Source organism: Lithobates pipiens, unplaced genomic scaffold (genome assembly GCF_037356315.1).
Source record: "Lithobates pipiens isolate NorthernLeopardFrog02 unplaced genomic scaffold, aLitPip1_a1.2 Scaffold_3, whole genome shotgun sequence".
In the NCBI taxonomy this organism is placed as follows: domain Eukaryota; kingdom Metazoa; phylum Chordata; class Amphibia; order Anura; family Ranidae; genus Lithobates; species Lithobates pipiens.
Genome location: NW_027507790.1, coordinates 273,252,926 through 273,325,014, shown reverse-complemented (window position 1 = coordinate 273,325,014; position 72,089 = coordinate 273,252,926). Strand labels below are relative to the sequence as shown.

The 72,089-nt window shown below is 44.5% G+C and overlaps 2 protein-coding genes across 2 annotated transcripts; one reads left to right on the top strand and one right to left on the bottom strand.

The window, feature by feature from the left end:
* Positions 1-14,242: 14,242 nt before the first annotated feature.
* LOC143941270 (vomeronasal type-2 receptor 26-like) lies at positions 14,243-27,750 on the top strand. The gene is made up of 4 exons (XM_077463306.1): positions 14,243-14,932; positions 16,822-17,052; positions 25,628-25,751; positions 25,860-27,750. The coding sequence occupies exons 1-4, from the start codon at positions 14,243-14,245 to the stop codon at positions 26,765-26,767; spliced, it is 1,953 nt and encodes a 650-aa protein (XP_077319432.1). The 3' UTR covers positions 26,768-27,750.
* Positions 27,751-48,368: 20,618 nt separating this feature from the next.
* On the bottom strand, positions 48,369-68,517 carry LOC143940043 (vomeronasal type-2 receptor 116-like). The gene is made up of 4 exons (XM_077461091.1): positions 67,740-68,517; positions 65,786-66,004; positions 61,243-61,366; positions 48,369-49,283 (listed from the first exon to the last, which is right to left on the bottom strand). Exons 1-4 carry the CDS (start codon positions 68,481-68,483, stop codon positions 48,379-48,381), a joined length of 1,992 nt encoding a protein of 663 aa, XP_077317217.1. The 5' UTR covers positions 68,484-68,517; the 3' UTR covers positions 48,369-48,378.
* Between the last annotated feature and the right edge of the window lie 3,572 nt (positions 68,518-72,089).

Here is a 72,089-nt window from a genome sequence, read left to right as displayed (position 1 = left end):
AGGGGTCTTCTTCCGTCTTTGGAGGTCTTCTCGCCGGACTCTTCCGCTATCTTCTGCTCGCTCTTTTACTAGCAGAGGAGCCCGGCTTTCTTCTTCGCCGCTGCCACCCTCTTCTTCCGACTTCAGGGGTTTTGTCCCACTCTTCGGTTCTTCTTGCTGGGCCACCGTGCCTTCTTCTAGCTCTTTTACAAGCAGTGGCCCGGTCTTCTGTCGCCACATTTTCGCCGCCTTCTGTTCTTCTGTTCTTCTCTTCTTGAGCTGTTGCCTCGTCACTGTCTCTGGTCACAATGACAGGCACGCGGCATGCAGCGACTTATATACTTTTTCAGCATAGGGATTCCCTTTTAAGTCCATACCAGGTGACGGAGCCAGCGATGCTTCATTCGCTGGTCCCGGCTACCTGGAGTCTTGCTCAAAATGAGTGGACTTTTCTCCGGGCGGAAAAGGCCTTTCATTTCAAAAGCACGGTGGACTAGCACACACACGGCCGTATTGTCCGCCGAAATGCGAGTCCGGCAGACAGATTGATGTGCAAAACTACTTTCTTAGTCCGCCGGACTTTTGGGTAAAAAAAAGTCCACCGGAGCCCACACACGGACGGATTGTCCGACGGACTCAACTTTTCCACTGGATTGTTTGATCGTGTGTATTTGGCTTTAGTTGTCTAGATCTTTCAATTGTTCAAGTGTTCTACAACAAGTCTGTGGCAGAAACTTTATTCAAGCGTCCTATAACAAGTCCGTGGCAGAGACTTTGCTTTGTTTGAGCACTCTCTCGGCTGCTAGGCCTTGTGAGAGAATGAGTATCCGGTAAGGGTGAGGATCCAGTTGTGAATGGCTATTCTCTGGATTTTCCTAATGTGAGAGACTCTTTTCTACTTCACTTAGTTCCAAGAGTACCTGAACTTTCCTACCTAAATCCTCTAACCATACTTTCAGAGACGGTGTTCGTTTATTCTTCTTTGCAAATAATAATCCCTTAAGTGGATCTGGTGTCAGTCTCTGCCATTCTTGGGCCATCTACCTTGGGAAACCCTTAGATATACACAAGATCAAGAAGGTAACGGTAAGTCCAATGAAATCAGCCGCTCCTTCAGGAGTCAGTGCTACACCTGCACCCATGGGTTCCCCTATACACACAGACAGTGCTAACAGAGGAATCCCTCCTGGCGAGCAATTATCTGCTCCCTGAGGAGGGGCGGGGGAAGCCTTCCCTTCCGAGAGAAGACAGTTATTATTGCTAGTGGCTAGTGATGGACGAACTTCCGACGGGACGTTTCGCGAACGCGGACGGCGAACGCGGCCGATAGTTCGCGAACCGGAACGTTCGCGGCGGGCCCCATTGACTTCAATGGGAGGCGAACTTTGCAAACCTATAGGTCAAATTTGCAGCCACAAAATAATTAATAGCTGTGCAAACATAGTCCCACCACATGGCCAATGACATAACACATGTATGAGGTGAATCTGGGATCGACAACTACAAGCATTCTTTTTTTATATGGGAAATTTTTGTGACAATTCAGGACTGTGGAGCACATGAAGGCAATGGAGGAGACAAAAGGTCAGGGACCAGGGTAGGCAAAGAAGAGGGTGCAGGAGATGATCACCAGCAGCGTGACATACAGCAATGACACATGCACCGTGATAGAGTCATCCGACAGCAGCACCTTGATACAGAGCACTGACATCAGCAGCGTGACATACAGCAATGACACCTGCACCGTGATAGAGTCATCTGACAACAGCACCGTGATAGAGAGCACTGACATCAGCAGCGTGACATACAGCAATGACACCAGCACCGTGATATACAGCACTGACAGCAGCACCGTGATAGAGAGCACTGACAGCAGCGTGACATAAAGCAATGACACCAGCACCGTGATATACAGCACTGACAGCAGCACCGTGATAGAGAGCACTGACATCAGCAGCGTGACATACAGCACTCACATCAGCACCATCATATACAGCACTGACAGCAGCACCGTGACAGAGAGCACTGACATCAGCACCGTGATATACAGCACTGACACCTGCACCGTAAGCAGCCCCAGGAGGAAGTCAGGATAGCACAGGGATGGTGTGAGCCCCTCATAATAAGCAGCCCCAGGAGTAAGTCAGCACAGCACAGGGATGGTGTGAGCCCCTCATAATAAGCAGCCCCAGGAGGATGTCAGCACAGCACAGGGATGGTGTAAGCCCCTCATAATAAGCAGCCCCAGGAGTAAGTCAGCACAGCACAGGGATGGTGTGAGCCCCTCATAATAAGCTCCATCATATACAGCACTGACAGCAGCACCGTGACAGAGAGCACTGACATCAGCACCGTGATATACAGCACTGACACCTGCACCGTAAGCAGCCCCAGGAGGAAGGGATGGTGTGAGCCCCTCATAATAAGCAGCCCCAGGAGTAAGTCAGCACAGCACAGGGATGGTGTGAGCCCCTCATAATAAGCAGCTCCAGGAGGATGTCAACATAGCACAGGGATGGTGTGAGCCCCTCATAATAAGCAGCCCCAGGAGGATGTCAGCATAGCACAGGGATGGTGTGGCAAAACAGAGGCTACTGGGACAATAACTGGTTACTGGGATAGCACTTTTGTGGACCTGATAGTAACAGCTAATGAATGATGATGACTAATCTGGCTGTCCCTACAGCAGCACACAGCGCCCTGTCCCTTCCTCTAAACTGACAAAAGACACTCAGGCTGCTGCAACAATCAGTAGCACAGCAAACCTATATGCACCTAACACCTATACCAGTCCTGAAAAGAACTTTTGTGTACCAAATAGCTAGCGTTTTATCTCTCCCTGCTCCACACAGCAACCTTTCCCTATCATGACAGAAGAAAGAATGTAAAATGGCCGCCGGATCGGGTGTATTTATAAGTTAGGGTGAATGTCCAAGTGTCCATGTGCTGTAATGTCTCAATTGGCTGTCCTGTACCCCATGATGGATGTGTCATCAGGTCAAAGTTCCTTTACACAGTAAAAACACGGAAGTCCGCTGGGCAAACGGCCCTAATAGTCTGCCGAACTGGCGGACCGCGAACAGCCGAAATTCGCCACGAAACGACCGCCGGGCGAACTGTTCGGCCATCACTACTAGTGGCTATAGCAGCAGTTAGCGATCAGAAATTCCAGCATTCTGGTTATACCTATTTGATCACCACAAAGGAAGAGTGAAAGGTTTGAAAAAAACACAATATCCTTTACTTTTTGCTATAATAAATATCCCATTTAAAAAAAAAATGTGTATATATATATATATATATATATATATATATATATATATATATATATATATATATATATATATATATATATATATATATATATATATTTTTTTTTTTTTTTCTCAGTTTAGGCCAATATACATTCTTCTACATATTTTTGGTAAAAGATTGCAATAAGCGCATATTGATTGGTTTCAAAAGTTATAGCACCTACAAAATAGGGGATAGATTTATGACTTGTTTTATTTTTTACTAGTAATGGCGGTGATCTGTGATTTTTATCATGACTTTGACATTGCGGCGGACATATCGGACACTTTTGACACTATTTTGGAATCAGTCACATTTACACAGCTATCAGTGCTATACAAATGCACTGATTTACTGTATATATGTCACTGGCAGGGAAGGAGTTAACTCTAGGGGCGATCAAGGGGTTACATGTGTTACCTAGTGTGTGTTCTAACTGTGGGGGGAGGGGAATGACTTGGGGAGGAGACCAATCGGTGTCCCTATATACAATGAACACACGATCAGTTTCCTCTCCCCTGACAGGACTTGGATCTGTGTGTTTACACACACAGATTCACAGTCCTGCTCTGTAACTAGCAATCGCGAGTGCTCAGCGGTCATCGCGCGCCCCCCCGATACCGAAGATGTCATACGGGAGATCCCATCTGTGGACGTCATATGTCTATGGGAGGGTAGAGAAGTGGTTAAAAGACAGTGTAAAAATAAAAAAAAAACAAAAAGTAAAATAAATAAGAAAAAAATAAAAATAATTTAAAGCGCCCCATCCCATCGAGTTTGTGTGCAGAAGCGAATGCATATGTAAGACGCGCCTGCATGCAAACGGTGTTGAAACCACACATGTGAGGTGTCGCCACGATCATTAGAGTGAGAGCAATAATTCTACTCTAGCAAAAGATCCCATCTGTAACTTAAAACTGGTAACCTGTAGAAATTTTTAAACGTCGCCTATGGAGATTTTTAGGGGCAAAGCTTGTCGCCATTTCACGAGCGGGCGCAAATTTTGAAGCGTGATATGTTGGGTATCAATTTACTCGGCGTAACATCATCTTTCACAGTATAGAAGAAAAATTGAGCTAGCTTTACTGTTGTCTTATTTTTTTAATTCAAAAAAAGTCCGTTTTTTCCCCAAAAATTGGGCTTGCAAGTCCGCTGCGCAAATACGATGTGACATAAAGTATTTCCATGACCGCCATTTTATTCTTTAGGGTGTCTGAAAAAATAAATAAATATATATATATATATATATATATATATATATATATATCAGTATATAGACTCCTCATCCGAAGCTGAGCCATCCCTTGGTTCTGGTGTACACAAAAGCTTGTCTTAAAAACATTTTTTTATGTTAGTGCTAATAAAAAATGTTCAGTACTCAATTTTTTTGTGATTAATCATTACATCTTGGAACCAGGTCCTCATTTGAGTAAAGTTACAACTTTGCAAAAAAATAAAGTTGAATTTTGTATACAGTCCATCATATGTAAGATATAATGTCCTGCTTTTTCAATCTTTCACAGTTTGGATATAGCAGAATATCAGTTCCTGATGGCATTTTTCTTTGCAATTGATGAAATCAACAAGGATCCTCATCTGCTTCCTAACATTACTCTGGGCTATCACGTATTTAACACATGTGGGTATAATATGAAGGCAATAGATTCCATTATGAAGATACTCACTGGTTATAAGGGGAGAGCTCCAAACTACTCTTGTATGGAAATCCGTAAAGTCATTGGTTTTGTAGGCGACACCACTTTCCCTTCAACCCTTGCCATGGCGGAACTCTTGAACATTTACCAATACCCACAGGTAGATTGTCTTTTCTAAAAAATGTCATGAGCATCATTTAACTAGAACAATATGGACATGTAGGATGTATCCAAGCAGGAGAGGACTTGGACATTTTGATGGTTGAATTAGGTTTTCCTGTTTTCAAACACAATTCACTCTTTTCCCGCGTTCACACGATCGGACTATCCAATTCGACCGTGAGCGGGCTCCAGAGGACTTTTTCTTCCCAAAGGTACTCGGCTTGTGGACAATTCCCTCTTCTGTGTGCTAGTCGGACTTTCCAAATGAACTGACTAGCCCACACACGGACTAAAGTCTGTTCATTTTGAACGTGACTTCAGGTATGATGGGACTAGAGAAGGAAGTCAATCTCGCCCCCTCCATTCGCAAAATTGACACCTTGCCATCCCTGCCACCTGGTATGGGTTTTAAGTGTAACCCCTATGCCGAAAAATAATGTGGGGGTCCCCCCAAAGTCCATACCAGACCCTCATCCGAGCACACAGCCTGGCCGGTCAGGAAAGGGTGTGGGGATGAGCGAGCACCCCCCTTCCTGAACTGTACCACACCGCGTGCCCTCAACATGGGGGTCGGTGCTTTGGGGAAGGGGGACCCTGCACCCCCCCACCCCAAAGCACCTTGTCCCCATGTTGATGAGGACAAGGGCTTCTGCCCAACAACCCTGGCTGTTGGTTGTTGGGGTCTGCGGGCGGGGGGCTTATCGGAATCCAGGACTTCTCCACACTTTACGACCTCTTCTCCCGCTCTCTGGTTCTTCTGCCGGGCTCCTCCGTTATCTTCTTCCAGCTCTTTTACTAGCGTTGGCCCGGTATTCTCATTCATTGTCGCCGTCTTCTTCTTCTTCTCTTCTTCCGATGTTGACACGACGCTATCTCCCCCTGTAATGCCGGGGACACATTGCACGATGACTTATATAAAAACGTATATAGGCATAAGGGGCGGGGTCCCAGGGTCCCAGCATCCCTCGGGACTGTGACATCATAAGGGGGTCAACATGTGACATCACCGGTGACCCCACCCCTTATGCCTATATAAGTCGCCGCGCAACGTGTCCACGGCATTACAGCGGGAGAGAGCATGTTAAAAGAAGAAGAAGAAGGAAGAAGAAGGAGGAAGAAGAAGGAAGAAGGGCAAAAGGAAGGAAGAAAGAAGGAATAAGGAAGGAGGAAGAAGGAAGAAGGAAGAAGGAAGGAAGAAGGAAGAAGGGCAGAAGGAAGAAGAAGGAAGAAGGAAGGAAGAAGCAGGAAGGAAGAAAGGAAGAAGGAAGGAAGAAGAAGGGCAGAAGGAAGGAAGAAGGGCAGAAGGAAGAAGAAGGAAGAAGGAAGAAGGAAGGAAGAAAGAAGAAGAAGAAGACTGGGCCAACGCTAGTAAAAGAGCTAGAAGAAGATAGCGGAGGAGCCTGGCAGAAGAGGCCAGAAAGCACGGAAAAGTCAGAAGAAGACCCCTGGACGACAAAGGAGAACGCCGGGCTCCTCCGCGAGCAGAAGATAGCAGAGGAGCCTGGCGAGAAGGCCCCCAAAGTCGGAAGAAGACCCCTGGAGCTGCCTAATAAACTACTTTAAAAACCTGTGTTGTGTGTTTTTTTTATTGACACTTTTCCCCCCAGGTGAATAGGTAGGGGTACAATGTACCCCATACTCATTCACATAGGGTGGGGGGCCGGGATCTGGGGGCCCCCTTATTAAAGGGGGCTCCCGGATTCCGATAAGTTCCCCCGCAGACCCCGACAACCCTGGATGTGAGGGCATGTGACCTGTTACGGTTCAGGCGTGGGGGTGACGCTTGCTCGTCCCCACGCCCTTTTATGGCCGGCCGGGTTTGCATGCTCAGATAAGAGTCTGGTATGGACTTTGGGGGGACACCCACGCCATTTTACGGCGTAGGGGTTTCCCTTAAAACCCATACCAGGCTCACAAGGTGTCAATCTCGCCGACGGAGGTGGCGAGATTGACTTCCTTCTCTAGTCCCGTCGTACCTGAAGTCACGTTCAAAATTAACAGACTTTAGTCCATGTGTGGGCAAGTCCATTCATTTGGAAAGTCTGGCGGACCTCCGCTGCAAAGTCCGGCGGATTGTCCGCCGGACTAAGTCCGCAGGATAGTCCGATTGTGTGTACGGGGCATTTGAAAATTGCATCAAAAAAGATTTTGCTAATGTGAACATTTCACCAAACAAGATTCATCTGTTCTTAAATAGGAACGTCCTGTGCTAAACACTTCATCTTTTTTTGTTAGTGAATTTAGATTTGTTCAGATATATGCCAAACATTTGTCCATCTTTCACCTTACACAAAACTAAAGTATTCCCTGGTTTTGAGTGTGTAAATGCGTACTTTTTTAAGTGATTTTTGTTTTGGAGTTGTAAATTGTTTCATTTGCTAAAAAATGCTGAACCTATGTTTTTAATACAGGCTCAGCAGTTCCATGTTTTTTGTTTTGTTTGTTTTTTACTCTAAAAAAATAAAATTAACCTCTTCAGCCCCGTAAATGGTTTACCCCCTCCATGACCAGGCCATTTTTTGTGCGATGCAGCACTGTGTTAATTTAAATGACAATTATGCGGTGATGCAACGCTGTGCCCAAATAAAATTGATGTCCTTTTTTCCCCATAAATAAAGCTTTCTTTTGGTGGTATTTGATCACCTCTGCGGTATTTATTTTTTGCGCTATAAACAAAAAAGTGTGACAATTTTGAAAAAAAAAAACTATATTTTTTACTTTCTGCTATAAAATATATTCAAATATATCCAATAATTTTTTTTAAAAAAATCGAATTTCTTCATCAATTTAAGCCAATATGTATTCTGCTACATATTTTTGGTTAAAAATCCCATTAAGTGTACAGCGTCTTGCAAAAGTATTCACCCCCTTGTCATTTTTCATGTTTTGTTGCCTCAAGAACTGGAATTAACATGGATTGTTTGAGGATTTGCATCATTTAATTTACAGAACATGCCCACAACTTTTTTTTTTATTGTGAAGCAAACAACAAATAGGACAAATTAACAGAAAACGTCAATGTGCATAACTATTCACCCCCCTACAATACTTTGTAGAGCACCTTTTGCAGCTACCACAGCTCCAAGTCCCTTTGGATAAGTCTCTGAGTCTTGCCATATCTTACCACTGGTATTTTTGCCCATTCCTCCTTGCAAAATTGCTCCAGCTCCTTCAAGTTGGATGGTTTGTGCTTGTGAACAGCAATCTTTAAGTCTGACCACAGATTTTTTATTGGTTTGAGGTCTGGGCTTTGACTAGGCCATTCCAACACATTTACATGGTTCCCCTTAAACCACTCAAGTGTTGCTTTAGCAGTGTGTTTGGGGTCATTGTCCTGCTGGAAGGGGAACCTCCATCCTAGCCTCAAATCACATACAGAGTGGTACAGGTTTTACTCAAGACTATCCCTGTATTTAGCACCATCCATCTTTCCCTTAACTCTTTCCATTCCTGACTGCTGAAAAACATCCCCACAGCATGATGCTGCCACCACCATGTTTCACTGTTGGGGTGGTGTTCTTTGGGTGATGGGTTTGTTGGGTTTGTGACAGACATAGCGTTTTCTTTGATGGGCAAAAAGTTAAATTTTAGTCTCATCAGACCAGAGCACCTTCCTCCATACATTTTTTGAGTCTCCCACATGCCTTTTCACAAGCTCAAAACGTGCCATTTTGTTTTTTGCTGAAAGTAATGTCTTTCTTCTGGCCACTCTGCCATAAAGCCCAACTCTATGGAGCGTATGTCTTATTTTGTAGACGCTATAAATTTTGCGCAAACCAATCAATAAACGCTTATTGTGATATTTATTTATTTTTTTTACCAAAAATATGTAGAAGAATATGTATCGGCCTAAACTGAGGGGAGAAAACATTTATATATTTTTGGGGTATATTTATTATAGCAAAAAGTAAAAAATATTGATTTTTTTCCAAAATTTACGCTCTTTCTTTGTTTATTGCGCAAAAAAAAAAAATGCAGAGGTAATCAAATACCACCAAAAGAAAGCTCTTTTTGTGGGGGAAAAAGGACGACAATTTTGTTTGGGAGCCACGTCGCACGACCGCGCAATTGTCAGTTAAATCGAAGGAGTGCTGAATTGCAAAAAGTGCTCTGGTCAGGAAGGAGGTAAATCTTTCCGGGGCTGAAGTGGTTAAAAACGGAGGTCTGTCAGCATGGACATCCTGGGTCCTGGATAGATGACTGGTTAAAGGGGCGAGTTCAAATGGTGCTGATAGATAGCAAGCGCTCAGAATGGGCCGGTGTGGTAAGTGGAGTCCTCGGAGGATCCGTCCTGGGACCAGTTCTGTTTAATTTATTTATAAATGATATAGAGGATGGGATTAGTAGCCTAATCTCAATGTTTGCTGATGATACAAAGCTAGGCAGGGCAATAACTTCACAGCAGGATGTGGAAACCTTACAGATGAACCTCAATAAAATAATGGGTTGGGCAACTACATGGCAGATGAGGTTTAATGTTGAAAAAGTAATGCATGTGGGTGCTAGAAATACAAATAAAAGTTACTTGCTAGAGGGAGAACCTCTGGGGAACCCAGGATGGATCTGGAGCAGGGGTGGACTGACAACTCATGGGGCCCTTGGGCAATAGGAGATTATGGAGCCCCCAGGCAATCCGAGATTATGGGGCCACACAGTATACACACACACACACACACACACACACATGCACACACACAGTATACAATCACACAGTATACACATACATGTACACACAGTATACACAGACATGTTTCTATTGGCTGAGAAGGTACTGGAGAGGTGGGGCAGCTATAATCTTGTGAATTTCCGACCAAAAGTATGTCGGCATGGGACATTTCAGAGACAGATGTAAAAAAATTTTTTTACATACTGTCCCTGGGTTTACTGAGGCTGGCAACCCTGATAGGGCCCCCTAGTGGCTCGAGGCCCTCGGGCAGTGCCCGAGTGGCCCAATGGTCAGTCCGCCCCTTCTGGAGGCCCTATTAGATGATAGGCTCAGCAATGGCATGCAATGCAAAGCTGCTGCAAGCAAAGCCAACAGAATATTAGCATTAAAAAGAAGATTTACTCCAGAGATGAAATGATAATTCTCCAGAGATGAAACGATAATTCTCCCACTCTTCAAGACTCTGGTCCGGTCGCATCTTGAGTATGCTGTCCAGTTCTGGGCACCAGTCCTCAGGAAGGATGTAACTGAATCTAGAGAAAGTCCAGAGAAGGGCAAAAAAAGCTAATAAAGGTACTGGAAGATCTCAGTTATAGGGAAACACTACAAGCATTAAACATATTCTCTCTGGAGAAGAGACGCTTGAGAGGAGATATGACAGCATTGTACAAATACGTTGCTGGTGACCCTAGCATAGGGAAAACATTTTTAAGTGGGAGGGAGTTTAAAAAGACACGCGGCCATTCGTTGAAACTAGAGGAGAAGCGGTTTAACCTTAAACTGATTGGAGGGTTCTTTACTGTCAGAGCAGTGAGAATTTGGAACTCCCTTTCACAAGCAGTGGTATCAGCAGGTAGTGCTGTTAGTTTCAAAAAACATTTAGATGGGCATCTTAATGATCGCAACATACAGGGATATGGGATTTAATATTAACATAAACGTATACACACACACCATAGGCTGAACTGGATGGATGGACTGGTGTCTTCATTCAGCCTTAACAACTATGTAACTACAGTAGGCGACCGCGATATTGTGTCAATCTCACCGCTTCTAGCAGTGAGATTGACACCCTACGAGCTCCATCGCGGGAGCCAGCGCCGAGCTGGCGCGCATCGGGGAAAGGAAAAATGTTTATTTTCCTTTCCCGATAATCGACAAGCATCGCTGGCCAGGTTGACACTGGTGCGGGGATCCGAATTGGATTCCCGCCAATACCAGGCACTGTTTGGTATGAATCCTAAGGGAGAACTCCACGCCAAATACAAAAAAAAAACGGCATGGGTTCCCCCTTGGGAGGCATACCAGGCCCTTAGGTCCGGTAGGGATTTTAAGGGGAATCCCCTTCGCCGAAAAAAACAGCGTGGGGTCCCCCCCAAAATCCATACCAGACCCCTATCCGAGCACGCAGCCCGGCCGGTCAGGAAAGGGGGTGGGGACGAGGGAGCGCCCCCTCCCCCTCCCCCTCCTGAGCCGTACCAGGCCGCATGCCCTCAACATGGGGGGTGCCTTGGGGAATGGGTAGGGGTACATTGTACCCCATACTCATTCACATAGGGTGGGGGGCCGGGATATTAAAGGGGGCTCCCGGATTCCGATAAGCCCCCCGCCCGCAGACCCCGACAACCAACGGCCAGGGTTGTCAGGACGAGGCCCTTGTCCTCATCAACATGGGGACAAGGCACCCCCCGATGTTGAGGGCACGCGGCCTGGTACGGCTCAGGAGGGGGGGGGCGCTCACTCGTCCCCACCCCCTTTCCTGACCGGCCGGGCTGCGTGCTCAGATAGGGGTCTGGTATGGATTTTGGGGGGGCCCCACACCGTTTTTTTGGCAGAAGGGGATTCCCCTTAAAATCTCTACCGGACCTAAGGGCCTGGTATGCCCCAAGAAGGCATGCAGGCTTCATGAGTGAGGCGACATTATCGCCTCGCTTTGGCTGCTATAGGAAAATAACATTTTCCTATTGCAGCCAGCGCAACGGTATCACGCTGGTTAGAGAAGCCTGTCGTCGGGAACCAGCGCGATACTGTCCCGCTTGAAACACAATATCGGCGGCACCTACTGTATATTGGGTTTGCGTGCACTGAAATAAATTTTCTCCTAAACGTTGTAATTAACCACTTGCCTACTGCTCACAGTACTATTTTTTTGTGTATACAATTTATTAAGGGTGTTGTACCGGATACCGTATGTTCAAGCATTAGAAGGTCTCCCATTACGATTCCTTCCTGTACATCAGGGGTCTCCAAACTTTCTAAATAAAGGGCCTGTTTGCTGTCCTTCAGACTTTAGAAGGACCGCAGTGTGGCCAGCGGGACAAGAACAGGTCAGAGCGTTGGTGGGAAAAAAATAATGCCCCATTGTTTCTTTCAGTGAGAGTAATTGAGCCCCATTATGGATGTGAGAGGATTTATGCCCCATCATTGATGTCATTGGGCCCCATAGTTTGTATCATTGAGAGTAATTGTGCCCCATTTTTGATGTCATTGGACCCTATTGTTGGTGCCAGTGAGAGCAATTGAACCCCATCGTTGGTGTCTTTGGGAGGAAATGTAACCCCTTCATTAGTGTCAGTAGGGGCAATTATGCCCCATTGTTGGTATCAGTGGATGAAATGGTGCCCCAAGGGCCGGATAAAAGGAAGCAAAGGGCTGCATCTGGCCCCTGGGCCGCAGTTTGGAGACTCCTACTGTACATCATGTAGCCCGTTACGGGTTAGGAGAATGCGGTGTGCCGCTTCTGTAACTGCTGTGCCCACCACTCAGTATACCCACAGCCTGGAAATCATAACCATATCTGGACAGATATATGGGAAGCTACTAAATCGGCCTCTCAAAACATTGGAGACGAACTATAAAGTCCTCATGCGCTGGTACCTTGTTACGGCCTTACTCAACAAAAAACCTTCGAAACTGACTCGCCTAAAATTTTAACTCCTCCTGGATGCCTATTTAAGTTCAGATTTTAGAATTTGCAGGTTTTCGGATTTCTGAATTTTTACGAGATTACTAATTTTTAGAATTTTTAAATTTATTAATTTTCAAATTCACAAATGTCCGAATTTTTGAGAATTCAAATTTACGAATATTCAGAAAAAAAAAATTGTTAAGCGGGTTTTTATTCATTTGGATATTTCTGAATTAACAAATTTGTCTGAATTAATTAAACAAATTTGGAACAAAACAAACTGCACATGTCTTTTTTTTTTAAAACACATTTTATTGAAAAGAAGAGCATACACAGAAAGTTCGAACATTTCGTACAGAAATAACATTTTGTTTAGAGACATCATATCACTCTTACGACTACCGAAACTTGCATATATAACACAACATTCGTAACAAAACAAAAATTCCATTATAATCTCTCGGAGGGTATCCAATCTTTGTCTTGGGACCCAGTAGGGATGAGTCTACTAGCTTAACACTGTTTTGTCTCATTACCGGGAGTTGAATTTTTTGGTTCCTAGGTTCATTACCCTTTCCGACCCTTATTGGGGAACTGTAGTTAATGTGTGAGGGTAGATCGGCATCTGGTGGGCAGAAGAAGTGGGAATGAGGACTTTCTGTCTCCAGATTGAAGTATGGTGTATCCCACTGTCGAAGCCAGAAGGATCTGTTTATCGGTTACTATAGGCTTTAGTCAGTGGGAAACGGGCCAGGGCAACCCCGGTTTCTGTACCTAATGCGGTCTGTATTGGGTTTTTGAAGGCAGGAGTATGGGGGCTTATGGGGGCTTAGGGGAGGGAAGAGGTGGGGGGTGGAGGGGACATGGAGCAAAGTGGACAACTGGAAGGGGAAAGAGGAGAAGGGAGGAAAGAGAAGAAGAAAAAAAAGGGGGGGGGTTGCACATGGCTTAGCCCTTGTACACACGGTCGGAGATTCCAACAGAATGTGTCCTATTGGACAGGTTTGTCGGATAATCCGAGTGTGTGGTATGCATCAGACTGTTTCCATCGGAATATCCGACGGACCCAATTTTCCAACTTGTTGGAAATATTTTCTGACAAACTGGTCCGATAGGACATACTCCGATCATGTGTAGAGAATTTTGATCGGACCAAGTGCCACGCATGCTCAGATCAAATTCCTATACCAAAGCTATTGGCTACTAGCCTGAACGTAGTCCCGTCGTAACGAAATAACGTCATCACATTCTGAATGATTGGATTTTTCGACAACTTTGTCCAACCCTGTGTATGCAACAGTTTCGGACAAGATCCAATGGACAAGATCCGACGGACAAAATCCGACGGATTTGGTTGTCGAAATCTCCGACCGTGTGTACAGGGGCTAAGATAAGGTTATGGACAGGAGTTGAGCTAAAAAAAAAAACAGTGCTGCAAGGCAGCAGTGCTAACCACTGAACCATGTGTTTATCGTGTTTCCTCAGATCAATCATAGAGTTACTGATCCTCTCCTGAGTGACAGAGAAAAATTCCCAAACTTTTACCGCACTGTTCAGAATAGCTTGGTTTGGTATGAGATGGTTGTAAAGATCTTGAATATTATGGGATGGAATTGGGTTGGAATCATCACATCAAGTGACGGCACTGGAGAAACAGAACTGCGGGAGCTGAGAAAGGAGACGATAAGACACGGGATCTGTATAGAATTTGTCATATACCTGACCGTCAATGTGAACATTAACAGAGAGAGAATGATGGCCATCAAGAAGTCAACTACTGATGTCATTGTAGTATGTGGCCACTTTATTTTCACATATATCAGATTTTTTGAGGAATTGAATGCTCTCAGACAAAATATCACATTCATCCTCAATGAGTCATGGAACGTCCTTTCATATCCAGAGTTCAGCCTGAGGAAAACCTTTAATGGCAGTATAATACCTCTCCATCTTCTTCGCTACATTCCTGGATTAGATGTCTATTTGCAAAGTGTACATCCATCCAAACGTCCAGCTGATCCATTGTTGGAAGATATTTGGCTCAGGAGGTTTCATTGTCTTTCTTCTAACCCAGTCAAAAATAAGATCTTCCAGTTATTAGGCTTTGTCCCCAACATCACCTGCACTGGGGCAGAAGTGATGGATATCTACTATAATAACAAGCATAACCCAAAATATTATTTCATCTACACGGCAGTATATGTGTTGGCTCATGCTTTAAACGATATGAAACTAAGTGGAAATACAAAGTATGGATTAGGACAAAAAGTAAGACAATTTCCTCATATTATTATAGAGAATATATATAAATATAAATATATATATATATATATATATATATAAGTATTTACCCCCCTTCCTGATCAGAGCGCTATTTGCGATTCGGCACTGTGTCGCTTCAACTGACAATTGCACGGTCGTGCAACGTGGCTCCCAAACAAAATTGACATCCTTTTTTTCCCCACAAATAGAGCTTTCTTTTGGTGGTATTTGATCAGCGGTTTTTATTTTTTTGTGCTATAAACAAAAGCATAGCGACAATTTTGAAAAAAAAACACATTATTTTTAACATTTTGCTATAATAAATATACCCCAAAAATATATAAAAAAGCATTTTTTCCCTCAGTTTAGGCCGATATGTTTTATTCTACATTTTTTTGGTAAAAAAAAAAATCACAATAAGCGTTTATTGATTGGTTTGCGCAAAAGTTATAGCGTTTACAAAATAGGGGATAGTTTCATGGCATTTTTATTAATATTTTTTTTTTACTAGTAATGGCGGCGATCAGCGATTTTTATTGTGACTGTGACATTATGGTGGACACATCGGACATTTTTGACACATTTTTGGGACTTTGGCATTAATACAGTGATCAATTCCATAAAATTGCGTTGATTAATGTAAAAATTTCACTGGCTGGAAAGGGGTTAACCACTAGGGGGCGGGGAGGGGTTAAGTGTGTCCTAGGGGAGTGTTTCTAACTGTCTGGGGGATGGGCTGTGTGTGACATGACACTGATCGCTGCTCCCGATGACAGAGAGCAGACGATCGGTGTCCTGTCATTAGGCAGAACGGGGAGATGCTGTGTTTACATCGGCATCTCCCCGTTCTTGAGCTCCGTGACACGATTGCGGTTATCCCCGCGGCGATCGAGTCCGAGCTCCGGCAGGGGCATGCCGTCAGCGGCGTGTGCGCACAGCGGGAGATTCAAAGTAACATACGGGTACATTACTTTGCCCAGCTGTGCCATTCTGCTGACGTATATATGCCCACAGCGGTCGGCAAGTGGTCAACAACCAGCTGTTCGCTGGTTGTTAAGGAAGACGAAGGCCACCGCTTAAAAAATAAATAAATAAAAACAAATGATTCTTATAAGAGTTTAGTAGAGTATAGGAGCTGTCATGCCGGAGATACACACGGTCGGACTTTCCGACAGCAAATGTGCGATCGGAGCTTGTTGTCGGAAATTCCAACCGTGTGTAGGCTCCATTGGACAGTTACCATCGGAATTTCCGTTGCACAAAATTTGAGATCCGGTTCTCAAATTTTCCGACAACAAAATCCATTCCAATCGTGTGCAGACAATTCAGACACACAAAGTGCCACGCATGCTCGGAATCAAGCAGAAGAGCCGCACTGGCTATTGAACTTAATTAAGCTTGGCTCGTCGTACGTATCGTACGTCACCGCGTTCTCGATGTTCTGAATTTCCAACCAACTTTATGTGACAGTGTATATGCAAGACAAGTTTGAGCCAACATTCATCTGAAAAAATACCATGGATTTTGTTGTCGGAATGTGCAATCGTGTGTATGTGGCATTAGCGTTTTTTTTTTTGCCAAAATGCTGCTGCTCCAGAACGTGACGGCAGGGTTTTTTTTTTCAACGAAACTTTCCTGCCAAAAAAACACTAATAAAAGCCTTTGTGTGCATGAACACAGGATAATATGCAGTTTAGAGGCAGTTAAAAAATAAAAATAAATGTCCGATGCCCAAAACAGCAGCTGCAAAAATGCCCAGTGTGCCCGAGGCCTGAATTATAAGTACAGCAAATGTTGATGAGACCTGAAAACCTAAGAATGGGAAGCTTTAACTGCAAACTGGTGAATTCAGATGAATTATTTTAAAACATTTTTTTTTTTTACCTTTTTGAAAGCTAAACAGATACATCCGGGCAATTCTCTACACCAGCCCCAGTGGTGAGGAGATCTTCCTTAATGACAGAGGAGAATTACCCTCCAATATGCTGTTAACAAACATTATCTATGACGATCCTACTCCCGGGCAGTTTTTTTTCAAGACATACACTTTTGCAACCAGTAAAACTCTAGAAAAAATGAGCAAACCAGAAGATTTTAATGGAGCGTTCCACTGGAGACATGGCAAAGTAAGACTTTTTTTTAAATTATTTCTTTTAGATGCAACTCAGATTGAGTAAGTAACTAACCATAGTAAAAAATATTTAGGGAGTGAAAAAATTTGGCTTAAGGTTTTTTTTGCCTTTTTAGGTTTGTGCTAAAGGGTTAATTATGTAAACATTGATAAAAATTGATAACTAAAATATGGCAAATAACTAAGAGAATAATGGGGTATAAGGGAGTTACTGAATTCTCACCTATCTGGAATAACAGAAATCTGCAAGAACTCTTCAATATAGTGTAGCGGCAGCTCCTGAAGAGCACACGCTATGCATTTTTTCCAAAGTTAAAGTTATGGCTAAACTGCAGTTTGGTTTGGGTACAATTGTCTAAATTAGACTTCAGCATCAGTCTGACTGGACCGTGAGATGTTCAGCCTGACCACAGGGGGCACTGTCTCTTCTGGCAGGCATGGAACTATGGTCTGGTTAGGTGCTTAAGTTACTCTCTCTCCGAGCCAGGTCAGTGGGAGTGGCCTTCTTGCAATGCTTTCTGGGAGGGGGTACTTAAGATGCGGACGTCATGTGGTTCAGGGTTCTGGTCCAGAATGATGTACTGACTTCATGGTCCTGGTCCTCCTGACCAGCCACCAGGAAGGCTATGGCCTAGGGTGCGGATTCACCTGGCTTTGATGTCTCTGGGCTGCCTAGCCTGAGGCAAGGAAACTAAAACAAGGATTCTGAGGTGGTTGGGTGCCATCTCTGGTTCAGGAGAGACCCAGTGACTTCAAGCATTCCAGGGAAGGAATCTTCAGAAGAACACCACGTGCAGTTGGTTTCTTAGCAAGATCCTGGAAGGGCTGAAGTAACTGAGAGAATCCGATCTTGTGGATATTGCCAAGCTGGCTGAAAGATCCAGGTATCCTACAAGTGTTTTCAAGCTTAGTTTTCCTACGTGTTCTACAACAACGTCTGGGGCAGAGACATTATCTTGTATGTTCTACAACAACGTCTGTGGCAGAGACTTGTTCCTGAGTAAGCACCTTGTTGGCTGCTAGACCTTGTGAGAGAAGGACTGTCCAACCTGAGCGATGATCTAGTTGTGAATGGCTATTCTCTGGATGCAGTCTAAGTAAGCAAGTTCTTCAGAAAATCTCACTTTGACACTAATGCCACGTACACATGATCAGACTATCCGGCGGACTTTTTCTTTCCAAAAGTCCGGCGGACTTAGAAAGAAGTTTTGACTCAAAATTGTCCGCTGGACTCGACAGTTCGGCGGACAATCCGTCCGTCTGTCTAATCTGTCCAATGGAGGCAGTGACATTGACCTAATTCGCTAGTCCCGTTCTACCTGGAGCCGCGTTCAAAATGAACGGACCTTTCTGAGTGTGTGGGCAAGTCTGTTCATTTCAAAAGTCCGGCGGACTCCAGCCATAGTCTGGCGGTTTTTCCGCCGGACCTAGTCCGCCAGAAAAGTCTGGTCGTGTGTGGGCAGGTCCGCTCGTTCGGAAAGTCCGGCGGACCTCCGCTGCAAAGTCCAGTGGTTTGTCCGCCGGACTAAGTCCTGCCGGATAGTCCGATCGTGTGTACGCGGTATAAGAGTACCTGAACTTCCCTTTCCAACCATCTGATCCCAATTCAAGAGACTGTTTCATTGTCTACGTTTTTGCAAATAAAATCCATTCAAGTAGATCTGTTGTCAGTCTCTAAGTTACTGGGCCATCTACCACGGGAACCCCTAGACATACAACGAGGAGAACGGGAGGTAACAGTAAGCCCAAATCTAACCAGCAGCTCCTTCTGGGGTTAGTGCTACAATAGAAAAGAATAAGGAATGGGAAAATGAGATACCAAATAAGGTGTTTTATAGTTATTTACAGATAAGACACGCTTTGGGCAAACAGTTCAATAATGGCATCCTCCTTCTTCAAAGAATAATTAAAGCTGAATCTAACAAAGGCTTGATATCAATAGTGTATTCGCAAATAATGGGAAAAAAGAATAAAGCTGCGTACACACGATCAGACTATCCGGCGGACTTAGTCTGGCGGACAAACCGCCGGACTGTCCGCCGGACTGTCCGAATGAGCGGACCAGCCCACACCGCCAGACTATCCGCCATACTTTTGAAATGAACGGACTTGCCCACACACGGAGGAAAGTCGGTTCATTTTGACCGTGGCTCCAGGTAGCTGAGACTAGCAAAGGAAGTCAATGTCGCCGCCTTCGGCGACAAGATTGACACGTCGCTGGCCCCGTCACCTGGTATGGAGTTAAAGGGGAAGCCCTATGCTGAAAAAACAGCGTGGAGGTCCCACCCAGGTCCATGCCAGACCCTTATCCGAGCCCGCTACCCGGCCAGTCAAGAAAGGGGGTGGGGACGAGCAAATGCCCCCCCTCCTGAGCCGTACCAGGCTGCGTGCCCTCAACATGGGGGGGCTTTGAGGAAGGGGGGGCGTGGCCCCCCACCCCAAAGCACCTTGTCCCCATGTTGATGAGGACAAGGGCCTCTTCCCGGCAACCCTGGCAGTTGGTTGTCAGGGTCTGTGGGCAGGGGGCTTATCGGAATCCGGGAGCCCCCTTTAATAAGGGGGCCCCGGATCCCGGCCCCCCACCCTATGTGAATGAGTATGGGGTACAATGTACCCCTACCCATTCACCTGTGAATTTTTTTTTAAAGAAACACAACACACAAGGGTTAAAAATAATTTATTGCACAGCTCTGGGGGTCTTCTTCTGTCTTGGGGGGTCTTCTCGCCGGTATCTCCGCTATCTTCTGCTAGCTCTTTTACTAGTGGAGGAGCCCGGCTTTCTTCTTCATCGCCCGGGGGTCTTCTTATGACTTCGGGGGTCTTGTCCCCCTCTTCGGTTCTTCTTGCCGGGCCTCCGTGCCTTCTTCCAGCTCTTTTACTGGCAGTGGCCCGGTCTTCTGTCGCCGCTGTAGCCGCTGTCTTCGCCGCCCTCTGTTCTTCTGTTCTTCTCTTCTTGAGCTGTTGACTCGTCGCTGTCTCTGGCCGCAATGACAGGGATGTGGCGACTTATATAGTGACATCGCCGGGTGATGTCCCCGCCCATTATGATGTCACAGTCCCAGAGGATGACATCATAATGGGCGGGGACATCACCCGGCGATGCCCCTATATAAGTCTCTGCACGCCACGTCCCTGTCATTGCGGCCAGAGACAGCGACGATTCAACAGCTCAAGTAGAACAAGAAGAAGAAGAGAAGGTGGCGGTGGCTATAGAAGAAAGCTGGGCTCCTCTGCTAGTAAAAGAGCTAGCAGAATATAGCGGAGGGGTCCGGCAAGAAGACCCCCCCAAGATGGAAGAAGACCCCCGGAGCTGTGCAATAAATTATTTTTAACCCTTGTGTGTTTTTTTTTTTACATTTTTTTTCACAGGTGAATGGGTAGGGGTACATTGTACCCCATACTCATTCACATAGGGTGGGGGGCCGGGATCTTATTAAAGGGGGCTCCCGGATTCCGATAAGCCCCCCGCCTGCAGACCCCGACAACCAACGGCCAGGGTTGTCAGGAAGAGGCCCTTGTTCTCATCAACATGGTGACAAGGTGCTTTGGGGTGGGGGGGCGCGCAGCCCCCCTTCCCCAAAGCCCCCCCCATGTTGAGGGCACGCGGCCTGGTATGGCTCAGGAGGGGGGTGCTCCCTCGTCCCCACCCCCTTTCCTGACCGGCTGGGTAGCGTGCTCGGATAAGGGTCTGATATGGACCTGGGGGGACCCCCACGCCGTTTTTTCAGCGTAGGGCTTCCCCTTTAAGTCCATACCAGGTGACGGAGCCAGCAACGCTTCCTTCGCTAGTCCTGGCTACCTGGAGCCGCGCTCAAAATGAACTGACTTTTCTCTGTGCGGACAAATTTTGATGCAAAACTACTTTCTAAGTCCGCTGGACTTTTCCACTGGATTGTTTGATCGTGTGTACATGGCATAAGAGCGAAAGTTTGCTAAAAAATTAAAAATAAGATGGGAAGAAGATGTGGGAGAAATAAAAGCAGAGGCAAGGATTCTAGAGCTCGGAACGCTGGTGTCGGTCTCCCCTTCGCAAAAAGTATCCCACTTGTTTCTCTTGTATAGAGCCTATTATACACCTAAGAAAATGTGCATGTTTGGTCATCGATTAGATGATAAGTGTCCCAGATGTACTGAGACAGGGGACCTTATACACTTGTTCTGGAGATGCCCAAAGTTGTATCGATATTGGACAGAAAACAATTAATACTACGTTTAGGGTGAATCTTGAACTGGAATCCAGAGCATGTGTATTAGGCTATGTTGGAAAAGAAGCCGGACCAACATGTACATTGATAGCGGTAGCAAGAAGCCTGTATCAGGCGAGACAATTAATTGCACAAAAATGGCAATCACAAATCCCCCCAACCCCGGAAGACTGGGAGAGAACTATGAATAAATTAGTATGGTATGGTTAGAAAAAACAACCCTAACCAAACAAGGGAACTATGGTAAGTTTGTTAAAATGTGGAACCCCTGGCTGCAAAAAATGAATGCCCCTAGATGAGTGATAGTCCCTAAGCAGTTCACAAAAAGTGGAAAAAATAGTGGATATATAGCATAATGGCACTTAATTTGGGAGGGGGGGGGGGGATAATAGAAAATGTTGTTTATAAGATTGGTTGTTGATAACAACAAATATGAGATTTTGAATCTTTGAATTGTGTGTGGTTTTTTATAATGTCGATTTGTAATGAATAAAAATAAAGGGAAAAAGAATTATGTAAACATTACTCCTCAGCCCCCTCCTAAAAATTACAAAGCAGGAAGAGCATGTAATGTGTTTATTGTAGTTATGTGTATATTATATTATGTTTTTGGGAACATGTAACAAATACAAAGTCAGTGTTACCCCAATATGCAAAACTGGAAAATACACTAAGCAGAAGGATGCTTTAAATATGTAACAGTTTATGAGCCTTAAAATATTTTTACATCTCTAAACAACTGCAGAATTTATTTTGTATAGCAATTTAAACACTTGTACGCTGGACACTTTCACCCCCTTCCTGCGCAGGCCAATTTTCAGCATTCAACGCTGTAGCAATTTGAATGACAATTGCGCGGTCGTGCAACACTGAACCCAAACTAATTTTTTATCTTTTTGGTCACACAACTAGAACTTTCTTTTGGTAATATTTAATCAACACTGGGTTTTACTTTTTTGCTAAATAAACAAACGAAGGGCGAACATTTTGAAAAAAACACCAACAAATGTAAAAATTTTTATAAAAATTTTACATTTTTTTTTTAATATTTTTTATAAAATTTTGCAAACAGGTCATTTTTCTCCTTCTCTGATGTGTACTGATAAGGCAGAACTGATGGGCACTGATTGGCCCTAATGAGGTGGCATTGATGGGCACTGATAGGCTGCACTGATGAGCAATAAAGAGGCAGCACTGGTGGGCACTGATAAGGTGGCACTTATAGGTGGCACTAATGGGCACTGATGGGCAGCACTTATAGGTGGCACTGATGGGCACTGGTAGGCAACACTGATGGGCACTGGTAGGTAGCACTGATCGGTGACATTGATGAGGAGACACTGGTGGGCACGGATTGACAATATTGGTGGGCACAGATTTACAGCAGTGGTGGGCACTGATTGGCAACGGTGGTGGGTACTGATTGGCAGCAGTGGTGGTCACTGATGGCAGTGTTGGGCACTGATTGGCAGCAGTGGCGGGCACTGATTAGCAGCAGTAGTGGATACTAATTGGCATCAGTGGTGGGCACAGATTGACAGACACAGATTGATAGAGTCCGATTATCGGCTCTTTTCTCCTCTCTGACACTGACAGTGTGGGAAGGAGCGGTGAAGAGAGCCGGTAACCGGCTTCTGTTGACATTGTGATCAGCTATAATTGGACACAGCTGATCACATAGTAAAGAGCCACTAATTGGCTCTTTACCGTGAACTGTGTCCGGCAGTGTCCGGAGGACACCGCTGCTGGACATGGGCAAGGGGCCTGGAGGTCACTGTGAAACACAGAGTGTGCCGCCCACTGCCAAGCACCGGTATAATCACAGGAGGCCTTCATATGATGGCCTCCCAGAACTGGGCGACTCGGGTATAGTGCTGTTGAAAGTGCGCTATCAGGATATACTGTATACAGTGCCTTAAAAAAAGTATTTATACCCCTTTTCCACATTTTGTCTTAGTACAACCAAAAATTTAAGTTATTCTATTGGGATTTTATGTGATAGACCAACACAAAGTGGCACATAATTGAGAAGCGGAAGGAAAATTATAAATTATTTTCAAAATGTTTTGCAATGAAATATCTGAAAAGTGTGGGGGGCATTTGTATGGCGCCCCCCTGAGTCAATACTTTGTAGAACCTCCTTTCACTGCAATTACAGCTGCAAGTCTTTTTGGGGATGTCTCTACCAGCTTTGAACATCTAGAGAGGGACATTTTCGCCCATTCTTCTTTGCAAAATAGCTCAAGCTCTGTCAGATTGGATGGAGAGCGTCTGTGAACTGGGCTTCTAACACATGAATATGCTTTGATCAAAACCATTCCTTTGTAGCTCTGGCTGTATATTTAGGGTCGTTGTCCTGCTAGAAGGTGAACCTCTGCCCCAGTCTCAAGTCTTTTGCAAACTCCAACGGGTTTTCTTCTAAGATTGCCCTCTATTTGGCTCCATCCATCTTCCCATAAACTCTGATCAGCTTCCCTGTCCCTGCTGAAGAAAAACATCCCCACAACATGATGCTGCTACCACCATGTTTCACAGTGGGGATGGTGTGTTCAGGGTGATGTGCAATGTTAGTTTTTTGGTCTCATCAGACCAGAGAACCTTCTTCCACATGTTTGCTGTTTCCCTCACATGGTTCCTCACAAACTGCAAACGGGACTTCTTATGGCTTTCTTCAACAATGGCTTTCTTCTTTCCCCTCTTCCATAAAGGCCAGATTTGTGGAGAGCACGACTAATAGTTGTCCTGTGGACAGATTCTCCCCCCCTGAGCTGTGGATCTCTGCAGCTCCTCCAGAGTTACCTCTTGGCTCTTCTCTGATGAATGCTCACCTTGCCCAGCCTGTCAGTTTAGGCGGACGGCTATGTCTTGGTAGGTTTGCAATTGTACCATATTCTTTCCATTTTCTGATGATGGATTGAACAGAGCTCCGCAAGCTTTTCAACCCTGAAAACACCTATAACCCTGCTTTAAACTTCTCCAACAAATGCTGTTTTTTTACTAAGGTTCTCCAAAAAACCTCTGTGGGCTTTACCGAACAGCTGTATTTATAGCAAGATTAAATTGCAAACAGGTGGACTCTATTTACTAAATTGGTGACTTCTGAAGGCAATTGGTTCCACTAGATTTTAGTGAACGGTATCCAAGTAAAGGGGGGTGAATACAAATGCATGCCCCATTTTTCAGATATTTATTTGTAGAATATTTTGAAAGCCATTTATCATTTTCCTTCTATTTTACAATTATGTGACACTTTGTGTTGGTCTATCAAATACAATCCCAATAAAATACATTTATGTTTTTGGTTGCAACATGATAAAATGTGGAAAATTTCTAGGAGTATGAATACTTTTTCAAGGCCCAGTATGAGTTGTGACAGGCTGTCAGGTCACCTTGAGGCGAGGTGACAGATGCGCACCATAGGGATCAGGAGTGCACCGCAAGGTTGGGGACCCTACGGTTGACTGCTGCAGACGGGAGACAGATCCCACTGGGGTTAGAGCGTAAGATTCCCTGGGGCGCGGAGTCTAAGAGCCAGCAGGTGTTCACCAGCGCCTCTAGTGGTGAGGATGGACTTGGCTGCAACTGGCTCCAGGTCGCGACCCCCAGGGTCCCCCAGCATACACCCACAGTAGGCAACAGGAGGATAGGGAAGGTGAGGGACAAAGCCAAGGTCAGGGCCACAAGCAGACAGGAATAGTCAGGGACACGCCAAAAGGTCAGGATCACAGGCAAACAGGGATAGTCAAGGACACGCCAAAGTCGGTAATGGAAAACAACAGAAGAGCACACGGCAGGTAACAGGAAGCTAACACACAAAGGTTGATCAGCAGGGATGGCCTGCAGTGCACAGGTTAATATAGAGCTCCTTGATAGGAGCAAGGGTGGAGCCATGCCAGAGGATGGATTACAAAAACAGACAGGTGAGGGTCGGCTGGTCTCTAGATGAACACATGGAGACAGGTAAGCAGACAAACTATTGCATAACCATGACACAGGCAAGGCTGTGATACAGCAGTGGAAGACGACTTTCAATGATTCCTGGAAGTGGGCAAATCTCCAACAGTCACAAAATATAGGTGAGCTAGAACCTTCATCAGCTTTATATTACTGCACATGTCCTCATTCGAGATATCATCACAAGGACAGGAAGAGAGGCCAATTTCCCTCAATGAGATCTCAGACAACTAAAAAACTTGCTATGATTGTTAACTTTTTCCCTCTATTTATCATTATTACAGTTTTGACTGTAATTACTTTTTGAGTTTGTATTAATATTTAATGTTATTTTGTGGTTTCATGTAAGATGTTTTTTTTCCTCTTACATCTAAAAACTGAAGGTTCTACCTAAAAATATTTTCCTTTTAGACTCCCCAAGCTCTGTGCAATGAGCCGTGTCCTCCAGGATACAGGAAAGGTCCATCTGGAGGAATCCATGCCTGCTGCTATCACTGTGTGCCATGTTCTGATGGGGAATTCTCCAATGTAATAGGTAATGCATATTAATGCATACTTATATAAGAACTGATGTCTGGTATGTGTTATGTTTTTGATGTTTCATAATTGGGAAAGTTTCTAACATACAGTTTTTATCCCACAGACAGTGAGATCTGCCATAAATGCCTTGATGACCATTGCCCAGATGAGAGAAGAGTGAAATGTATTCCAAAACCATATGACTATCTCTCCTATGAGGTGGACATACTGTCTCAAGCCTTTTATATTATCTCTGTATTGTGCTCTGCTGTAACTCTCTATATACTAGCATTGTTTATTTTATTCCGGGACACTCCAATTGTAAAAGCCAATAACCGGAATGTGAGCTTCATCCTACTGATCTCCATCTTGCTGAGCTTCCTCTGTGTCTTCCTCTTCCTTGGTCGTCCTGTGGATATAACCTGCATTCTGAGACAGATGTCATTTGGGATCTTCTTCTCCATCGCTGTCTCTTCTGTTCTGGCCAAGACTATCACAGTCTACATTGCCTTCAAAGCCTCCAAACCCGGAAGCTACTGGAGAAAGTGGGTGGGAGAGAAGATTTCTAATTCTGCTGTCATAATCTGCTCCTCTATCCAAGTTCTGATCTGTGTTACTTGGCTGTCAGTGTCTCCTCCCTACCAAGAGTATGACATGGACTCCTATCCTGGGGAGATCGTCATTCAATGTAATGAAGGGTCAATTATCGGGTTCTACTCTATGTTGGGTTATATGGGGTTTCTGGCAGCTGTGAGTTTTGTTCTGGCTTTCATGGTGAGGACATTACCGGACAGTTTTAATGAAGCCAAATACATCACCTTCAGCATGCTGGTGTTCTGCAGTGTCTGGATTGCCATGATCCCGGCCTATCTGAGCACCAGAGGGAAATACATGGTGGCTGTAGAGATATTCGCCATACTGACCTCCAGTGCTGGATTATTGGGATGTATATTTTTTCCTAAATGCTACATCATTATCATTAAACCAGAGAGAAATTCCAGAAAGCATATATTGACCAAAGTCAAATTATAATATACTGGTTTAAACATTATATAAGGCAAAGGTGTGTTGACTGTTATAGTGTATTTTTGAAGCATAGTTGCATAGTAAGCATACTTGACCTGGCAAGAACTTTAGTGGGCAAATAAAGACTGCCAGGTCAAATGACAAACCAACCAAACAATCTAAAAAAAGGGCACACACTTATTTTATGTTTTACCTTAATTTTTATTTAACTGATTGATCCAATTTAATAAAATGTAATGGAATTTGGTATTTAGCAGAAAACAGATTTATTATATTCAGTCCAAAATTATAACACAATGAGGAGGGGCTATGTCTAGGCTGTTATTCTATTATGCCGCATACACACACGATCGGAATTTTGGCCGGAAAAAGCTCTGATAGTTTTCCCGACTGAATTCTACACACGATCACACCAAATTCCAACCGCTAAGAACACGGTGACGTACAACGCGTATGACGGGACTAGAAAAAGAAAGTTCAATAGCCAGTAGCTAATAGCTTCCATCTCGTAATTGTATCTGAGCATGTGTGAGTTTTTGCGAGTCGGAATTGCATACACACGAACGGATTTTTGGATAGTAACTTTTTCCGACCAAAAAATGTAAAACATGCTCTCAATCTTTTGCTAGCCGAAATTTGGCCAGCAAAAATCCAAAGGAGCATACACACGATCACATTTTCCCACCAAAAGCTCTTTTTCTGATCATGTGTACGCGGCATTAGAGTTTGTTCATTGAGATCTGTTTAAATTTGAGGCAATTAATATAAAAGGTCAATTAATAATAATTGTATGAATGGATTTCCTAAACCGTGAGCTTGATTGTAAATATGGCTCATTGAATATACATTGAGAAGATAAAATATGGACACGGTGACTCATAATAACTAGTGTTATATCTGCCAAAATGTGGTTTGATCAATATGTTTTAAGTGCAAGAAATATTAGAAAAGTTACATTTTAAAGTGCTTTAACCACTTAACAACCGGCCCATAGCGGTACAGCGGAGGGGGAAGAGATCGGTGTCAGCAGCGCTGTGGGCTGCATCTGCAGTGCCCTCATCGCTGCTCACCGAAATGTAAACACTCAATTCCCTGCCATTACTCTGCAATACCAGCAAATACTCTGCAATTACTCTGAAAATACTCTGCAAATACTCTGCAACACCCGCCAATTCTCTGCAACACCCGCCAATACTCTGCAACGCCAGCTAATACTCTGCAAGACCAGCTAATACTCTGCACTATCCTCCAATACTCTGCAGTACCCGCCAATACTCTGCAGTAAAATTCCAGCCAATACTCTGCAATACCCTGCCATAAATTGCCATACTCGGAGATACCCAGCCATACTTGGAGATACCCTGCAATACCCAGCCATAGTCGGTGATACCCTGCAATACCCAGCCATAGACATCCCGCCGTCCTCCGGTGCTTCTACCGACTCGCCAATACGATCAAAGCCAGAATCTTTTAAAAAAAATTATTTCAGGCTTTCCAGCCTAGAGGTGAGATGTGGGGTCTTATTGACCCCATATCTCACTGTAAAGAGGACCTGTCATGCCATATTCCTATTACAATGGATGTTTACATTCCTTGTAATGGGAATAAAAGTGATCAAAAAATTAATTTTTGGGAAAAAAAATGTCAAACTAAAATAAAGTAAAGTAAAATGAATAATAAAAAAAAAAAAATTGAAAGCGCCCCTGTCCCCATGTGCTCACATACGTAAGTCCCGCCCACATATGAAAACGGTGTTCAAACCACACATGTGAGGTATCGCTGCGAACGTTAGAGCGAGAGCAATAATTCTAGCCCTAGACCTCCTCTGTAACTCAAAACATATAACCAGTAAAAAAAAAAAAATTTTAAGCGTCGCCTATGGGGATTTTTAAGTAGCGATGTTTGGCGCCATTCCACGAGCGTGTGTAATTTTGAAGAGTGACATGTTAGGTATCTATTTACTCAGCGTAACTTCATCTTTCACATTGTGCAAAAATTGGGCTAACTTTACTGTGTTTTTTTTTTAAGCACAAAACTGTTTTTTTTCCCAAAAAAAGCATTCAAAAAATTGCTGCGCAAATACCGTGCGAGATTAAAAGTTGCTACGACCACCATTGTATTCTCCAGGGTGTTTGCTAAAAAAACATATATAATGTTTTGGGATTCTATGTAATTTTCTAGCAAATAAATGATGATTTTTACATGTAGGAGAGAAAATGTCAGAATTGGCCTGGGTGCTCCAGAACGCCTGATGGCGCTCCCTGCATGTTGGGCCTCTGTATGTGGCCACGCTGTGTAAAAGTCTCACACATGTGGTATTGCCGTACTCGGGAGTAATAGCAGAATGTGTTTTGGGGTGTAATTTGTGGTATGCATATGCTGTGTGTGAGAAATAAACTGATAATATGACAATTTGTGAAAAAAATAAAAAAAGTAAAAAAAATCTTGATTTTGCAAAGAATTGTGGGAAAAAATGACAACTTCAAAAAACTCATCATGCCTCTTACTAAATACATTGGAATGTCTTCTTTCCAAAAATGGGTCATTTGGGGGGTATTTGTACTTTTCTGGCATGTTAGGGTCTCAAGAATTGAAATAGGCCGTCAGTACTTCAGGTGTGATCAATTTTCAGATATTGGCACCATAGCTTGTGGACTCTATAACTTTCACAAAGACCAAATAATATCCACCAATTTGTACTTATATTTACCAAATATATGTAGTAGTATAAATTTTGGCCAAAATGTATGAAGAAAAAATTACTAATCTGCTAAATTTTATAACAGAAACAAAGAAAAATACATTTTTTTACAGAATTTTCTGTATTTTTTCTTTTATAGCACAAAAAAAAAAAAAAACTATTAAATACCACCAAAAGAACGCTCTATTTGTGTGAAAAAAAGGACAAACATTTCATATAGGTCCAGTGTTGCATGCTGAAAATTGGTCTGGTTATTAAGGATGTGTAAGTGCCCAGTGGTCAAGTGGTTAAAGTCCATGGAGAATTAGGTTTAATGGTCACTACTGGCCCTTTGGATGTCTGTTATTGTCATCAAAATGGCATTGGAAGCTGGGCACAGCATTCGGCGACCTTTTCTATAAACAAAGGGGTACACCAGCAAGAGGGGCCTTTCAACGAGGCTTCAAGAATGACAAAGCAAATACATACATTCTTTAAATAAATCCTTTAAATTACAAGTTTGGGGATACCATAAAGCTGTGAGTGATGTTATGGAAATATTTTTGGGGACAACCTCAGTGACAATATATTTTGGCAAATGTTGTTCTTGTTGTTTATATCTTCTCACTGCATTGGACAAAAACATTGTACAGATTACTTATTCAGTATATTTCAAGGTTAATTGGAAAATAAGAAATCTGAGAGCAAACAAAGGAAAAGTGACATCACTTGCAAATGGAAAAATTGAAGAAAAGAGGATTTTGCCTGGATGTAGATTTTTTTTATTTTTTTTTTTTTTCTGTAAGACTGAATTATTATTTTTTTTTATTGCATTTCATGAGATAGTAATAAAAAAAATCAGTAACTGAATTTGGAAATGAATGCTTTTCTTACAACTAATGTTATCTAAAGTAGCAATCATTAAAGTACAGCATGAGATTTTGATCCAGGGGATATGAGATACATTATATGGTTCTGTCCTGTAATTTCCCTGCCCATGGACACAACAGTTCAGCAGGGACCGGACAAATTTCAATGGATGTATGGGCAGGCTGCTTGTACTAAATTTGTAGGACAACCAGGTTTTTTTTTTTGCTCAATCAGTGGTGCTGGCAATTGCCGAAAAAAAAAAAAAACTGATAGTTGTATTCTGAGGGTGGAGAGCTCTCCTTGATGTCAGAATACAGTAACTCCATGGAAGGAATTATTCAACTCACCGATTGAATAAAAAAAAATATATAATATATGGCCAGTCTTTCGTATCTGATCCCCTATTCTACTATGTGCTATAACTCAATAACTTCCAGATGAATGTGTAAAAAGTGATAAGGCTTGCAGTTACACACAAATGCACTATATTACCAAAAGTATTTGGACGCCTGCCTTTACTCGCACATGATCTTTAATGGCATCCCAGTCTTAGTCCGTAGGGTTCAATATTGAGTTGGTCCACCCTTTGCAGCTATAACAGCTTCAACTCTTCTGGGAAGGCCGTCCACAAGGTTTAGGAGTGTGTTTATGGGAATGTTTGACCATTCTTCCAGAAGCGCGTTTGTGAGGTCAGGCACTGATGTGGACAAGAAACCCCCAAATATTATTCAAATATATCAAAAAGGTCAGGTCTGAGCATGTAGGCCCCTTACAATATAATCTGATGTGGGTGACTGGGATTGTATTTAATACTTTCTTCAGCTCTGTGTATACAAAAGAGCATCGGGGGGGGGGGGGAGATCATGTCCATAATGGGGATGGTATTGACACAGCCCCAAAAGATCAACATACGCTCAAAAGTGATATGGTCCAGAAATATTTAGACAGAATAAAGGTGGATAAAGAAGAAAGGCTGGTGCTAGGAAAGTGAGCTAAAACATCGTTTTATAATTGCATGTGAACAGCAATCAAAAAGAAAGCCTTCTTTTTGACTGCTGTTCACATGCAATAATAAAACAATGTTTTAGCTGATTTAGCCCTTGTACACACGGTCGGAGAATCCGTTGGAATGTGTCCTATCGGACCGTTTTGTCGGATAATCCGACTGTGTGTGGTCTGCATCGGACTGTTTCCGTCGGAATATCCATCGGACCAAATTTTCCAACTTGCTGGAAATATTTTCCGACAAACTGCTCTGATCGGACATACTTCGATCATGTGTAGCCTACCCCGACGGACAAAGTGCCACGCATGCTCAGATCAAATTCCTAGACCAAATCTATTGGCTACTAGCCTGAACATAGTCCCGACGTAACGAAATAATATTATCACGTTATGTACAATCGGATTTTCCAACAACTTTGTCCGACCGTGTGTATGCAACAGTTTCGGACAAAATCCGTCGGACAAAATCCAATGGATTTGGTTGTCAGAATGTCCGACCGTGTGTACAAGGGCTTTCCTAGCACCAGCCTTTCTTCTTTTTTGCATGGACTATATGGAGGTTTAAGGACACTTCACAGGCTGAGGACATTGTTCTTGAGACTCACCAGGCATTACACAGTAGGTAGTAGCTCGAATGCTCTTGTTCCAAAGGTGGATAAAGCACCTAGACCAGATGGAATCCACTAACTGATCCTAAAATAATTGAGCTCTGTTATTTCAAAGCCATTTTCCAATTTTCAGGGACTTGTTCATGATGGGAATGATACCTCTGGATTTGTGTAGGACCAATGTGGTGCCTATATTTAAAAAGGGATCAAAGTCTTCACCAAGTAACTATAGACCTGTTAGTTTGACTTCTATAGTTAAGAAGATACTGGACAGTTTAATAAAAGACCACAAGTGAGTTCTTGCAGGAAAAAATATTTTAACCACTTCAGCCTCAGAAGAATTTACCCCCTTCCTGACCAGAGCACTTTTTGCGATTCAGCAGAAAGAGAAAGACAGAAAAAGACAGAAAAAAAAGAGCGACAATTTTGAAAAAAAAAAGCAATATGTTTTACTATTTGTTATAATAAATATCCCCCAAAAATACATTTAATATACTTGGACAGAGGGATGGCAGTGTACATGGTATACTTGAAAAGAGGGGTGGCTGTGGATGTGGTAAACTTGGACAGAGGGATGGCAGTGGACGTGGTATACTTGGACAGAGGGGTGGCTGTGGACGTGGTAAATTTGGACAGAGGGGTGGCTGTGGACATGGTATATTATAGATGACACCAAACTATGCAGTGGAATAAGGTCCTTACTTGATGTCTCCAATTTACAAGCCAACCTTAATGCTCTGTTTAATTGGGCAACTGAGTGGCAAACAGGGGTGTACCTAGAGCATTCGTTACATGGGGCGGATCCTATATCTGGCACCCCCAACTGTAAAATGTAAAAAATACCCACAAAAAAACACCCTCCTCTGCCAAAATCTGCATTTTTACATTCTGTATTTTTTTAAAAAATTGGCGCTGTTGGCTGCCGAGTAAACCAGAAGTGACACAGTGCTGTCACTTCCAGGTTTCTACATCGGAGACCCAATCAAAGGCAAATCTGTCTTTGTTTGGGTCTCCGGGCAGCCGGCTGGTGACTCAGGTCACCAGGTGGGATTGGAGACCTGGGCAGAGTGGTGGGTGGATGGGGACGTCCCCTCCCGCTCCTTGTAATAACAGCCAATGCTTTTCATCCATGGCTGCCAATGGCAATAGACAAGACAGGCAAGAGGTGTCAGTCACTCAGGTGTGAGCAGATCCCACATTTTTGGACAGATCGTGCCATGGTCAGGGAAGTTGAGAGCTGGACTGGAGCTGCTATGAGGAAGACATCAGGGTGAGATGGGGAGACAGCTGACAATACAAAGTATAGCCCATACTTTGCATTATCTGCTGTGCTCAGTGACAGATCCGATCCAGAGATCCCACTGTATGGCGATCTCTGGATCTATCCCCGGGGACAGCAGATAATGGCATCATTGGAATTGATGATTTCATTTGGATTTTGGAACTGACCTGCTGACAAGGCTTGTTGCTTGCTGGACCGTGGACGGGATCTGATGGCCGCAGGAAAGATGGCAAGATGGCAAGATGCTGCTGTAACCTGCTGCTTGCTGGATGGATCTGATGGCTGCAAGATGTGGGTGTAGGTCAATGTCTGTCTACACCTGGGCTGCAGACACCCCGCCCCCATATCAAACCAGCTCATCTACTCTATACCTGGGTGGTGAACACAACAACACCACCCCCCTTATCAGGTAAGCTCACAGCTCAGCTACTATAGGTGGGTGGTGGTTAGGGATGAGCTTCGTGTTCGAGTCGAACATACGTTCGACTCGAACATCGGCTGTTCGCCCGTTTGGCAAATTCCGAATGTTATGGGCCGTTCGCACCAAATTTGTGTGGCGCTCACTGCCCACAATGCACTGCGATGATGCAGTGCATTGCTGGCTCATGATTGGCCAAGCATGCAGTGTGACCCCGCATGCTTGGCCAATCACAGTGCCGGCAGCGAGGAGAGCCATGATTGGCCACAGGCAGGATGCCTGTGGCCAATCATAGCTCAGGGTGTGTAGTACCATCCCCACACTATATAAGGCCGCCAGCGTGGCGGCCTTGTGTAGTGTGTTGGCGTTTGAAGCAGTTAGTGGGTGTTCTGTGTACCTTCAACACAGCATACACCGATCGTTATCGGCCGATTTTTCGATCTTGCTCTTCTGTAGTGGTTGTTGTCTGCATGTCCTGACCGCAGTATACACCACTATATTCACCTCACCTATATAGCTAGCGATATATCTATCTTTTATAATAGAGCTTGCAGTCAGTGTTAGGAGCTTGTGTGTGCTGTCTGCGTGCTCTGTAACCAGTACACACCGCTATATCCACCTACATAGCTCTTCTCCATTTGAGCCATCTGCCATCTGCAGGAGTTATTGGAAGTTGTGTGTGCCTCCAGCACAGCACAGTATACATCTGTATTTACCCTTTATTGCTGGTGTTCTATAATAAAGGCATCTGCAGGAGTTAGTGGGTGTTGTGTGCCTCCAGCACAATATACACCTGTATCTACCCTTTATTGCTGTTCTCTAATAGAGCCATCTGCAGGAGTTAGTGGGTGTTGTGTGCCTCCAGCACAATATACACTACCCAATTGCTGTTTTACCCAACTCCCTTCAGGCCATTACCATGTCTGGAAGGCCAGCAAGGAGAGGCAGACAGGCGCGAGCTGATAAAAGAGGGCAAGCAGGCTCTGTGTCTAGAGACAACAGCGCTGGTCGTGGACGCGGTGCATCGTCATCATCAGCACGTGGCCATGGGACACGCTTGTCCTTCTTTTCGGCAGCTGGACATGTTGAGCCGCAACATGCCAACGACTTGGTAGAGTGGATGACCAAGCCCTCTTCATCCTCCTCATCCTCTCTCACCCAGTCTCAGGGTACTAGCAAAGCAGCTGCCAACGTATCCTCTTCCCTTGTCTCAATGTCGTCATCAGTGACTCCTTCCCTAGACCCACCATGTCCTCCTGAGGAGTCTCCTGAACTCTTTGAGCACAGTGTTGGGTACATGCTCCAGGAGGATGCCCAGTGTTTTGTAGGCTCTGATGATGATACTCAGCTAGAGGAAGGCAGTAGCGTGAATGCAGAGAGAGGGGATGCTCAAGAAGGACAGCAATCTGGCAGTCATGTTCCACAAGCTGCAGCATACTGCCAGGTTTGCTACAGCGATGAAGAGGGAGGGGATAAAGAGGGCACTGACTCCACGTGGGTGCCTGGTAGGAGAGAGGAGGAGGAGGCACATGTCCAACGAGGCAGGATGCCCTCTGGGGGCCAGCTTAGGGGCAGCACACCGACTGAATCACACCGCAGAGCTCCGCCTGTGCAGGGCGCTGCCTCTGCGCGTTATTCTAAAAGTTCTTTGGTGTGGGCCTTTTTTGAGACGAGTGCATCAGATCGCACCGCTGCTATTTGCAACATATGTCTCAAGCGTATCTCCCGTGGTCAAAACATCAGCCGCTTGGGCACCACATGCTTGACCAGACATATATTGACCTGCCATGCAGCTCATTGGCAAGCGTACCTCAAAGACCCACACCAAAGAACAAATCGGACTTCTCCTTGCTCCTCATCAGCTGGCATCTCCAACCCCACTAGACCTTCAGTCCTCTCTGAAACCTGCTCTGAGAGGAATAAAGGTGTAGAATTAGGTGTGTCACAGCCAGGTGCTTGCGGGCACTCTGCTAGCAGTACACCCACGTCCGATTACAGCAGGCAAATGTCCCTGCCCCAGCTGCTGGACCGGCGAAAGAAGTTCACTCCCAGCCATCCACATGCCCAGCGGTTGAATGCTAGCTTGGCTAAATTGCTAGCACTTCAACTGCTGCCTTTTCAGTTGGTAGGCTCGGCCCCCTTCCGTGAGTTTGTACAATGTGCGGTTCCTCAGTGGCAGGTCCCCAAACGCCACTTTTTCTCATAGAAAGTGATTCCGGCTCTCTACCGGCATGTGGAAGGCAATGTCCATGCCTCGCTGGACAGGGCGGTCAGGTGCATATTACCGCTGACTCATGGTCCAGCAGGCATGACAGGGACGTTACCTGTCTTTCACGGCCTATTGGGTCACTCTTCTGGCAGCTGGGAAGGATGCAGGACAAGGTGCAGTAGTGTTGGAGTTTGTTCCTGCCACCACGCCTCCAAAATGCTACTATTGGTTGTGACACACCTCTCTCCTCCACCCCCTCCTCTTCTTCTTCCTCCATGGCCTCTTCCAGTGCTCTGTCCTCAGAACCAGCGGTGCTCCGTAGGCGTTCCAGGGGCTATGCAAGTACGCAGGGAAAACGATGCCATGCCGTGCTTGCGCTGGTTTGTTTGGGGGACAGGAGCCACACTGGGGCGGATGTTTTGTCAGCTCTGCAGGGGCAGGCCGAGAGGTGGTTGACACCACGCCAGCATAAGCCAGGAATGGTGGTTTGCGACAATGACACCAACCTCCTCTCCGCCCTCCGACAGGGACAACTGACCCATGTGCCCTGTGTAGCTCACGTCCTTAACCTGGTGGTGCAGCGGTTCTTGGGCAGGTACCCGGGCTTACAGGATGTCCTGAAGCAGGCCAGGAAAGTCTGTCTGCATTTCCGCCGATCATTTAATGCCTGTGCTCGGCTGGCTGAGCTCCAAAAGGAGTTGAGCCTGCCCAAGAACCGCCTTATATGTGACATGCCCACCAGGTGGAACTCAACGTTGGCCATGCTGCAGCGGCTGCACACGCAGCAGAGGGCCATCAATGAGTACCTGTGCGACTACAGCACCAGGACAGGGTCACGGGAGCTCGGTTTTTTCTCACCACGCCAGTGGGGCATGATCAGGGATGCATGAACTGTCCTGTCACCATTTGAGGAGGCCACAAGGATGGTGAGCAGTGACAGTGCATGCATCAGTGACACTGTACCTCTTGTCCACCTCTTGGAGCATACGCTGCGTGGAATAATGGACAGGGCACTTGAGGCAGAACAGAGGCAGGAAGAGGAGGACTTTCTTGCCTCTCAAGGCCCCCTCTATCCAGACAGTGTTCCTGCTGTGCCACCCATCACACAGTAGGAGGATGAGGAGGAGGAAGAGGAGGAGGAGGATGATTGTGTCAGCATGGAGGTGGAGGCTGGCACTCAGCATCAGCAGCAGCAGTCTTGTAGGGATGATTTACAGTCCCAAGAAACCCGTGGACTTGTACGTGGCTGGGAGAAGGTAGCTGCGGATCATGTTGTCCTTAGTGACCCAGAGGACTCCGGACCGAATGCCTCAGCTAACCTACGCTGCATGGCCTCCCTGATCCTGCAAAGCCTGCGGAAGGATCCTCGTATTCTTCGGATCAAGGAGAGGGACCATTACTGGCTGGCCACTCTCCTTGATCCACGGTACAAGGGTAAGGTTGCCAACCTTAACTTGCCATTGCAGAGGGAGCAGAGGATGAGACATCTCCGGGAGGCCTTGCAGAATGGTCTGTGCAACGCGTTCCCAGAGACTGGGAGGTTACAAACTCCTGGTCCTGGACAACGTGTTGCTGAGGCATCGGTCAGAAGGAGCGGTGGAGAAGGTGGCTGTCTGACTGATGCTTTCAGACAATTTTTTAGTCCGCAGCCCCAAGGTATGATCGGTTCCAGCACCCATCGCCAGCGTCTGATTTACATGGTGCAGGAATACCTAGGGGCAAGGTCAGACTTGGACACCTTTCCCACCGAAAATCCTCTGGCTTACTGGGTCTTGAGGATGGATTACTGGCCAGAGCTTGCACAGTATGCAATTGAGCTACTGGCCTGTCCTGCATCCAGTGCTGTTGGTGGCTTTGTTAACGATTACAGGAGGCGCCTGTCCACCGAATCAGTTGATCGACTGACCTTCATCAAGATGAATCAGTCTTGGATCACCCACAGCTACCAAGCACCTGAAGCTGATGTAACTGAATCATTTTTTTTTTAAATATCACATCCCTTCAAGACTGCCTATGCTTATGCTGAGTGACTGTCCTGTTATGTTGATTGTCTATCCTCTTCCTCCTCCGCTGATATGTTGAAAGAACATTTCTGGTTCTGGGTGATGCCATCAGCCCAATTTTTCTGCCCCTGTTTAACAGGGGCGTTTAATTACAATTTTTGATGCAATGCTTTGCCACAGGGCTAATTCTTGCAATAAAACTAGAGTATATGGGAGAGGTTGCAGTGTCGTGGCACCAGCACCAGTGCCTAAGGCCCAATTTTTCTGCCCCTGTTTGACAGGGGCATTTAATTACAACTTTTGATGCAATGCTTTGCAGCAGGGCTAATTCCTGCAATAAAACTAGAGTAAATGGGAGAGGTTGCAGTGTCGTGGCACCAGTACCAGTGCCTAAGGCCCAATTTTTCTGCCCCTGTTTAACAGGGGCATTTAATTACAATTTTTGATGCAATGCTTTGCAGCAGGGCTAATTCCTGCAATAAAACTAGAGTATATGGGAGAGGTTGCAGTGTGGTGGCACCAGCACCAGTGCCTAAGGCCCAATTTTTCTGCCCCTGTTTAACAGGGACATGTAATTACAATTCTTGATATAATATTTCACAGGAGGGCCCGTTCCTGTGCCCACCCAGAGTAACTGTGAGGACTTATAGTGTTGTGGCACCAGCACCACAACCACCAAAGGTCAATTTTTCTACCACTGTTCAACAATGGCATGTAATTACAATTCTTGATATAATCGTTCACAGCAGGGCGCTCCAGCACCCACCAAGAGTCACTTTGAGGGCTTACAATGTTGTGGCAAAACCAACACCTTGTTCGGCCATTCCTGCAGAGCATATAGGGCAGGCCCCTACTTTCAAACATCCAACTTACAAACATCTCCTACTTGCAAACAGAAGGAGACAACAAGTCAGCAAGTGAGATGAAAAAAGATGGACGACAAAACAAATTATACAGGGGTGATAACCCTTCCCTATGTTTTCCAAAAAGCTTAAAAATTGTTTTTTTGACTGGAGCTACACTTTAAAAATATACCAGTTGAAAATTACAAACAGATTCAACTTAACACAACAAACCTACACAGTCCCTGTCTTGTTTGCACCGCCTGTATACTGCTGTTCTGAGTATATAGGGCCTGGGGGCCACACACATTTCCTTTTTTTTAATATGGGTACGGGGTTCCCCTTAATATGCTTACAAGACCCAAAGGGGCTGGTAATGGGCAGGGAGGGCTACCCATGCCATTTTTCTCAATGATTTTCAACCATATTGCAGGAACCAGATATAACATTAAAACCGCAAGCAGTTTTAAATGATGTTATTTCCGTTTAATGTCATTTTGTGCAGGGACTGTTCTAAACACGGGAAACACGTGGCACTTCACAGGCATACTACAGACACCCCCCAGGCACGATATTTAAAGGAATATTTCACTTTTTTTTTCACTTTAATCGTCATTAAAATCAGTGCTCCCGCCAAAACGGCCATTTTTAAAAACATTTTAGGCATTGACCCATGTCCCTTGGGGCAGGAGCCAGGTCCCCAAACCCTTTTTAGGATAGCATCTTGCATATTAGCCTTTAAAATTAGCACTTTTAATTTCGAACGTTCAAGTCCCATAGATTTCATTGGGGTTCTAAAGTTCATTTGAATTTGGGGTCCGTTCGAAAGTTCTGGTGCGAACCGAACCGGGGGGTGTTCGGCTCATCCCTAGAGGTGGTCACAAAGCAAAATACAGCACACGCCTGGATTCTGCAACCTGTATACAGAACATGCCTGGATTCTGCAAACCTGTATATAGCACACAAAAATGGAAGAAATCCCACGAGCCACCACTGCCCAGATGCTTAAATTGAATAAATTATCCAAAAGCTGCTATCGTTAAACATGTCACATATATCATGCAAAGACAAATGAATAAATTAGATATGCTGCGCTAAAAAATGATATTAATAATAGCGTACACTGATATTATGTGTAATACCTCCAAGTTATTAAATCAAATAGGAAATAAATAAATGAATATCAGATAAGCAAATACCAGTACATAAAATAAATGCATATGCATATGAAGTACATACATAAAATAAATGCATATGCATATGAAGTACATACATAAAATAAATGCATATGGCATACAATAAAAACTAAATTTAAAGTGCCTGGTGCATAACTGTGCTCAAAATAAATAAGCATAAACACATAATACACCAAAAGCACTCCTGTGCCAGTATAAAGTGACCAAATATGTCATTAATGACCATGCTGAAAAAAGAACAACAACAATACAGGAAAAATTGGTGGTTCCATTTATAGGACAAAGTGCTCATGTGAATATGGTTCGAAAGTTCACACGAAGTTTAGGTCTGTCAGCAGGTTCTGGTGCAAACCAAACAGGGGGGTGTTCGGCTCATCCTTAGGGACCACCATGAAAATGGAGAATGCCTGTATAATTTACTCATACTAGAATGATCACCACTGTCTTCTGGGTTTCATGCAAATAACCACAAGGGGACACTCACTTGGCACATTTCCCATTCGCAGAGCACCTTGTATCCTTCTCACTGAATGCTAAACATTCTCTGGTTGGATGAAGGGAGAGACAAGGCAGTGATGTTGTGATCTCCACTCCCTCCAATTAAAGAATGCTTTTTGTCTTCTTTAGAATTAAACCTATGATTGATCAATGAGCACCTGGAACCTGATTTTTGCTTTAGAAGTTTTCATGTCAGGATCTGGCAGTCTGGGGTGGCATTGTAAGCAGAAGCCAAATACTGCCTTGTGGCTGAGGTTATCAAATACATCTATAGAAGGAGAACGGTTTCTTATTAGGTTCTGTAAAGAAAAGTTAACTTATCACTTGTGACATCTGCAATCTTGCCCATCCATCTGCAGCCTTGTCAGTGTCATTTGCAGCCTTGTCAGTGTAGCCTTGTCATTTGCAGCCTTGCCCCAGTGTCATTTACAGCCTTGTCATTGCAGTCTTGAAGTTTTAAAAATGGCACTTGGGTCCTCTTGGCGGTGTAATGACATATTCGGTGACCCATCACAGTTTTCTATGGAAGTGACGTTCCGTCGCAGCCATCTTGGTACACCCCACACTCGTCCACAGTAAGGATAAACCAAGAAGGGGTAGAGCGCAGTCCCAAGTGGAGCCAAGAGTAGCCGAGTGTACTCGGCTCGGCTCTCAGTCACGCCCAGTTCCTGTGTTATGTCCATCATAGGGTGGGACTGGGCATGACTGTGAGCAGAGCCAAGCCGAGTACACTCGGCTATGTATCTCTGTGGGGCTCGCGGGGCCCCCTATTGGGCAGGGCCCATGGGCTTGAGCCCAGTCAAGCCCAATGATAAGTCCAGCCCTGGATATGTTGGATACTTTGCCCTCCTCTGGTCACTGTGGTTCCTCCTCACTAAGTGACTACATTGTTCTGTAGTCATTTAATGGCGGAAGATAGAAACTAGTGATGGACGAACTTCCGACGGGACGTTTCGCGAACGCGAAATGCGAACGGACCCAAACGTTCGCGAAACCGAACGTTCGCCGCGGGCCCCATTGACTTCAATGGGAGGCGAACTTTGCAAACCTTCATGTCGAATTTGCGGCCACGTGGTAATTATTAGGGGGTAAAACGTAGTCCCACCATCTGGACAATGACATAATACATGTATGAGGTGAATTTGGGATCGATAACTACAAGCATTTTTATTTTATTTGGGAAATTGTTCTAACAATTCAGGACTATGGAGCTAATGAAGGCAATGGAGGAGAGGGAAGGTCAGGGACCAGGGTAGGCAAAGAAGAGGGTGCAGGAGATGATCACCAGCAGCGTGACATACCGGAATGACACATGCACCGTGATAGAGGCATCTGACAGCAGCACCGTAATACAGAGCACTGACAGCAGCACCGTGACATACAGCGCTGACAGCAGCACCGTGACATACAGCGCTGACAGCAGCACCGTGACATACAGCGCTGACAGCAGCACCGTGACATACAGCGCTGACAGCAGCACCGTGACATACAGCGCTGACAGCAGCACCGTGACATACAGCGCTGACAGCAGCACCGTGACATACAGCGCTGACAGCAGCACCGTGACATACAGCGCTGACAGCAGCACCGTGACATACAGCGCTGACAGCAGCACCGTGACATACAGCGCTGACAGCAGCACCGTGACATACAGCGCTGACAGCAGCACCGTGACATACAGCACTGACAGCAGCACCGTAAGCAGCCCCAGGAGGAAGTCAGCACAGCACAGGGATGGTGTGATCCCCTCATAATAAGAACCCCCAGGAGGAAGTCAGCACAGCACAGGGATAGTGTGATCCCTTCATAATAAGAACCCCCAGGAGGAAGTCAGCACAGCACAGGGATATCATAAGCAGCCCCAGTAGAAATATGACACCGCTCAACCTCTTCAAAGAGGAGGGTAGGGGCATATAGTACGGTGTGCTTTTTTGGGTCAAGGAAGTGAGCCAAATGAATTAAGAAGGTCTGTGTGCTTGATTAAAAAAATAGTTTATAGACATATACATGGTCTACTGGTCACATGTGTTGAATTCCTCCGAGATCCATGCCTCATTCATTTTTAGAAATGTGAGGTAGTTAACACTGTGGTGAGCTAGGCGAGTACGCTTATCGGTCACAATCCCCCCTGCTGCGCTGAACGTCCTTTCGGACAGGACACTGGATGAGGGGCAAGCCAACAGTTCGATTGCAAATTGGGCAAGCTCTGGCCAGAGGTCAAGCCTGCCCACCCAGTAGTCTAGGGGTTCATCACTCCTCAGAGCGTCCACATCGGCCGTTAACCCAATGTAGTCGGACACCTGACGGTCTAGGCGTTCCCTGATGCTGGATCCGGATGACACCTGTCGATGGGTCGGCTGAAAGAATGACCTCATATCCGAAGTCACCAACACATCTTCAAACCGGCCTCTTCTTGCAGGCGCTGTTGGATTGGTACCCGCAAATCCTTCTCTGGGAGTGGGAATTGCTCCTCTGCCAGCGCACGCAAAAGCAGAATGCAGCATTTCTCGAAGCAAGGCCTGGAAGTGCTGCATTCTGACAGCCCTCTGCGACGGCGGTAACATTTCCGCCATTTTGTGTTTGTACCGGGGGTCTAAGTACGTTGCCACCCAGTACTGGTCCTTGACCCTCATGCTTTTTATACGGGGGTCCCTATTAAAACACTGGAGCATGAAGGCCCCCATTTGCACTAAAGTGGAAGCGGTGTGGTGGCCTGGCTCCTGCTCATCATCCAGGATAATGTCGTCCTCTTCATTCTCCTCTCCCCATCCTCGCACAACAGGGATCCCAGAAAGGTTTAAAGCATGCTCTTCTTGCTCCTGCTCATCCGCCCCGGCACCATCCTCCTCTGACTCCTCATCAGACTCCTGTTGTTGACTTGTCTCAGATAGAGTAGCCCCCCCTGGGAATTCATCCAGCATTGCGACTTCCTCATCTTCCCGCTCCTGCTCCTCCACAGCCTGATCAATGACACGACGCAATGCACGCTCCAGAAAGAAGGCATAAGGTACCATGTCACTGATGGCGCCATGGCTGCGACTGACCAGTTTGGTGATCTCCTCAAATGGCCGCAGAAGTCTGCATGTGTCGCGCATGAGCAGCCACTGGCGCGGTGAAAAAAAACCCAGCTCCCCAGAACCGTTTCTTTCGCAGAGTTCATACAGGTAGACGTTAACTGCACGTTTCTGCTGGAGCAGCCTATCAAGCATATAGAAGGTTGAGTTCCATCGCGTCGGGCAATCGCAAATAAGACGTCTGACCGGCAGATGGTGTCGCCGCTGAATGTCAGCAAGGCGAGCCATGGCCGTGTAAGATCTTCTGAAATGGGCCGAGATTTTCCTTGCCTGCCGCAAGATGTCCTGGACCCCAGGGTATTTGACAAGGAATCGCTGCACGACCAAGTTTAAGACGTGTGCCATGCACGGCACGTGCGTGATTTTGCCCTGTTTCAATGCGCTAAGCAGATTGGCACCGTTGTCACACACCACTTTACCAACTGTCAAATTGAGCGGTGTTAGCCACTCATCTGCCTGTGAACGCAAAGCTGAAAGGAGTGCCGGGCCAGTGTGGCTCTTTGCTTCCAGGCACAACAGACGCAGCACGGCATGGCAACGTCTCACCTGGCATGTGGAATAGGTTCTGGGGAGCTTGGGCGGTGCAGTGGAAGAGACGCTAGCAGCGGAAAAGGAGGAGGCAGCTGAGGAGGAGAGGGAGGAGGATGGAGTAGGAGGAGGAGAAGAAGAGTCAGGCCTGCATGCAATCCGTGGCGGTAAAACCAAATCTACACGGGTGCCACGGGTTACATGCTTGACGGCCGTCAGAAGGTTCACCCAGTGGGCAGTAAAACTGATATACCTTCCCTGCCCGTGTTTGCTAGACCACGTGTCTGTGGTCAGATGTATCTTGGCACCGACACTGTGTGCCAGAGATACATTCACTTGCCGCTGAACATGGCCATATAGCTCTGGGATGCCCTTCTCTGAGAAATACTTCCTTCCTGGGACCTTCCATTGTGGTGTTCCAATGGCCACAAATTTGCGAAAGGCCTCCGAGTCCACCAGTTTATATGGCAGTAGTTGGCGGGCTATGAGTTCTGACAAGCCAGCCGCCAACCGTTGGGCAAGAGGGTTATCCGGCATCATCATTTTTTTACGCTCAAACATTAGGCCCACGGAAGCCTGCCTTTTTGCAGAAAAATGTGAGCTTGGCGTGATGGAAGGTGGAGTGGAGGACAATTGTGAGGAGAGAGGAGAAGGAGAAGTAGAAGACGAGGCTGGACGGTGAGAGCCTGCAGTGTGGCTTTGTGTGTTCCGTTGCTCCCACTGGGCTCGGTGATGGCTGCTCATGTGCCTTCTTAAGGCGGTCGTCCCTAGGTGAGTATTGGGCTTACCGCGACTAACGCGTTGACTGCAAAGATTGCAGATGGCAACGCTATTGTCAGCAGCGGACACGTTAAAAAAAGCCCACACTGCGGAGCCATGTGCCGGTGTCCTGGGAGCGCCAGATGTGACCGTACATGGTCGATGACTCGCTCCTGATACATTTGCAGTCTGCTTTGTCCCTGCTGTGCAATGTAAGTCATTGCTGCTTCTCCTCCCTATCTGCTGGTCCATATCTCCCTCTGAACTCCCCTCCTCTTCCTCTCTTGTGGGCACCCACGTGACATCACTAGACACGTCATCATCAACGTCACCTTCCCCACCGCTATAAGTAGAGATCTCGGAGTAGGCAGCAACACCGGGGACCAACCTCCTCCTTGGGCTGATCTGGGTACTGGCGTCAGACTGCTGAGTAGCGCTTGTTGCTACCTCCTCTTCCTGATCCAATACCAAGAGTGGCTGCGCATCAGAAATGTCCTCTTGATATGGATCGGAAAATAATTCCAGTGACTCAAGCGGAAGGTATGTGGTGGTGGTGGTGGTGGTCGTGTTGTTGGTGGTAGTGTCTTTGGGGGTGCACATAGCAGAGAGTGAAGAAGAGGGTGCAGATCGAGAGGATGAGGAGGGTGCAGAAGAGTAAGGCTGAGCGAGCCACTCAACCAAGTCTGGTGCATCCTTTAAAGTAATTGAACGCACCTTCTGCAACTTCCCACTTTGGCTCAAGCCTGTTGCTCCTGCCCTACCCCTACCACCCCTGCGGAAGGGCCTGCCTCTTCCTCTGCATGTCATTTTTTAAATGACCCTGTGACAAAACTCTTAGTCCCTATACCGCTGAAGGACTGCTGCAGTATAGGTGAGCGGTCAGCAGTGGTGCACGTCAACCCTATCTATTGTGGACCTATAGCGGTCCTTACAGAACAGCAGACTGTACCGCACTCAAGCCTATGTACCGTAGCACCCTATACCAAGTTACCAGTCCTTATAAGAACTTTTGTGGACCAAGCAGGTTGTGTATTAGTGTTTAGCAGACTGTACGTCAGTCCCTATACCGCTGAAGGACTGCTGCAGTATAGGGCAGCGGTCAGCAGTGGTGCACGTCAACCCTATCTATTGTGGACCGATAGCGGTCCTTACAGAACAGCAGACTGTACCGCACTCAAGCCTATGTACCGTAGCACCCTATACCAAGTTACCAGTCCTTATAAGAACTTTTGTGGAACAAGCAGGTTGTGTGTTAGTGATTAGCAGACTGTACGTCAGTCCCTATACCGCTGAAGGACTGCTGCAGTATAGGTGAGCGGTCAGCAGTGGTGCACGTCAACTCTATCTATTGTGGACCGATAGCGGTCCTTACAGAACAGCAGACTGTACCGCACTCAAGCCTATGTACCGTAGCACCCTATACCAAGTTACCAGTCCTTATAAGAACTTTTGTGGAACAAGCAGGTTGTGTGTTAGTGATTAGCAGACTGTACGTCAGTCCCTATACCGCTGAAGGACTGCTGCAGTATAGGTGAGCGGTCAGCAGTGGTGCACGTCAACCCTATCTATTGTGGACCGATAGCGGTCCTTACAGAACAGCAGACTGTACCGCACTCAAGCCTATGTACCGTAGCACCCTATACCAAGTTACCAGTCCTTATAAGAACTTTTGTGGACCAAGCAGGTTGTGTATTAGTGTTTAGCAGACTGTACGTCAGTCCCTATACCGCTGAAGGACTGCTGCAGTATAGGGCAGCGGTCAGCAGTGGTGCACGTCAACCCTATCTATTGTGGACCGATAGCGGTCCTTACAGAACAGCAGACTGTACCGCACTCAAGCCTATGTACCGTAGCACCCTATACCAAGTTACCAGTCCTTATAAGAACTTTTGTGGAACAAGCAGGTTGTGTGTTAGTGATTAGCAGACTGTACGTCAGTCCCTATACCGCTGAAGGACTGCTGCAGTATAGGTGAGCGGTCAGCAGTGGTGCACGTCAACCCTATCTATTGTGGACCGATAGCGGTCCTTACAGAACAGCAGACTGTACCGCACTCAAGCCTATGTACCGTAGCACCCTATACCAAGTTACCAGTCCTTATAAGAACTTTTGTGGACCAAGCAGGTTGTGTATTAGTGTTTAGCAGACTGTACGTCAGTCCCTATACCGCTGAAGGACTGCTGCAGTATAGGGCAGCGGTCAGCAGTGGTGCACGTCAACCCTATCTATTGTGGACCGATAGCGGTCCTTACAGAACAGCAGACTGTACCGCACTCAAGCCTATGTACCGTAGCACCCTATACCAAGTTACCAGTCCTTATAAGAACTTTTGTGGACCAAGCAGGTTGTGTATTAGTGTTTAGCAGACTGTACGTCAGTCCCTATACCGCTGAAGGACTGCTGCAGTATAGGGCAGCGGTCAGCAGTGGTGCACGTCAACCCTATCTATTGTGGACCGATAGCGGTCCTTACAGAACAGCAGACTGTACCGCACTCAAGCCTATGTACCGTAGCACCCTATACCAAGTTACCAGTCCTTATAAGAACTTTTGTGGAACAAGTGAGTTGTGAATGTTTAGCAGACTGCAGCAGAAGGGCAGCAGTCAAGTATAATATCCTTTCTATATTTGGAAGAAAGAATATTATACATGTACAAGCCTATTACTGTACCACTGATACCAGTCCTGAAAAGAACCTTTGTGGAACTAATAATAACAGCAAGTCTTTAAAATTACCCTCACTGCCTGACAACACTGCTTCCTTCCTGTCCCTATACAAATTGGCAAAAAAAGAGAACGATTAGTGGTTACTGGAACAGCTCTTTTGTGGACCTTGATAGTAACAGCTAATGATGATGATGATGATGATGATGATGAAAGACTAATCTGGCTGTCCCTGTAGCATACACCGTCCTTTCCCTTTCTCTAAACTAACAAAAGACACTCAGGCTGCTGCAAGAATCAGCAGCACAGCAAACCTATCAACACCTAACACCTATACCAGTCCTGAAAAGAACTTTTGTGTACCAAATAGCTAGTGGTTTATCTCTCCCTACTCCACACAGGAACCTGTCCCTATCTTAACAGAAGAAAGAATGTAAAATGGCCACCGGATCGGGTGTATTTATAGGTTAGGGGGAATGTACAAGTGTCCATGTGCTGTCATGTCTCAATTGGCTGTCCTGTATCACATGATAAACGTGTCACCAAAGGTTAAAGTTCTTGTATACATTAAACACGTAAGTCCGCCGCGGCGAACGACGGAAAAAGGCGTTCGAACGTGCGGACCGCGAATGTCGGAAATTCGCCGCGAAACGACCGCCGGGCGAACCGTTCGGCCATCACTAATAGAAACCACTACACCCGGCAGGGGAAAAGTTCTCCAACAAATCCAAATAGTCAGATACCAGCAGTGTCCATAGATCTTTGAAAAAGAGCAAAAATCAGACTCACTGTCCAGACAGATAAGTATTAAATATTAAACTTTAACAATGTTTATTCTCAATACACTAAAATACTAAAATACTAAAATACTATCTCCAATGAGATACTGTAGATAATACTATAACATTAACAATGCACTGCATATGTAAACAGTATATAGATTATATTTTGATTTACTGAGGTCATCGTAAATAATATATTATTATCCTTTATTTTCAAGCAAAACTGCTTTTTTATTCAGGTCAGGTCTGAACAGAATAATGTAACATTTCGGGAAAAATATACAGCCAAGAAGTCCAATACTTGATGCCATTATAGCAAAAACCTCCACAGCCACCATGTATTTCCCTCTGGTGCTCAGATAGGCCGGGATCATGGCAATCCAGACACTGCAGAACACCAGCATGCTGAAGGTGATGTACTTGGCCTCATTAAAAATGTCTGGTAATGTCCTGGCTAAAAAAGCGACAATGAAACTCACAGCTGCCAGAAGCCCCATATATCCCAGGACAGAGTAGAAGCCGATAACTGAACCCTCATTACACTGAATGATGATCTTCCCCTGATAAGAATGAGTGTCCCGATCCTGGAAGGGCGCAGAAATAGACAACCAAGTGACACAGATTATGACTTGAACCAGTGAGAAGACACAAATGATAACATTGGGCAGTTTAGCTCCCATCAATTTTCTCCAAGGACTCCCAGGTTTGGTGGCTTTAAAAGCAATACACACCATGATACTTTTGGCAAGTAGAGAAGAGACGGCAACTGAGAAGATGACACCAAAAGAGGTCACACGCAGCATGCAGGTTACATCTACTGGATGGCCGAGGAACAAGAAGACACAGAGGAAGCTCAGCATGATGGAGACCAGGAGAAGATAGCTCAGGTTCCGGTTATTAGCTTTAACAATGGGGGTGTCCCGGTAATGTATAAATATCCCCAATATTAAACCAGTCAGAAGACAACAGAGGATGGAGACAGCTGAAAATACTGCAACAATGGGATCATCAGTGTAGGAGAGAAATTCCACCAATTTGGGAACACACCGATCATTCTTCTCATTTGGCCATTCTTCATCAGGACATTTCATGCAGTTTTCACTGTCTGCAGGGAGAAAAATACAAACACAATGAGCATCGGGGTCAGAGCTTCTGAGAAAACAAATTTTCTTGAGTTTTCTCACAGCTAGCAATCGGATTTCCATCAGTAGATTGTGGGAGAGAAAACAAATATAATAAATTATCTCTATCACACAGCTGAACTTCTATATGTAGAGCCTGCCTGTAGGCAAGCGCTAAATTTAAAATAAACAAGTTGTTGGTGCCACAAAGACATGATAAAGAGTGAAAAGAATGCACAAGAAATGTGTTATAGGCAGAATAATTATATTGGGGAGTAGGGATGAGCCCGATGTTTGAGTAGAACGTAAGCTCGACTCGAACATCGGGTGTTTGCCTGTTCGCCAAATAGCAAACCATTTGAGGTGTTCGCGGCAAATTTGAAAGCCGCGGAACACCCTTTAAAAGTCTATGGGAGAAATCAAAAGTGCTAATTTTTAAAGGCTTAAATGCATGGTATTGTCATAAAAAGAGTTTGGGGACCTGGGTCCTGCCACAAGGGACATGTATCAATGCAAATTTTTTTTAAAAACAACCGTTTTTTTTTCCGGGAGCACTGATTTTAATAATGCTTAAAGTGAAACAATAAAAGTGAAATATTCCTTTAAATTTCATACCTGGGGGGTGACTATAGTATTCTTGTAAAGAGGTGCATGTTTCCCATGTTTAGAACAGTCCCTGCACAAAATGACATTACTAAAGGAAAAAAAAGTAATTTAAAAGTACTCGTGGCTATATGAAATTGTCTCTCCTGGCAATACACATACGTGTAAGAAGTCATTGAAAAAAAACGTCATGGGATCCCCTCAGTCTATTACCAGTCCATTTGAGTCTGGTATGGATATTAAGGGGAACCCCGCACCAAAATTTAAAAAAAGATTGCGTGGGGATTACCCTCAAAATCAATACCAGGCTCTTCAGGTCTGGTATGGGCTTTAAGGTGAATCCAGTGCCAAAATAAAAAAAATGGCATGAGGGTGCATCCAAAAATCCATACCAGACCCTTATCCGAGCATGCAACCTGGCAGGCGGCAGGAAAAGAAGGGGGAATGAGAGAGCGCCCACCCTCCTGAACTGTACCAGGCCACAAGCCATCAACATGGAGAGGGTGCTTCGGGGTGGCCCCCCAAAGGACCTTGTCTCCATGTTGATGGGGACAAGGACCTCATACCCACAACCCTTGCCCGGTGGTTGTGGGGGTCTGCAGGCGGGGGGCCTATCGGAATCGGGAAGCCCCCTTTAACAAGGGGAGCCCCAGATCCCAACCTCCCCCCTGTGTGACATGGTAACTGGGTACAAATGTACCCCTACCATTTCACAAAAAAGTGTGAAAATGGTAAAAATGACACGGCTTGGGACAAGTCCTTTATTAAAAAATAAAAATAAAAAATACAAATGTCCCACAAAGTCTTCTTCTTCTTCTCTTGCTCCGCCGATGGACCAGAAAAAAAAACACGACCGACCTGCCTCCTTGGGAGGCTCCCACCATAATGATCTTCCTCGCAGGTGACAGTTCTTTTATAACTGATGGTGGGGCTGCACTATGGCTTCCCTGTAGCATCAGAGGGAGCAGGGACACCTGTTTATGTAACTGGGTGGCTCTGCCCCTTCTGACGCTACGGGGAAGCCATAGGGAAGTCTCTGTGCGTCATGGGGGGAAGGGTCACCCGGGAACGTCACTGTGCGGCCTCGTCATCATTTATAAAAAACTGTCACCTGCAGGGACGGTCATTACAGCGGGAGCCGGTCACAATTTTTTTCTTTTTCGGTCCATTTGTTAATAAAGGACTTGTTCTAAGCCATGTCTTTGTCATTTTTACCATTTTCACTCTTTTTTTGTGAAATGGTAGGGGTACATTTGTACTCCTTTACCATTTCACACAGGGGAGGTCGGGATCTGGGGGTCCACTTTTTAAAGGGGGCTTCTAGAGTCTGATAAGCCCCCCACCCGCATACCCCCACAACCACCGAGCAAGGGTTGTGGGGATGAGGCCCTTGTCATCAACATGGGGACAAGGTGCTTTGGGGGGGCTACCCCAAAGCACCCTCCCCATGTTAAGGACATGTGGCCTGGTATGGTTCAGGAGGGAGAATGCTCCCTTGTTCCCCCCTCTTTTCCTGTGGCCTGCCAGGTTGCATGCTCAGATAAGGGTCTGGCATGGATTTTTGGGAGCCCCCCCCCCCCCACGCCATTTTTTTTTTAATTTTGGCGCGGGGTCTCCCTTAGAATCCACACCAGACCTGAAGGGTCTGGTATGGATTTTGAGGGGACCCCTATGCCATTTTTTTTATTTTGGTGTGGGGTTCCCCATAATATCCATACCAGACCTGAAGGGCCTGGTATGGAATTTGGGAGGACCCCCAAACAATTTTTTTTTTTTTACATTTTGGTTCGGGGTTCCCCAGGGTTCATACCAGACCAAAAGAGACTGGCAATACAAACACAGCTAACCTACAATAGCTTACATTCACTTAAAGGAAAACAGAAATTATGTCTATAAACAAGGTGGTGGCTCATGAACCTTTAACGCATAGACAAACACTTTAGGCTAACTCACATTTAAGTATTAAAGTTACATGTAAATGCACAACTTAGGAATACATGCTATCCAAACTTTGGAATACATGCTATCCAAACTTAGGAATACATGCTATCCAATAAAACAACAACGCCACATAACACGGCTGAAGCATCATATTCTTGTCCCCAAACAAAGTTCACATACTCACTGTGGCATCAGCTCCCATAACAAGCCGTTGAGAAATACAAACAGTGATGCTTGCGTGTATGCTCAGAACATTAGCGCTCCCTTCCCACAGGGCTTAGCCCTTTCAACATAAAACATTTTGTATTGTAAGCAATGGAACAGCCATCCTGGCTGCCCTTCCCCCAAGCCGCATGGCACACAATCATCAGTTAAACACTCTGCAAGACTCATACAATCTACTTTTCCCATACATAGGTAAAAATCACAATTCATCCATTTCTGTTGTGATATGGCTGAATCAGAGTGACTCCATCTTTATAAGTCCATATAAGATTAACTTGGGTTAAAGCGGGGGTTCCATCCTAAAGTGGAACTTCCGCTGATCGGAACCCTCCCCCCCCTCTGGTGTCACAATTGGCACCTTTCAGGGTGGGGGGTGCAGATACCTGTCAAAGACAGGTATTTACACCCACTTCCGGGCATAGACTCCCACGGGAGTCTATGCCTCATCCTGTCCCTGCACGCTGTCTGCTGGGACACACACAGGTCCCAGAGACAGCGCAGACAATTCCTATTGCGCTGCGTGACTCGCGCATGCGCAGTAGGGAACTGGGAAGTGAAGCCACAGCGCTTCACTTCCTGATTCCCTCACCTAGAATGGTGACGGCAGCAGCCGAGAGCCGAGCAATCGATCGGCCTCGGCTGCTGGCATCGGTGGACCCTGGGACAGGTGAGTGTCCATTTATTAAAAGTCAGCAGCTGCAGTATTTGTAGCTGTTGGCTTTTAATATTTTTTTCCACAGTGCAATCCCTCTTTAACCGACTAGTAAGTTTAAACTCTGTATTTACAGACTGTAGCAGTTTTCCTATAAAGCATACATATAAGAAAATATAGCTTGCATAAGCAGTTTTATTTTGTACTGTCTACATAAAGAAATTGTGTCACAATACGTCTGGGCCACAGAACTCATGACTGTGATTCATGAAAGCAGATAACATAATTAATGATATGTAATGATATGTAATGTACACCTCTGTATTAACCACACCCATGTTCTATGCAATTATTGGCTGATAATGGTGCATATAAATTGTATACCCTCCCAGAATAAACTAGACAATCCCTGAACATCAATCTTGACTCATCTATTGTTGTGTTCAGCAAGATGTTGTCTCCTTAGTCTGCAGTGCTAAGTAGGGTTTTTTGTAAGTATGGTAATTGCCGTAATTATACCTAGCTGGTCTTTGTCAGGTATATAGAAATACCATTTTAATCAGAACAGAATGGAGGCACTCGCTGAGTTTTGAATTTAGGAATTTAGGAATTTAGGACTTGACGGGGTGATCAAACTTTGATTTTGAAGCAATCTAATAATTGTTTATTGCCTTAGTTTTGAAACAACCCTGGTCGGATAAATTTTAATTAAGAAGAGAATTGTGAGACGGACCAGGCTGTTAAGAAGAGGCTCTTGGGAAGCCTGTGTCCTGTGGGATTGTTGAGAAGTTTAAAACGTAATATTACGCTCTTTTTGGGAAAGAGAATAAGAGAAGGGTAATGGGGCAATTACTACCGGGATCCACAAAACTTTTTTTCTATCTGGCTTTTCTTGTCTATCGCATTTGCATTAAAGTAATAAGATATTTGTTGTGTTGTGTGGGATACAGGGCTGTATAGGGTAAGGCAGCCCCTGTTTTCACTGTTATATGATGTCCCAAAAGGGGAAAATTAGATTAGAGTGAAGTAAATTTCCCTTGTTATGTTTAGGTATCATGGAAAGGGTGATTACTGTTATATGCATGTTCATATAAGTTTGCTAAGGTATTCTTTGAAGAGACAATGGTATAGTATATGAATAATATGACTTCTCCCCTTTGCTAGTATGTTGGTTATGAAACCCTGGAATGATAAGTGCTTGATTCTGCTTGAAAAGTGCATAATTTGTTTGCACATGTTTAACACGTATTTTGGTAAGAAGCCCTGGTGCTGGGGTCTCGTGAGACTTTTGCGGGATTACAGTACCAAAGATTCATAGAGATACCAGATGTTGGTTTATTGGGCAGTGATTAAATTGCTGCTGGATGCAGTGACAGGGGGGCATGGTTACTGTTTTGGGGGGTCTGAATGAGGTAGAGGGAGAATATGAATCTTCCTTCTTCCCCCTCGGATTCTCCCAGATTCCCTAATTGCTCCCCGATTCTCCACCTCTGAGCTGGTGGGTTTGGGGGTGTGAATTCTGACATGGATCTCCGGTGAGGCGCTAGGGTCGCAGCTTCATGGACTGACTGTTTCTGTGTTGATCAGTGAGGATTCTCAGAGAGCAGCGATCATCTGAGGGAGAACATGTTTAAACACTTCAATACCAGGCACTTAAACACCTTCCTGCCCAGACCAATTTTGAGCTTTCAGCGCTGTCGCACTTTGAATGACAATTGCGTGGTCATGCTACACGGTACCAAAATGAAACCATTTTTTCCCCACAAATAGAGCTTTCTTTTGGTGGTATTTGATCACCTCTACGTTTTTTATTTTTTGCGCTACAAATAAAAAAATACCGAATTTTTTTGAAAAAAATATGTTTTTTTTTGTTTCAGTTTCAAAATTTTCTAAATAAGTACGTTTTCTCCTTCACTGATGGGCACTGATGGGGCTACACTGATGGGCACTGATAAGGCAGCACTGATGGGGCTACACTGATGGGCACTGATAAGGCAGCACTGATGGGCACAAATGATGTGGCAGCAATGATGTGGCACCAATGAAGTGGCACTGATGAGGTGGCATTGATGCACACTGATATGTGGCAGTGATAGGTAGCACTGATGGGCACTGATAGGCGGCACTGATTGGCGGCACGGATGGGCACTGATAGGTGGCACGAATTGGCACTGATAGCTGGCACGGATTGGCATGGATGGGCAGCACAGATGGGCATGAATAGGCGGCACAGATGGGCATGGATAGGCGGCACAGATGGGCATGTTTGGGCACTGATAGGTGGCACGGATGGGCACTGATAGGCGGCACAGGTGGGCACTCATAGGCGTCATTGTATTGTTATACTAAACTAATGTATGCCAATCAGAGCCAAACAATAATGCATGCCAATCAGTGATGCCCATTGTGGGCACTGATTGGCATCCATTATGGGCACTGATTGGTATCCATTGTTGCACTGACTGGCATCCCTGGTGGTCTAGGGAGGATTACCTTTTGCTGGGCATCCCTGGTGGTCTGGTGGCCTCCCTGGTGGTCCAGTGTGGGCATCCTCGGGGGGGCTGTGCTGATAATCGATCAACACAGACCCCCCTGTCAGAGGAGCAGTCGATCGGCTCTCATCTACTCACGTCTGACAGACGCGAGTGAGGAAAAGCCGATCACCGGCTCTTCCTATTTACACTGTGATCAACCGTGATTGGACACGGCTGATCACGTGGTAAAGAGTCTCTGTCGGAGACTCTTTACCGAGATCGTAGTTGCCGGGTGTCAGACTGACACCCCGCAACAACGATCGCTGCGATGCGCGCCCCTGGGGGTGCGCACCGGGTCATAATCCTGATCACCTCATATGACGTCCGATCAGGATTATGCAACCACTTTGCCACCGTCAATTGCCTATAGGACGGGTGGCAAGTGGTTAAACACTTCTCCCACGACTGTCTCTGTTTCATGGACTGTTTGTGGACTGTGATCAGTGGCAATCCTTGGGGTCGCCCTGTTCGCAGTTCCATAAGACAGACACCTAGGTAGAGGAAACTGGTTAATAGAGAGAAATGCTTAATTTTATGTGTATGTGAATTTTTGTCTTGTCTTGGAATTCCAATTTAGAGTATAAGATTGTTTTTGTTTTCTGAATTCAGATAAATTGTTGGGTAGTTGATATATGTCCTATGATCCTGCCAAGACAGAGAGTGTTGCTAAAGTGGGCAGGTGAGAGGGACAGAGTAGGGTACTCTGTGTGTGGTGCTTTAAGAGGATTGAATCGCGGATTTGGGCAAAGACAGATTACTATTTGGGTGATCCCCCCTGTCCAAAGTACTGTTTAGCACAATGCACGGAGGTACATATCCGCTTGCAGAGATCTGCTATCAAACCACCAACCATGCCTTCACCACCACTTTTGTGGGGAGCATACTGCTATATTTGCATTCCATAGTCAGCGAGTCAGAGAGACTTGCTGAGGTGGAGAATGAATGTTAAATGTTAATCTTGTCCCCCTCTTCGGCTCTTCTGCCGGGCCACATCGCCTTCTTCTAGCTCTTTTACAGGCGGTGGCCCGGTCTTCTGACGCCGCTGTCATCGTCGCCGCCTTCTGTTCTTCTCTTCTTCTTCAGATGTTGCCTTGTCGCGTCCTCCGCTCACAATGGCTCTGAGGCGATGCGCGGCGACTTATATAGGGACATCACCGGATGATGTCCCCGCCTATTATGATGTCGGACAAAGTTGTCAGAAACTCCGATCATTCAGAACGTGATGACGTTATTCCATTACGACGGGACAGTAGCCAATAGCTTTGGTCTAGGAATTTGATCTGACCATGCGTGGCAATTTGTCCGATCGGAATTCTCTACACATGATCGGACAAAGTCCGATCGGATCATGTTGTCGGAAAGTTTTATAGCCAAACTCTCAAACTTGGTCTATCGGATATTCCAACGGAAACAGTCCGATGGAGCCCACACACTGTCGGACAACGCAGTCCGATCGGACATTTTCCATTGGAATGTCGGACCGCGTGTACAAGGGCTAACACACACACACTCTCGCACACTCTCGCACACACACACACACACACACACATACATACATACACACACACACTCTTTCACCCACATAAACACTCTGCAAGACTCATGCAATCTACTTGTCCCATACATAATTAAAAATCACAATTCATCCATTTCTATTTCTCATTCAGTTACTTACACAACTTCAATATTAAAACACCATACACAATTCATACATTCCTCACATGCATTACAAACTTGTTGCACAGCAAACAGTTTCTATACACAAATATTCAAGCTTGTAAATACAAATCACACACACACTCTCACCCACACACACTTTCACACACACACACACACACAAACACACACAACAAAAGAAATTGCAAAGGGGAGGGATTGACTCCAACAGCCAATAGCCTCCTACACAGATTGTGACCTCACAGGAAATGAACAACACAAGATGTGAATGACCATATAAGGACATGACCAAATAAAGATATGATACAGACTAAATGTATTTATACAATATCCAATGAACGATGACTATAATTCCTCTGATATGGATCCTTATTATGCATTGTTCCAGAGAACAATGCATACCTGGATTATGCTACCCTTCCTTGTAGATGGAAGGCTATTAGCAGGTGCATGCTACGAATCACGAAATGTGCTGATCAGACAGAGCAAAGACAATGAGCGTACATCCGCCCATAACTGATTCTTGCAGAGCAAACGTATCCCCTCAGACGATCGTCTGTGCAATGCACAGGGGCCCTTTTGCTGGTGGACATACCCCCACTCTGCAAACACCTCTCTGCAATCTCAAGAAGCTTTCCACTACCTAACGGATCTCAACCAGCGTCAGTCTGCCCCAGTCAGCTCTTTAGAGTGGCCTGCGATGGGGGTCCTAACACTAGGAGACTCTTATGACAATACATTAAAATACATCTTCATAAAATTTTCCACAACAATTTTTCTATGCCTAGCATGGTCAGTTTGAAACAGAAAAGCAGAGGGACTGGCAGGATCACCAGGCATTTTTATGCAAAGTTACTGCCTGGAGCTCAATGATTACTTTTTATGATCAATGTGGAACTTTAAGAGAAAGAAGAAAGAAAAATGATTACTGTTGTTGTACATTGTAGGAATTGAAGGGCTATGGAAGGTAGGCAGCACAGTGGCTGGCACTTCTTTCTAGCAGCCCAAATATCATTGGTTCAAATCCCAACCAGGGCACTACTTGCATGAAGTTTGCATGTTCTCCCTCTGCCTGCAAGGGTTTCCGCCCATACTCCAAAGACGTGCTGCTTATATATATATGAATATTAGTTAGGAACTTTATTGTAATTTCCTTGAGGGCAGGAGTTGATGTAAATTTACAATATATACAGCGCCTTGCAAAAGTATTCAACCCCTTGGTATTTTTCTTGTTTTGTTGTCTCACAACCTTTAATTAACATACATTGTTAGAGGATTTGCATCATTTAATTTACAGAACATGCCCACAACTTGGAAGATTTTTTTTTTTTAATTTTTTATTGTGAAGCAAACAACAAATAGGACAAAATAATAGAAAAAGTCAATGTGCATAACTATTCAGCCCCCTAAAGTCAATACTTTGTAGAGCCACCTTTTGTGGCTATCACAGCTCCAAGTCGCTTTGGATACATCTCTATGAGTCTTGCCACATCTTACCACTGGGATTTTTGCCCATTCTTCCTTGCAAAACTGCTCCAGCTCCTTCAAGTTGGATGGTTTGCACTTGTGAACAGCAATCTTTAACCACTTGAGACCTGCACTACGTCTATTGACGTCATGGGGTTTCGCTGGTTATATCTAAATGATGCCTGAGGCCACAGACATCATTCAGATATTGCCGTTTTCAGCCGGCGATTCCCTACACCATAAGAATGATCATAGCGGCTGTTCTGCCGCTTGACCGTTCTTACGGGCGGCGGGAGGGGGGGACGTCCCTCCCCGGGGGACGTCCCTACCGTCTCACCGTTTCCATCGGTGAGTCGGTCACAGGATCCGCCGGCCCCAGCAAGTGATCATAGAGATTTCCGGTATACTAGATTGTCCCCGGAGTCTCTATGATCGTTCGGAGGCCGGGCGCGATGTTATGACGTCACGCCCGGCCTCGGTATTCAAATTAACGGCGCCGATCTGGCTAGGAAGCTATGATCGTTTTTTTTTCCCAGCCTAGAGGTGAGATATGGGTCTTATTGACCCCATATTTCACTGTAAATAGGTCCGATCGTGCCATATTCCTATTACAAGGGATGTTTACATTCCTTGTAATAGGAATAAAAGTCATCAATTTTTTTTTATTTTTTTTTTTGTGTAAAACTAAAAAAAATAAAATAAAAATAACAATAAAAAAAAAAAAACAATTTAAAGCGCCCCTGTCCCCGTGAGCTCGCACACAGAAGCGAACGCATACGTAAGTCCCGCCCACATATGAAAACGGTGTTCAAACCACACATGTGAGGTATCGCCACGAACGTTAGAGCGAGAGCAATAATTCCAGCCCTAGACCTCCTCTGTAACCCAAAATATGTAACCAGTAAAAAAATGTAAAGTGTCGCCTATGGGGATTTTTAAATACCAAAGTTTGGCGCCATTCCACGAGCGCGTGCAATTTTGAAGCGTGACATGTTGGGTATCTATTTACTGGGCTAACTTTACTGTTTTTTTTTTTGTTTAAGCATGAAACAGTTTTTTTTCTGAAAAAAACGCGTTCGAAAAATAGCGTGCGAGATAAAAAGTTGCAATGACCGCCATTGTATTCTCTAGGGTCTTTGCTAAAAAAACATATAATGTTTGGGGGTTCTATGTAATTTTCTAGCAAAAAAATTAGGAATTTTACATGTAGGAGAGAAATGTCAGAATTGGCCTGGGTCCAAAGTGGTTAAAGCTGAGTTCCACCCAAAAGTGTAACTTCCACGCATCTGATTCCACCCCCTCCGGTGCCACAATTTGCACCTTTCGGGGGGTAGAGGGGGGACAGGATACCTGTCTTTGACACCAGTGCCAGCAATCAGTGCCCACAAGAGCCACCAATCAGTGCCCATTAGTGATGCCAGTCAGTGCTGGCAAACAGTGCCACCTATAAGTGCCACCCATCAATGCCCATCACTGCTGTCGATCAATGCCCATCAGTGTCACCCATCAGTGCCACCCATCAATGCCCATCAGTGCCCACCAGTACTGTCTATCCATGCCACCTATCAGTGCCCACCAGTGCCACCTATCAGTGCCCACCAGTGCCACTAACAGTGCCCATCAGTGCCGCCTCATCAGTGCCCATAAGTGCCATCTCATCAATGCCCACCAGTTCAGCCTATCAGTGCCGCCTCATGAGCACACATCAGTGAAGGCAAAAAATTATTTAGTTACAAAATTTACTGACAGAAAAAAAGTAAAAAACATTTTTTTCAAAATGTTTGGTCTTTTTTTTGTAAAAAAAAAAAAAAAAAAAAACAGCAGTGATTAAATACCACCAAAAGAAAGCTCTATTTGTATGAAGAAAATGATAAAAAAAATTCAGTTACAGTTCAAATTCAGATACAGTGTAGCACGACCACGCAATTGTCATTCAAAGTACGACAGCGCTGAAAGCTGAAAAATGGCTTGGGCAGGTAATGGTTAAAAGGCTAAAAAAAAAAAAAATGTGCACACATTTCAGAGATGTACCGTATTTATCGGTGTATAACACGCACTTTTTTCCCTTTAAAATCAGGGGAAAATCGTGGGTGCGTGTTATACACCGCTTCCTGCTGTCTCTGAGGGAAGAGGAGCAAGCGCCACTGAATTACACAGAGCCGCAATCTCTGGTGTATCCGGCACTCCATCACTCACAGCCTGCTGGCCTTGCATTGGGCCACTGTTCTGTCTATCATATGAGCAGGGCCAGGAGGTGTGGCTGTGAGTGACGGAGAGCCGGGTACACAGGAAATCGCAGCTCTGTGTAATTCAGCGGCACTCACTCCTCCTCTTCCCTTGGAGACAGCAGGGATAATCCAACACTGGTGAAGCTGCAATGATGGGAAAGCTGAGGCTGCAGATGGGCACTGAGCAGGGTGCATTGATGGGCAATTTAATGGCTGCAGATTGGCGCTGAGCAGGGTGCATTGATGGGCAATTTAGAGGCTGCAGATGGGCACTGAGTAGGGTGCATTAATGGGCAATCTAATGGCTGCAGATGGGCACTGAGCAGGGTACATCGTTGGGCAATCTAATAGCTGCAGATGGGCACTGAGCAGGGTGCATTGATGGGCAATTTAATGGCTGCAGATGGGCACTGAGCAGGTTGCATCGATGATCTGTGATCCTAAATTTGCTTCAAAGTTCTTTATTTAAAATGTAAGTTTTTTTCCTTAAACTTCCCTCCTAAAATTGGGGTGTGTGTTAAACACCTGTGCGTGTTATACACCGATAAATACGGTACTTCATATATTTTTTTCTGAAACACACCAACAATAATTTATTAACAAATACAAACTCTACCGGAAATGTTGGATATCTCTCCTTCAGGACACACATCACACTCATAGCAGCATTTATGAATTGAAGATCCAAACTTTTTTCTGCTGCCAGGTAAACAGGGATCTGAGCATCGAGATACCGGAATCTGAAATCAGATCATATTATTATTATTATTATTATTATTATTATTATTATTCATATCTCTTGAGGCTATGCAGACTACGCATTACAAATAGGTAGGAGGTTCATGTTGCCTCTACCATGGGTTCAGGTTGAATTCTGCAGGTTTTATATTCATTTAGATGGCTGTATTTTGGGGATTTAATTCATTTGAGCATTTATTGATTTTTATTGTATGTTGCTTCTCTTTTATGTTAAACACTTAAGAACCAAGCCTCTTTTTGAGATTTGGTGTTTTCAAGTAAAAAAATAATTTTTTTTGCTAGAAAAAAATTGCTTAGAACCCCCAAACATATATATATATATATATATATATATATATATATATATATATATATATATATATATATATATATATATATTTCTAACACCCTAGAGAATAAAATTGGCGGTTGCAATACTTTATGTCACACCATATTTGCATATTTTTATAAAAAAATTAAATGGATTAAAAAATAAGACAACAGTACAGTTAGCCCAGTTTTTTTCTATATTGTGAAAGATAATGTTAGACTGAGTAAATTGATACCGGACATGTCACACTTCAAAATTGTGCCCACTCGTGAAATGGCGACAAATTTTGGCACTTAAAAATCTCTAATGGCGTCATTTAAAAATGTCTACAGGTTACCAGAGGAGGTCTAGTGCTAGAATTATTGCTCTCGCTCTAACGAGGGGCGATGCCCATTTTTTAAAAATACCGGGGGGTTATGGCAGATAGCTGCTACCATAACAACGGTATTTAGCATCAAAGTACCGACGTATAATGATGGCGGCTGGTCTTTTATTTGGTGTGAGGATTCTCTATAAAAATAGGGGTTTTAGTTTCAAGGATGGTATTTTGGGGTTTTCATAATTTCTTTTCTTATATTTGTATTTTTATTTTATGTTTATAGGGCTTTAAGTTTAGGGTTCTCAAATTGAAAAAAGGTTCATTTGTCACTGACCCAATTTGTTTTATACGCAGATTTACAGCACACCACTGCATTGTTTAAAAGGGAAAAAAAAAAGAAAAGTGCAAGAACGGTGTGCATCTAAACCACCTCACATTCACCACACCCCCTATCCTTAAAGGTTAAATAAAAGTTAGGCATACAACAATTAGGCCTGTTATTCCTGGTAAAATTGTCCTACTGTTGGTCAATTTAACACTGATATATCCTCTTCACCATCTGAAGTCTTGTAGTAAAGCCCCAGCCTGTGCTTTTTTTCTCTAGTAGGTTTAGGCCTAGCCTTGCTGTTAAAAATTGTCCTGTTTACAAGATAGAAGTATCCCCTCAATCTATCACATTTACTATTGCAATGGAACCTTTACCATAAGTAATAACAGCACATCTGGGCATAATGGACATAAAATGGGAACATAAAATAGGCTTGATTTGCTGGTGATGTGACCCTTATGCTTAGCTAATCTAGAGATTTCACTCACAACTGTCAAATTTATGTTCTGTGATTTTTGTGAAGTTTGCTACTAAAAATTGAATGAAACTAAATCACCAGCCCTCTCCCCACAACATAAACAGTCTCTCTGAACCTACTACCTGTCTGGGAAATGGTAGTCATTACATATTTGGGGATATTCATTTGATTTAAATCAGATCAATTGTTTAAGCTTTATTATAAACCAATTCTTGGCTCTATACCAAAAGATCTTAAACGACTTGTCACCATTGACTTATCTACATCAAACAGAAAAGGGGTTTATACAATGATAGTATTCCCTAAAGTTATTTATATCTTCCATACCTGCCGATTCTATCTCCTAGATCTTTTTTTATTGCTTCGGAAGCACATTACACAGTTTATGTGGACAAAATTTAGCTTTACTGAACACCCATTTTAGATCAAATAAAATATTGGGGAGTCTCTAGCACCCAGAAAATCCAGGAAAAGCTGGAAACAAAATCAGTAATTAAAGAAAATGTCTTTGAACTTGTATCAGCTATAAAATCAGCAGTCCCCATCCCTAATACCCAATTCCTTACTGTGACAGACCCAACCAGGACATGGGCTTTTGGAGAGGACTAGGGGCAATCCTCCTACCCACTGACTATGGCCCATTGAGAATGCAGGTCATGCTATAATGATGGACAACTACTTAATGGATGCTGAGAGCATGGTTTGAATTACTTCTCTGAATAAGGACAATAAATCCTACCTTCTGGAGTGGAAGGAAAGAGGTTACATTAACCACTTGCCAACCAGCCACAGACATTATATTGCGGCGTGCCGGCTCCTTTCCGCAAATCGCCGTAGGTTTACATTGGTTCCTTTAAGAGCTATAGCAGTCGCACCCCCGTTGCACGGCGGGGAGCCAATGTGCATGTTGCCGGCGGATGTCCGCCGGCCACTTGCAATTGCTCCACAGAGAGCCAGAATGGGGATTTGTCAAAGCAAATGAACAGATTCCCATTCTGACAGGGGAGCAGAGAGAGAAATGCTGTTCCTAGTGATCGGGAACATCAATCTCTCTACTCCCTGTCAGTACACTCCCGAACATTTAGAAACACCTCCTTAGGGAACACTTAGCCCCTTGATCGCGCCCTGGTGTTAACCCCTTCCCCGACAATGTAATGTATACAGTAATCAATGCATTTTTATAGCACTGATTGCTTGATAACTGTTACTGGTCCCAAAAAAGTGTCAAAAGTGTCAGATATTTCTGCTGCAATGTCACAGGCCTACTAAAAATCACTGATCACCACCATTACTAGTAAAAATAATAATAGAAATGCCATAAATCTATTCTCTATTTTGTAGATGCTATAATTTTTTGTACAAACCAATCAGTATACGCTTATTGCAATTTTTTTTTACCAAAAATATGTAGTAGAATACATATTGGCCTAAACTGATGAAGACATTTGTTTTTTTACTTTTTTTTGGGGGGGGGGGGATATTTATTTTGGCAAAAAATATGTTTCTTTTTTGTTTATAGTGCAAAACATAAACAACACAGAGGTAATAAAGTACCACCAAAAGAAAGCTCTATTTGTGGGAAAAAAAATTACATCAATTTTATTTGGGTACATCGTTGCATGGCCGCGCAATTGTCATTTAAAGCGACACAGTGCTGAATCGTAAAAAATGGCCTGGTCATTAAGGAGTAAAATCTTCTGGGGCTGAAGTGGTAATTCTTGTACAGGTTAATGATCAGAGGGAATTTGGCGGCAGAAATATTTATCAACCATAATCCTCAAGAGATCTATGAAGATAACGTGTTATTATAATAATATCAGACTGCTGGAATCTTGTTTGCCTTCTGATGACTCTTCTATTGGACAGAATACACAAGTTTGAGTCTCTCCCATTGCTACTTGAGTTACCTATTGTTTCTGTCTGACAGTATTGTGTTCCCTCCATCTTGTTAGCAAACTATTGTGAGATGTTATGTGTTTACACTTATGATAATGTGTAATATACTTTGTTCTGACCTTGGTACCGTGCAGTCACACTTCTACCAGCTGGGCTTATGGAACTATTATTGGCCACCATTGATACTACGCCCGGCTCATCTTTACTGTTAGCATTAAGTGTTTTCTAAGCCTGTAGACCGGAGAGGGGGGAATTTTTCCATCCGTTATTCCTGCTGATAAGGCTGTCTACATGCCCACTTACTGATTGAATTATTTGTTGAAAAGTTTGAATCTACCTGTGTCTCATGTTACTTGGATGTATAGTTTACCCTGACCTGTGTCATTATGCAAAGAAAGGGGTGTTGTCCCCGAGTGTATATCTTCCTATGTCTAATGATTTTCACCACTATGTTTGATATTTTTCACCACCCTACACTGTCCCAACTAGTGATTGGGTGGGTTGCGGGATCTTGTATCGTTCTGTTACAGGGCAAGGGAAGCTTTTACAATGGACATATTCCTCTTGAATAACAGGGTCCGTACCTACAGATTCTGTCTCCTAGATCTTTTTTATTTATTTCACCAGAAAAACATTACACAGTTTATGAGAATGCCTGGCCAGAAATAGACATGGAAGAGTGGAATGTATACAGTGCAAGTACCATAGATGTACTTAACAAAATATAATACAAATCCTAATGTACATAAATGATACACTGGGGATGTTTGCACATTGTCTGATATGTACACAAATGTAACTTTAAAATGTTTAAAAGCCTTTCTCATGACTATAATATCCCGATTACAGAAAAATATAATTATCTAAGAATTCTCCATCTGTTAATTTTAGAATGGAACGCTGGCATCTTTTTTTATCTCCTACCGGGGTTTCCCCCGAAAATAAGAGTCAGCATTGTGAAATTCTGTAATTGCCCCCCCCAACAAAAAAAAAAGATTATATATTGTGCAGTGTGTCTCCTTGTGTAACGTTATTGAAGAAAATACCTTACAATGAAGTAATTTCTTACTTTGCCTCTTTTCCACAAGAAAGGATTTCTAATATTTTTAAACTTTTTAGGCACATAATCTGGGCCTTCAATAATGGAAATTGTGGCATAATACAAACGACTGTTTAAAAAAACCCAATTTTGTAAAATAAGATCAGTTGGAACTTCCCCTCTCTCATTAAAGTAGACCTTGCCTTTGCTTTGGTCCATGTAATGAACATTCCTCACATATTTGTGCAGCTTTTCATGGAAAACAGAAAAATACACATATACAGATATAAGAGTTCTGAAATGAAAGTGATATTCAAGACAATTTTATTTTTAAACATATTATACATACCCAAAACCAGAAAAACAAAAAAAAAAATTGTTACTTTCAATGTCTTTGCATGATAAAATGCCAGTGCTGGCGCTGTGCTACTGAGTTGGGATCGCTCCTCCACATTTGGTGGTCCTCTAATCTTATGCCGCGTACACACAATTAGACTATCCGGCGGACTTAGTCCGGCGAACAACCCGCCGGACTTTGCAGTGAAGGTCCGCTAGACTTTTGAAATGAACGGACTTGCCCACACACAGAGTAAAGTCTGTTAATTTTGAACGTGGCTCCAGGTAGACGGAACTAGGGAAGGAATTGAATGTCGCCGCCTCCATCGGCGAGATTGACACCTCGGTAGCCCCGTCACCTGGTATGGATTTAACGGGGAACCCCTACGCTGAAAAAATGGTGTGGGGTCCCCCCAAATTCCATAGCAGACCCTTATCTGAGCATGCAGCCCGGCCAGCCAAGTAAAGGGGTTGGGGACAAGTGAGCGCCCCCCCTCCTGAGCCGTACCAGGCCACGTGCCCTCAACATGGGGGGTGCTTTGGGAAAGGGGGGCCCTGCAGCCAACCCACCCCAAAGCACCTTGTCCCCATGTTGATGAGGACACAAGCCTCTTCCCAACAACCCTGGCCATTGGTTCTCGGGGTCTGTGGGTGGGGGGCTTATCAGAATATGGGAGTCCCCTTTAAAAAAGGGGCCCCTGGATTCCAGCCCCCCCACTGTACCTGATTGAGTATGGGGTACAATGTACCCCTGCCTATTCACCTGGTGAAAAAAGTGTAAACTTTTTTCCCCAGGTGAATGGGTAGGGGTACCATGTACCCCATACTCATTCACATAGGGTAGGGGGGCTGATGCCTTAAGAGTTCCCTTCACTGAAACTAAGGGGCTAAGCCCAACCCCTGAAAAACAACCCCACACCATAATCCCCCTCCACCAAATAATTTGGACCAGTATGCAAAAAAAGATCCATAAAAACATGGATGAGCAAGTTTAGGGATTGGGGAACTTGACTGGCCTGCACAGTCCAGCCCTGACCTCAAATACTGACTTCGACCCGATAGAACACCTTTGCGTTGAATTAGAGCAGAGACTGAGAGCCAGCCCCTTTCGTCCACATCAATTCCTGACCTCACAAATGATCTTCTGGAAGGATGGTCAAACACTCCTATAGACACACTCCTAAACCTTGTGGACTGCCTTCCCAGAAGAATTGAAGCTGTTATAGCTGCAAAGGGTGGGCCAACTCAATATTGAACCCTACGGACTAAGACTGGGATGCCATTAAACATCATGTGCATGTAAAGGCTGGCGTCCCAATACGTTTGGTAGTATAGTGTATAATAAATATACAGGAAATGCACATATATAATATACATATATAAATCTGGACTGTCTCCTAACAAGACACATATAAAGCAATTAGTAAAAAACATCAATAGAAGACAAAAAAATAAATTACCCCCCCCCCCCCATTCAAAAAAAAATTGTTTATTTATACTTGAACCCTATGTAGAGAAATCAAAAAATGTGGTGATTGTAGTTTTCCTGATTTCCCAGGAAATGAAAGGGAGCATGGAGAAAGCTGTCCATTCATATAATTATTCTATAATACAGGATAGGATCACAGTAATTTAAGAAGCAACTTACTCTGTGTTGGAATCCATTTTGTGGGGATTTCGTTTTCTTCATGTACATTCCATGTAGAGCATTGGCCAGAACATATACAGCCCTGTATGCATAGGAGGGCAGAGTTGTATAAGTAGATAACACGTGTGAAATATCTTTGACATCTTTACAAGGTTTTGCAGAAAAGCCATAAAAAACTTGTAAATTGAAATTTTTGATTATGTTCGTGGTTAGGCAGGAAAAGAAATAAAACCCAATATCTTCCAGTAATGGGTCATTTAACTTGATGGAGAAGTTGACAATATTATTATAATTTTTGATGTCTAGTTGTTTTTTTTGTGGCCAGACAAAAAAAAAGCTGTGGCTAATTAATTCAAAGTTTGAAATAAAATCATTATTTAGTTTATTCCATGTCGGTGGGAAAATAAACGTGATGGTTTCTATAACAGTGGGTATACAAGAGATAAAATAAATAAAGTTTACTGAATAAGTTCCACACAATATGATAACTTCAGCTGAAGATTCATTAATAATCCTCATTGCCTTAATAAAATCTTCTTCATTATGAGTGAATCGAACAATATAATCTGTGCAAATTCCATGTTGGCTCATCATCTTACTCAGTTCTTTGGACTCATCATCACCGCTGCCATCATCTGATAGTATTATTCCAACCCAGTTCCACCCAAAATGCTGTAAAAATGTTATAATAGCTGTAAAACGGATCCGATCATCTGGTGTCATACGAAAGAAATTTGGATACATTTTTCCATGACTCAGGTGATGGTCAGTGGGCCGATAACTGATCTGGATAATATATTGGGAAATACATGAATTGGATGTTATTATTGAAATAATGAAAATTGTGTAGAATAGGATCTATACAGTAAATAGTGCACAAATAGTAACCTATCTATGAACATAAGCATCTATGGCAACAAATGATACCAAGAGATGGTTTTACCATGAAATTAACTCAACAAATTCAAGTCAGACGCGTTATCTTTTAATTAGCAAATTATGGAGCTACTTGAAGTTATAACTGCTATAATTTGCATTCACTGATGCAAATTGTTCTATGATGTGAGTCATTTTTGTTTGTTCCATCTCTTTCTACACTCAGCAGGGCAAGATCACAGAGTCAGGCTTGACCCATGATGGCTCTCAAATAAAAAAGCCCCCCCTTCACAGTCCTCACACATCAGGAATGTCCCCTTATACAATAAAGTCTCCCCATACATATCAGGGTGGCCCCTTCACACATTAGAGCCCCCTTAAAAATCAATGTCTCCTCTTGCACTTGAGATCCTCCCTTCACAATATGGGCGCCCCCTTACACATCAAAGCCCTCATTCACATTAGGGGTTCCCTCTTAGCCCTTGTACACATGGTCGGACATTCCGATTGAAGGTGTCCGATCGGACCGTGTTGTCGCATAATCCGACTGTGTGTGGTCTCCATCGGACTGTTTCCGTCAGAGTATCCGACGGACCAAGTTTTCCAACTTGTCTATAAAATTTTCCGACAATATGCTCCAATCGGACATAGTCCGATCATGTGTAGCCTACTCTGATGGACAAGGTGCCATGCATGCTCACATTTAAATTCAGACACGGAAGCGCTCACTCACGTAAAATTACCGCTCGTAATCGATATAGCACATTCGTCACGCTGCAATGTTAAAAATTCTTTCATGGAGTGCATTCTCTTGTTCTTTACAATGCTGCAAGAATGAACTTGTTTTGATGCTCGTAGTCACACACACTTCTCCCGAACGTATTTCTTGAGTCTTTTTACTAATTTCAGCAATACGATATTTTAAATCGTCACACATCTACACAATTTTTATTTTTTTTGGAATTTTGTGGTTTGTTTTTTTCATCAACATGTCCTTTTTTGACAGTTTGCTCATCTTTGCATTTTTTTGGGTGTGTTTTGGGTTTAAACTTACCACAACACCATTATTATCTTTTTTGTATTTTCTTTTTCTTTTTTAATCTACAGGAGGTTGTTTGCTGTTGGTGCCCCTTGTTATTCATTTCACTTTGTATTTTTGAAATGTACCTGCCTGCTCATAAATAAACTGTCCTTTTTGAAGTAAAACACATACGCAAGTATTTCTTCAAACAAAAAAAAACTTTTATTTAGGTGTCAAACAGCTAAAGACTGAGGCAGCGCTGGAGAAACTTGTCAATTTGGCGAAGCTTTTGGCCCCAGGGCAGACATGAACTAATTAGAAAAAGGAGTACAGGGGCCTGTACTCCTCAGGCCCCAGGGCCTGAGGAGTACATATCTTAGGGAGAGACGTCTGGTCTAGAAGTCCTAGAGATCAGGAAGAGCAGATGCCATCTATGTCCCCAGGATGTGGTTCTACAAGAGGCTGCATCTTCTGTCAGACCAGACTGAACCCAGGCCATCACTCTCTAGTCTTCCTTAGGCACTTCCCGCCAGGCATCCTTCAAGGCTGTGGCTCGGCTCCTGTAATTGAGGCAGGAGGAGGAGAAGGAGGGCGATGGTCGACCTCCTGGCTGCCACTTGCCACAGCCTCCCCCCGGCTGAGGTCTTTCTGTGTAAGAAAATGGGACATCGTTTTAGTTTTTTGCTCATCAATCACACCATATTTTGAATGTTACCAAGTAGAACAGACTATCATTCTGAGCCCAGCATTTTTCATTCTTGGCCTAAACATTTTTGCTCACTACCGCCTATTGAGATGTAAACCACTTTGTTAAATCACAACTTACTGATCAATAATAACATCTAGTTAACATCATTAAATGTACAACAAGAAATATTTTCAACAATGCTATACCTGTCTCAAGCTGGGCCCCTCCACATTTTGCTGCCTGGAAGGCCCAGGTTGGACATCAGAAGCCTCAGCTGGGGGTGAAGGAAGCCTTGAAGGAAGACTGGAGAGTAGCGGCGTGGGTTCCCCCTGGTCTGCCATAAAATGCAGCCTCTCGTAGTACAACATCCTGGGGTAATAAATGTCATCTGGATCTCCTGATCTCAGGGAATTCTGGTGCTTCTTTCGCTCCCTGAGATATATACACTTCAGGGCACCAACTTTGCCCTTCACATAGGTCTTTTCTGCCGGGGGGACCATGATCTTCACCAAAGCGAGAAGATTCTCCAGCGCTGCCTTCCTCTTTCTTTGGTCATTATAAAATGGGTTGTTCTTCTGCCACAGGCAGGGCAGCTCCCTCAGCAGATCAAGGAATAGCCCCATAAATTTGGAGTTTTTGAAGGGATCCATCTTGTCTGCAAGACACAACACAAGACAAACCCTAAAATACTAATAATGCCATGCTAAACCCTCCTAATCTTGTCCCAACATAGTCCTAGATAGAAGCAGTCTAGTCTAGTGATGTACCAAGTTAAAAATTGTACCATTCGTTTGCACGATCGGCATGTCAGCTCCTCACTCGGTTCACAGATCGTACGTACGACACATGCGTGTTGCGTTTTATATACAGTGCGCATGCGTGAAACTCCGCCCGCCCCTGACGTTCTTTCTAGACTATTCCCCACCCCTTCTCTTTTGGCGCAGTGGGGAGAGCACATGGCGGAGAGAACACAGGTGCGCAATCAGAGTTCCACTAACGAGGAGGAGGGCAAGGAAAGCCCGGAGCCTGAAACATCACGATCCTGGAGGAGAAGATTTAAGGCCTCAAATATGTCTTTTGGAGAGGTGTTGGAGATGGTGGACATATTGAAGAGGACCGACTATGATGGGAAGTATGGACCTTACCCAAACCCAAATATCAGAAAGGCCAAGATCATGACTAAAGTTGTGAAGAGTCTTCAGAAGAATTTTGGGGTACGACGATCCAAGGATCAACTGAGAAAATGCTGGTCAGACCTGAAACTGAGGGAGCACGATCAGTACAGAAGGATCAAGCGTGTTCTTCGAAAAAGTAAATAGTTGTCGTGTGTTCATATAATTATTGTTGCTTGCATACTGCTCCATGCGCTTTGATTTTATGTTGTACAGTTCAAAATGGCCACTTTCAAGTTCATGGGTTCAATCGTTCATCAGAAACATCATTCTGCAGGTAAGTATTCCAGCTTAACAAAGTGTCCACAATAATGTTCTCACCTTTGAACTCGGCCAAAAAACACAATTGTACCACACTTCCAAGCAATGTTTCATATTCCTATTTCTGCCCTCTGTGTGCTAAGTATTCCTTTTTTCCATTCTCATAGGGGGGAGAAGACTCGGGAAGTCTGAGGACACCGGGGACCCCACACCTCCCAAAGAAGGTGAAATTCCAACACCAGAAGCAGAGGAGGAGGAGGAGGAAGGAGAGATTGTTGAAGTTGGACAAATTGTCACCACAACAGGTGAGTGTCAGAGACCACAGCTTCCGG

Bases quoted from the DNA above. Each gene is read 5' to 3' on its own strand.
- LOC143941270 (XM_077463306.1), top strand. From the start codon at position 14,243: ATGGTTGTAAAGATCTTGAATATTATGGGATGGAATTGGGTTGGAATC. The intron at 14,933-16,821 runs GTAAGACAATTT...CCTTTTTGAAAG, and splicing joins AGTATGGATTAGGACAAAAA to CTAAACAGATACATCCGGGC. The intron at 25,752-25,859 runs GTAATGCATATT...TTTATCCCACAG, and splicing joins GGAATTCTCCAATGTAATAG to ACAGTGAGATCTGCCATAAA.
- LOC143940043 (XM_077461091.1), bottom strand. From the start codon at position 68,483: ATGTATCCAAATTTCTTTCGTATGACACCAGATGATCGGATCCGTTTT. The intron at 66,005-67,739 runs GTAAGTTGCTTC...TTCCATGAAAAG, and splicing joins AAAATGGATTCCAACACAGA to CTGCACAAATATGTGAGGAA. The intron at 61,367-65,785 runs GTAAGAAATTAC...ATCTGATTTCAG, and splicing joins TCTTGTGGAAAAGAGGCAAA to ATTCCGGTATCTCGATGCTC.